Source organism: Scardinius erythrophthalmus (assembly GCF_964197995.2).
Source record: "Scardinius erythrophthalmus genome assembly, chromosome: 2".
NCBI classification, from domain to species: Eukaryota; Metazoa; Chordata; class Actinopteri; order Cypriniformes; family Leuciscidae; genus Scardinius; species Scardinius erythrophthalmus.
The window spans coordinates 66,944,704-67,016,792 of NC_138222.1; the positions used below are offsets into that span (position 1 = coordinate 66,944,704).

General features: G+C 38.2%; 6 protein-coding genes and 1 pseudogene across 7 annotated transcripts; 2 read left to right on the top strand and 5 right to left on the bottom strand.

The window, feature by feature from the left end:
* Positions 1 to 23,758: 23,758 nt before the first annotated feature.
* Positions 23,759 to 26,613, top strand: LOC308705829 (Fc receptor-like protein 5; the record flags this gene model as incomplete). The annotated part of the gene is made up of 7 exons (XM_081391070.1): positions 23,759 to 23,813; positions 23,939 to 24,214; positions 24,313 to 24,597; positions 24,673 to 24,951; positions 25,040 to 25,303; positions 26,044 to 26,289; positions 26,591 to 26,613. The coding sequence occupies 7 exons, from the start codon at positions 23,759 to 23,761 to the stop codon at positions 26,611 to 26,613; spliced, it is 1,428 nt and encodes a 475-aa protein (XP_081247196.1).
* Positions 26,614 to 29,071: 2,458 nt separating this feature from the next.
* On the bottom strand, positions 29,072 to 29,446 carry LOC308687021 (histone H2B-like; the record flags this gene model as incomplete). Its single annotated transcript, XM_081359208.1, has 1 exon — positions 29,072 to 29,446. One exon carries the CDS (start codon positions 29,444 to 29,446, stop codon positions 29,072 to 29,074), a length of 375 nt encoding a protein of 124 aa, XP_081215334.1.
* Positions 29,447 to 30,793: 1,347 nt separating this feature from the next.
* LOC308687023 (histone H4) lies at positions 30,794 to 31,224 on the bottom strand. The gene has a single exon (XM_081359210.1). The coding sequence runs from the start codon at positions 31,203 to 31,205 to the stop codon at positions 30,894 to 30,896; it is 312 nt and encodes a 103-aa protein (XP_081215336.1). The 5' UTR covers positions 31,206 to 31,224; the 3' UTR covers positions 30,794 to 30,893.
* An 854-nt stretch (positions 31,225 to 32,078) lies between these two features.
* LOC308687015 (histone H3.2) lies at positions 32,079 to 32,489 on the bottom strand (the record flags this gene model as incomplete). Its single annotated transcript, XM_081359202.1, has 1 exon — positions 32,079 to 32,489. One exon carries the CDS (start codon positions 32,487 to 32,489, stop codon positions 32,079 to 32,081), a length of 411 nt encoding a protein of 136 aa, XP_081215328.1.
* Positions 32,490 to 33,252: 763 nt separating this feature from the next.
* Positions 33,253 to 33,639, bottom strand: LOC308687019 (histone H2A-like; the record flags this gene model as incomplete). The annotated part of the gene is made up of 1 exon (XM_081359206.1): positions 33,253 to 33,639. One exon carries the CDS (start codon positions 33,637 to 33,639, stop codon positions 33,253 to 33,255), a length of 387 nt encoding a protein of 128 aa, XP_081215332.1.
* A 3,277-nt stretch (positions 33,640 to 36,916) lies between these two features.
* Positions 36,917 to 37,547, bottom strand: LOC308687010 (histone H1-like; annotated as a pseudogene). Its single transcript has one exon. The product of its transcript is annotated as a histone H1-like (transcript).
* Positions 37,548 to 60,399: 22,852 nt separating this feature from the next.
* On the top strand, positions 60,400 to 61,365 carry LOC308687006 (aerolysin-like protein; the record flags this gene model as incomplete). Its single annotated transcript, XM_081359195.1, has 1 exon — positions 60,400 to 61,365. One exon carries the CDS (start codon positions 60,400 to 60,402, stop codon positions 61,363 to 61,365), a length of 966 nt encoding a protein of 321 aa, XP_081215321.1.
* Between the last annotated feature and the right edge of the window lie 10,724 nt (positions 61,366 to 72,089).

The window sequence follows — 72,089 nt, forward strand, 5'->3', positions numbered from 1 at the left end:
TGGATCCAAGTAAAGAAAGCCGTAGCATGGATCCTTCGTGTGAAACAAATCTTGATGGACCGTAGCAAGGAAAGGAAACGACTGCAGGCTTCTCTTATTTGCTCTGATAAAGACCTAGATCAACAAGAGATGATTATTAATCAAGAAATGCAGAAGTTTAAACCTACTGTTCGTAAGGACTTACTTTCGCTGGAAGAGTTGGAAAAGGCCGAAATGGAAATCATCCGACTTTCTCAAAGTAAGAGATTTCCGGAGGAACTAAAGAGTCTACGGAAGTGTGGAGTAGTCAAGCGAAATAGTCCTCTTTACAGTCTTAATCCAATACTTCAGTCTGATATCATCAAGGTTGGTGGACGCCTTGATAACGCATTGATCCCTGAACACTCTAAACACCAAATCATATTGGCAAAGGACTTACACATTTCCAACCTGATCCTGCGTCAAATTCATGAGGAAGTGGGACATAGTGGACGTAACTTCATGTTGGCGACTCTTAGACAACAATATTGGATCCCTGGAGCTAGCGTAGCCATCAGAACGTTTCTATCAAAATGTGTCGTGTGTCGAAGGTTCAACGCAATTGCAGGTCATCAACAAATGGCTGATTTGCCTCACGATCGAGTCTCCGCAGACAAACCACCCTTTACTCATGTTGGACTGGATTGTTTCGGCCCTTTTGAGGTAAAGAGAGGAAGAACCACTCTAAAGCGCTACGGAGTCATTTTCACCTGCTTGGCCATTAGAGCTGTTCACATTGAAATGATTGCATCACTGGACACCGACTCATTCATTCATGCACTCAGACGTTTTATCGCTCGACGAGGACAAGTGGCCGAAATACGTTCAGATAATGGAACGAACTTCGTCGGGGCTGATCGTGAATTAAAGGAGGCGATACAAAATTGGAACCACAGTCAGATAAACGATTTTCTTCTACAAAAGAAGATAAAATGGACTTTCAATCCTCCTACCGGTTCACACCACGGAGGGATCTGGGAAAGACTCATCAGATCGATAAAGAAAATACTCAACTCCATCCTTCGAGGGCAAAGTTTGAATGAAGAAGATCTTCATACTCTCTTGTGTGAAGTAGAGTCCATACTTAACAACCGACCCATAACTAGATCATCTTTGGATCCTGACGACATGGAAACTTTAACACCTAATCATCTTCTCCTTCTAAAAACAAAGTTTACATTACCACCCGGATTGTTTGAGAAAGAAGATTTGTATGCTCGTCGGCGATGGCGTCAAGTTCAGTATTTGGCCAACCAGTTTTGGAAAAGATGGATTGGCGAATATCTACCTCTATTACAGGAACGCCAAAAGTGGGTGGCAAAGACACGGAACTATCAGTTGGGAGATGTTGTTCTGATAATGGATGAAAACGCACCTAGAAGTTCCTGGATCATGGGCAAAATTATCCACACGATAGAGGACAAAAAAGGATTCACACGGCAAGTTAAGATCAAGACTATGAGTACCTGCTTGACCAGGCCAATTACCAAGATTTGTCGTCTTCTTGAAGCCGAGGAATTTAAAGATTAACTATGACTGACATTTGAGAGCCCTCAACTGACCCTTTTGACTTGACTTGTTGACTTTGACTTGATTGAATTACTGACTCTACTGACTTGGACTAGACCTTTACATTAACTTTACTCGGCTACGAGGATGAACTAAATGAACACTTGTGTGATTGGACATTTTCACATGCATACATTTTTCACATTTAAGCACTTTGTAAAAAAAAGCGAAAATCATGTATGACAATTATGTAATGTATTCTTCATATCTTTATTATGTCTTTGATTATTACAGGTGTATTGTGTAATAATCAGGGGCTGGAATGTAAGTGCAGAAAACGTGTGTCTTTTATTTTGTATTTTGCGCGTACATTTCCAGGTGTTTGGTCACATGGGTATTAGTGGGTATTTACCTGGTAGCGCTCCCTGTCTTGTGGAACACTGTGTAGAGAGGGGGTGAGTGGCAAGGAGTGCTCACTTTCAGTTGACCGTTTGCACGTCTGTATGGTTATTTGTTTACATGGACTTGTGTCAGTACGTACGTTAATGGTTCGAGCGTGGACAATCTGTTACCTGTAAGAATAAACCATTGGATGTTACGGATGGAAACGCGTCACGAATCTTTCCTGCTGCTTAGCCTCTCAGCGGTTATAGGTTGCCGCTTCAACTGTATTCGTCAATATGTCCGCAGATTTCGATGTAGATGAAGATGAAGACTTGAATTTTTTTAACCAACCATACTTATTCGAACCAGAATACACAGACACTGAACTATAAGAGATGGAAGAGTCTGCATCACAACCGCAGTCTTAAGCTTCTGAAAGACAGAGAGCATTGGACATCTGGTGGTGTAAATGTAATCAGTGCCAAGCGATGCCTAATGAACAGGAGAGTGTGTTCTGCATCGATTGGGACATTGTCATGCCACAGCTCGAAAGTTTGGATAGCGCAGACAATGGGACCACAAGTGTATGTCGCTGTATAACAGAGGATCCCGGTTTTCCGCCCCTGCTAAGTCGCAGTGTTTAAGAAGTGTTTATTTATTTGCCAAAAGGGAACTGGAAGGGACGTCCGAGGCCAGAAGGACCGGGTGGCATGCTATCTATGAAGTAATTAGGTTTGTTTCTATTGTAGAGTTATTACATATGCAGCCTAGTTATTTATTATGCATCTTTGTATTATGCTATCCATGTGTGTAAACACACTTGGCAATCAAACTCTTCCTGATTCTGATCTGTTTTCTGTTTACAGTCAGTGCAGACTGGTGGCTTACCGGGTTGTTCTAGAGTGGATACTGAAAGGTCAAAAACTTGGAAGACACAACAGAAAAGTTCTGCCGTCATGTGTTGTGCGAGCCATATGGGAAAAATATCCATCATCATCTGGAGCATATGCTGGTTTCAAGGAAGCCGAAGAAGCTTTCAGGCTAATTTAAAGAAAGGAAAAGCAACACAATAAAAAAAATATATTTTATTTTTATTTTTCATTATTAGTACAAATATTTTCAAATAAAACATGTGGGTACTGCTGGTATAAATATTTGTTAAATAAAAATGTACATAAACATAAATTGGCTTATGTTTGTCAATTACAGTTTATAAAACAGGTTTTGTTGAAATGTTTGAGAATTTCAGTCAGAGTATGGCTTTATCATATGAAGGAGCTTTTTTGTTTTGATATCACTGCAATAGATAAGCAATTTTTGTTATTCCCAGCAGTTTTACACTAAATTTGTTCTTACCCAAACAAAAATAAATACGTAAACATGCATGTTGAGGTAGCGTTTTACCAAACGAAAAATCTAACAACACAAGAAAATCCAAGAAAAATATTACAGTATGCCGTACCAATACTTGGTAAACCTTGACACATGTTTTGCAATAGCTGCTTCCTTTCCCGGTTTGGGTTTTGTTGCGATATTGAAAGGGCCGTTAAAACAGGCAAAGAAACGTGAGAGGTTGGGTCCTTGAAAAGTACAGTAGGGTCACTGCGCCGCTCCTGTACCTTTTGAAGAAGTTCTTCCCTGAAGGTTTGTGTAGTCGGTTCATAAATTTTCCTTGCCAACCATTCTTTCTTTTGTTTTGGAAAAACAATGTATCGCGGATCACCTATAAAAGTGCAATATATAGTCACAAGGCAATATTTTCTGCCCTGATTAAAGTACCCTGTCCATTTTTTTTTGGCATAGGCCTATGCACACACACACACACACACACACACACATACACACACACATACATATATATATATATATATATATATATATATATATATATATATATATATATATATATATATAATGTATATTGGTGTGTGTACAATTGAATTGAGCATTTAGTGTTGTAAACACCCCACTTTTTGGAAGCTGACTACTTGCCTGAGGAGGTTGTGGCCTGTTGACGGTTTACATTTTCATTGTGATCCATGACAGCAAGTTGAGTACGAGCTGTCATCGAGGAGTAGTGGAAATGCAGATTCTTTCTACAATATTTCAGAAGAACTGAATGGTAAACCTCAAGACTGCCTGAGAAAAAAAATATATACATTTTATACTGTTTCCCTTTCCATGTGAAATTGAATAAATTTTGGTGTAAGAGTAACTTGCCTGTGTGCTTGAAGAAGGCCATTTGCCTCATGTCCTTCAAGAGATTTGGATGTAAAACAAGAGATGATAGTGTGTGAAAGGCTGGAGATTTTTAGTAGCCATCGTTTCCTTCTTTGCTGGTCTGGAGTGAGGTCATCGTGGGCACATCTTTGTTGCCGTCCATTTTCTTCCCAAATGTGTTCACCGCAAATGTGATGGAGAAGGGATTTCCACTTTTCTGTCAACAGCTGTTTAAAAATATTTACAATATAATTTTTGAAAGAAGTTAGTCTATATCAGATTAAAAAATATATATTAGATAACATACATCTGGGTCACCACTGCAGGATGCACATGCATACCACAAATGGTTGCATATGCTTTTTATCCATGGCTGAAGGTTTCTATTTTGTCTTTTTTTGGAAACTGACAGTAATTTTTTGAAGAAACCTGAAAAATATTATGTAAGTTATGTATTCAACATTATGAGGTTGTGGGGTAAGCCTAGTGCATACAAACAGCAGTTATATTTTGTTATTGTCAAACTTTAGTTTATGCAAAGCAGCTTTCCTCTACTGCTGTAGAGATTCTGAAAAAATTAAATTCAATACATCAACGAACATATGAATTATTGAGGAAAAATGTACATACCCTTCACAACATGCCAGATGTCAAACTCGTGATGAATTTGTGGATAATCAACCCTCATAATCTTTCTAATAGATGGGGATCTGTCCGTAGTCATTACCTCAATTTCAATTCCCATTTCCAAAAGTGAGTTTACACCTCTCTTAAAGCCTATGGGCTCCATGCCAACAGAGCTTGCTGCTTCTGTAACCTTTATTTCATTTTTTGAATGTTTATAATTATATCATCAATTGTTATTCCTGCATAAGACTTGATAGCTTATAATTACAAAATTAAAAAATAATAATACTACAAATATTTTAAGTGCACCAATATTTCAAAACGCATGTTAAATATACATGTTGATAAATTATAAAGATAAAAGATAAAGATAAAATAGGTTACAATTTGTTTCACTTATACACACAATTTAGATTTACACTTACAGTGCCTGTCATTTCTCCCATCCCCTGACATATGCACACCTTTGTGCAGTATGTTTTTCATCCTCAAGGCTTCCAACATTTTATCCTGTTGTTCTCTGTACATAACATCTACAACAGGGATTAGATAAGAGGACTGGATAGCGTAGAAGGTTGTTTTCTTTGGTAGTTGGAGGTTGAGCAATGTAGCCCAATCATCAATGTCCGTATATGTTGCCCCAGTGAACAGTGTACACGCTGACTCAAGAAGGTTGTTATCTGGCATTCCTCGAATTTCATCACACAATTTCCATTTTCTTTTATGACCATTCGAACATTCCCAATGAACACATATGAGGCTACCACAGGTTATTTTTTGGGTTTCAATGACTGCTGCTCCGCAATGATGGCATCTACTAAACAGCTCCATCAAGCTGGACATTGTTCACTCATTGACAATCCATTTTCGATCTTTGTATCTACTGTTGTCTTCATCTTCCTCTGTAGTTGGAGTTGATGTTGAGGTCGAACTTAGAGGAACAAAACTTAGGTCCTTCTTTTCTGTTTGAGGAATCAGGGAAAGCATGCTGACATCAAGACTAAGATCTTCAAATTGGTTCTCACTTTCAGCATCTGTTTGTTCATACTGAAAAAAAAAATAATATATATTACTTACATTCGTGTTTGACAAATTACAAAGAACAAAAACATAATAGAATAGTAAATAACAAAGTTAAGCCATTGTACATTTTATGCCCATCATAAAATTTCTGATTTAAATATTAAAAACCACTAAATAAGGACATTTTAATTAAAAAGTTCACTTACTTATTGATTGGACTTTGTTGCAGGTAAGGCGTAGTACGTTCCTGATGTTGATGGCTTTGAACACTGTACTGTTTCTGGACTTGATAACACCAACAGAAGTTTTGACGGAAATGAATAGTCAGGTTCTTGCGTAGAACTATGGATTATATTTTGCTTAACTGGGGTTGACTGGGGAACACCAGCTAAATATGCAGCCGAAAATATTTCCTCTGTAACTGTGTTTTCACTTTGAGCAGTTACTTGAGGGCAAAGACTGGTAAGGAGTGGACCTGCTGACTGGGGGTCCTGACTGAGCTGTATTGGGTCCTTTGTCTCCTAAAACATTTCAAGTCACTGTTGTAACTCGGGTGTAATTCATTGTATCATAGGCAATGCAGTTTTTTTTATATATAGCCATATGCAAATAAAGTCAAATAACTAAATTAATGTATCGTTACTTTAACAACGACCACATGCCGATTCCACTTATTACCTTGTTGTTATGTAAAAACAAGTTGGGCACAGCTGTTGATTTCAGTAATCGTCTTGTGTTTTGTTGAACTGGTTTGAAGTCATCTATTGAAAAATGTTCACTGCACAACTTTATGTTCTTAACGACTTTAAGCGGTAAATTAACATCCCGCTGAACTGCCAGCAGCCATAGCTTCAGTCGCTCACGATCATTTAATGGGAATTTGTGAAAGGTAAGCCGTTCATTTTGCAGAATTGGTAAAGCACCTTTACGTTTTCTCGTTGGTTTCTCACGATTCTGACATCCAGGAAATGCACACTTTTTAACCATTGTAAAAACTACATCGAGACCTAAATCACAATAAGTGTCAAATTCAATAGCTTACATAAAGCGCGTGTCTTCCTCTGCTTATAAACAGATCGTTTTGCGCTTCCGGCAATGTCGGGACATCATCTTGTACAGTAGATGGCAGTAATACTCCCAAGGAGTGAGCAGCCAGTAACAAATAGTAGTAGAAGAAGAACGCCGTAATCTCAGTTCTCGTGCATGTGTCACGAGCTGTGTCCCAATGTTGAAGGCTGCATCCTTCGAAGGACGCAGACTTCAAGGATGCAGCCTATGCGTCCTCTGAAGGACGCACCATGTAGCCTTCCTAGGATTTCCTAATTGTGCAACCAGGTGTTCCCGATCACCGCTCCTGGCGCCAAGCAACGGTGCGAGAGGACAGCTGCTATCCTGATCATTCATTTTGATAACTGAGTAAACAGCTATGGAGCCAGAATTGGCTATTGTCATTTTTATTTTTTATATTTTACTGGAGGTCATGGTGTGCCCCGGCGCTGCCGAATCATGTATTTTCGGTTTAGCCCTGTTTGAATACAAAACCCAATTTAATATAAAAAGTCCAGTATTTCTCGCGCTCGTCATCTGCAGCTGTCACAGTTGCCAGGCGACAAGAACAATCCTTCGTAGGCTAGACCGGTCCGAGCGCTTCAGATGCGCCCTTTGATATGGGACGCTGCTGTAGTTAGCAACAATTTGTTAATATTGTGACAATAAGCCTACATTTTGTTACTTTAATTTTCGGAACTGCATATTTCGTTAAGTATTCACTTACAAATGTGAAGTAACCTGAAGTACTTTTTTCCCTCACATCACAATATGATTACATTACACTACACAAAAGTATATAATGTAACAACCAGATATTACTGTATATTGAAAATATACAGAAGTAAAATGCAACATAGCCTACGCAGTAATGCAGTAGTAGCCTAACATAAATGCAGTAGTTATTAAAAGTACTTTTTTCAGAAAGCCGTCGATTGAATCAGCCCTGCAAACCTGTTGGTAGACAACTTAGTGGATAGTGGAAATATGCACTTTAACACTCTGGAGACCATCCCAGATGATGTCCCACCAGCAGGAGGCCTTACCAGGGGCAGCCCATCCCGGTCCAGCAGCTCCAGCGTCTCCCTGCTCAGCTCAATAGAGTCTACATCATTTTTTTTTCTTATTTTATGTATTGTAAAATTAAATGTTTATTTTATGTTGATTTTGATATGTTTAACGTATTTTGTAAATAGTTGGAAAAAGTACCCCTAATGTAGCCTATAGAACAAATGATTTTCATTTACCAATTTTATTTGAAAAAATAAAAAGGTATAGAATTTGTTTCATGCAGAAAGTATTACTGTCATTACAAAAATAAACAATGTCCAGAACAATTCATTCTCTTTTATTTACACAATTAAAGTTGCATAAAAATAAATGTACATCATTTTTCTTTAAAAAAATAAAAGTTAAAAAAGTTAAACAAGAATATGTAGAAAATATATATATTTTTCAATCATTCTCTCAAGAAGGGAAAACAGCCTGTCCATCCTCTTCCTTCTTTCCTGTGCACTCCTCGCCTCTGCCTCCCTCTGTAGTTGCATTTCTTCTCTGATCAAGTCCAAAAACTCGTCCTGTCTCGCCGCCTTTGTGCTGGTGCTGCTGCCCCTGGCTCCTCCTCACCTTGGGCACCCACTACTGAACTCGGCCCTGGTGTGTCCTCAGGGATTGAGGCGATGAAGACAGGGGGGTTGGTGCAATGCATCTGTCCCAACACCTCATCCATGAGGACAAACCAGGGCCAAGCTTCAGCAGTGGGTTTCCCACTCACATCCTCTCCTGTCCCAGGACACTTGCAATCCTAAAGGCAGAGCAAATGAACCATGGCTTGTTAACAACAACAGGACAATACATTTCAGCAAAGATGTGTGTACTTTTCTTTATATATATATATATATATATATATATATATATATAGACCCATTTTTTCCTGAATTGTTCTAAAAAAGCAGAAAAGGGTACTTAACACAGAGGAGCAATCTTAAGTGCATTGTTAACACTGCAAAATATGACACATCAAGACATGCATACAAAATACTTAAGAAATCATATTTCTGTATACTAAAATTTGGTTAAAACCACATAGCTTGCATGACAGCACTACAAAAACACATAAAAGTGAAACCCCATTGCCTTATCTACTGCTTTTCTTATTGTTTTGGGCTTTATTGGGTGAGTGATATTTCTTATAATACACAAGTGCAAATATTACAAATAGGTCGTTAAACTAATAACGTTATTACCACAAGTTTTGCCTAAAACTACCTGATAAATGAAGCCACGCAATGGTGACGAAGGAGTTAAGAAGAAGTTTATAAGAAAATTTAACTCTGGTTTCGCTAGCTATTTGAGTAAATGAAAACATAATACTTACATTTAAATGTGAATTTGCTGTCCACCACCGATCTCTAGTCTCGGCCGCCTTTAAAAATAAATAAATGCTGTCGTCAACGGCGCGCAATGACTTATGGGGTAGAATAGGCCGCTAAGTGTCCATTTATGTATCCTTCTTTTCACGGGGAAACGAAGGGTGCATTTGGCGTCGCTTTTGAATCAGGGAAGCCTTCGTCGCGGCGCGATGACGCAACCGGCCTTCGAATATGGCCTTCGGAGGATGGAGAATTGAATTGGGACAGCCTTCATCGAGCCGCGGTGACGCAATCGGCCTTCAAATACGGCCATCCGGCCTTCAAATACGGCCTTCGAAGGACGCAGCCTTCACTTTGGGACACAGCTACTGTGTGACAAAAATGATTAGAAAAGAGATTAAAAACCCTTGTGAATACAGTGCTATTTGGAGACCTCCTGTGGATACCCGTCTCATTACACTGCAAATATGTTGCTATGGCAGCGAGGCCAATTGCCCGATTGACAGCAGGTGTGGAGCAATTAACAGAGAGCGTTGGGAGAGGAACACAGATTCAGATGGGGCTTTAAAAAGAGAGAGGAAACAGACTGTCGTGTGGTTCTCCTCCTGTGAGGGTGGTTCTCTTTCCGTGAGATACTGTGTTCTTTTCGGCGGGTTGTTTGGATTTGAGGCTGGGCTGTGAAGTGAGCGAAGACTGAAGCTGAGAAATAGACGGAGGAGAGTGAAGTGTTTGTCAACAGAAACCCAAGGAATATTGTCAGCGGTGGGAAAGACGCAAAGTGATGAGTATCAGATCCGTTGTTTATATGCACTAACACTGAAGTGGTGTTGAGAGTTTGGAAAGTGTGTGGCACGAGTGAACCAGTACACCGAGTGAATTGTTGATCTGTCTCCAACTTTGTCCTCTCCCTGCCGTATGTGATGATTGCTGTACCCGTTTTTCTGCTGTCTCTGGAGAGAAGTTGAGCCCTTGTGAGAGACGAGCGTTTATCTGGTGGGAGAAAGACCGGTGGGTGAGTGCTGGCCCGAATGCACGGTGTGCGAGTGGAATGCAGTGCCTGAAGTGACGATTCACACGGTTTGTGTCATGGAGTGAAGTTTATCGTGTGGACAAGTAATAGTAGTCTGATGTGCACTCTCTCCTTACAGTCTTTCACCCGCTGTCCCCAAGGAAGGTTTGATATATCGAGCGCCCAACGTACCCTTTGAGACAGCCTGGCTTTATTAATGTTGAATGTTTCATCTACTGGTAAATGGTTAAATCCTGCGGCATTATTACAGTGTACAGCTGAAGTGAAGTGTCTCGCTCAAAGCATCCTTCCTGCCTGGTGGTCTCCACACGCCCCTATCGAAAGCCGCTGCCCTGTTCAGAACGATAGAAGGTATTGCAGCCGAATGTTTCATCTGTTGTTGAATGGTTGAATCATGTTGCAGTGTTACAGTGTACAGCTGAAGCGGAGCGACGCGCTTAAAGCATCCTTCCTGCCTGGTGGTCTCCACACGCCCCTATCGAAAGCCGCTGCCCTGTTCAGAATGAGAGAAGGTATTGCAGCCGAATGTTTCATCTACTGTTGAATGGTTGAATCCTGTTGTAGTGTTACAGTGTACAGCTGAAGCGGAGCGACTCGCTCAAAGCATCCTTCCTGCCTGGTGGTCTCCACACGCCCTTATCGAAAGCCGCTGCCCTGTTCAGAATGAGAGAAGGTATTGCAGCCGAATGTTTCATCTACTGTTGAATGGTTGAATCCTGTTGTAGTGTTACAGTGTACAGCTGAAGCGGAGCGTCTCGCTTAAAGCATCCTTCCTGCCTGGTGGTCTCCACACGCCCCTATCGAAAGCCGCTGTCCTGTTCAGAACGAGAGAAGGTATTACAGCCGAATGGTTATCTGCTGTTGAACTACTAAACCTTGTTACATTGTTGCCGTGTACAGTTGAAGCGGAGCGACTCGCTTAAAGCATCCTCCCTGCTTGGTGGTCTCCACACGCCCTAATTGGAAGCCTTTGCCCTGTTGGAAAGAGAGGAGGTATTTCAGCTGGATGTTTCATATGCTGTTGAACAGTTAAACTTTGCTGCGTTGTTACAGTGTACTGTCGAAGTGGAGTGTCTCGCTCAAAGTGTCCTCTCCGTCTGGTGGCCTTCACTCGCTCCAACGAAAGCCCCTGCCCTGTGTAGGAAGAGAGAAGGTATTTCAACTGAATGTTCGTAGATTGTTGAATAGTTAAACCCTGTTACCTGGTTACAGCGCACTGTCGAAGTGGAGTGTCTCGCTCAAAGTGTCCTCTCCGTCTGGCGTCTGGTCTCCACATGCCAGAGGTGGGAGTAAGTCACACATGTGCAAGTCTCAAGTCTTTAACCTTCAAGTCTCAAGCAAGTCCAAGTCAATTTTGCGAAAAGCAAGTCAAGTCACTGCTTTATGTCAATCAAGTCAAGTCGTAGCTTGGGTCACAAGTCACTGGCAAGTCATACACACGTTTGATGATTTCACTGAATTTATATATTAAAATAAGTTAAAACTACAGAAGTTGTGGACTATGGTTTTATTTGCAACATTTTTTTTTAAATATGCATTTCCACATACAGCTGAGTGATTACTACAATAAAAATCGAAAAAATTTAAAATAAATAAAATTTCAAACTACATAGCCGTAAATGTAACTGAAATTAGGCCAACATTAAATCATGAAAAAATAAATATGCCTAAAACATTGCAGAAGACCATTAAAAGGTATTTAAACAATTCACAAAAAGTATAATGGTTCCTATGCCACCAAATGGCATTCTTCAAACTGGCATCCCCTTTATATAAGTTATATATTTTTAAATATGAAGTTAAATCCGCCTAGGCTAATTATAAAAATAACTCATACTAGGGCAATTTTTCCACCACATTTTGAATTTTGGGTGCATATTAATTCTGCTGGCATTTTGCCACCAACCCCCTGATAACATCTGACCCTGCTTTAAGAGAAACATAAAACACGACTATGTTTTCTATGTTGTTTTTTGTCATTGGAAAGAACAATATATTTGGCTTTAAAGCATGATTCGAAAGAAATGTGGCAAATGTTATACAAAACATATGCCATCATTAATTATCATTTGAATATTGACAACATTAAGCTACATTTGAAAACATAATTGTGTATAAAGAGGCATGCTGTTTTGACCAATATTCTCTCTAGATTTAAAGATTTAGTATTAAAGAAAGTCAAATTAACAAACAGGTTAAGCCATAGCTTACTTTTAGACGTGGTGAATGAAGTTCGACTGTTCGAGCTTGTGATGGTCGTCCGATATCCCTTGCCAGTTATTATGCGTACAGCAAATCTTCTTGTATGAATATGGTCAATTTTAGTCTTTATATCCAAAAAGAAACGATGCTGGGAGATGTTTTTGTATTTAGCGCGCTGCCGCGCTCACCGCGATGTTTGTTTTTTCAGGGCTTGTGCAGCGTCACGCAATCGCGCAGAATCTGATGACTGGCGTCAATGGTTCCGTGCTTTCATTTTGTTCATCAATTGATGTTGCGATGATTTATATAAAAATGTATATCAAGTCATTCTCGAGTCATACAGTTCAAGTCAAGTCTCGAGTCATTGGATCTCAAGTCAAAGTCAAGTCGAGTCATTTTCTTTATTTAGTCAAGCAAGTCTCAAGTCCTTAATTTTGCGACTCGAGTCAAGTCATGTGACTCGAGTCCCCCATCTCTGCCACATGCCCCATTGAAGCTCCCGTCCTGTTCAGAAAGAGAAGTATTGTTGTCAAGCGTTCGCATACTGTTGACTGATGAACCCTGTTGTATTGTTGCAGTGCACAGCAAAGAGGGAGCGTCTCACTTAAAGTGTCCTTTGGCCTGGTGGCCCTCCACGCCCGCGTTACAAGCGGCCGCCGCTGTTGAGAAGGAAAGAGAATAGCTGCGGTACTTACCTCGATCGAAGTGTCGTCCGGTTGTTCAAGGTTCTCTCCCGTCCCGGCTCAAGGCCCCCGTCTCACTTGGCGTGGCCCAGAGGACATCTGCCGGAATATACTCACCTGCTTCTCCTCCTGGCCCGGCCCGCTCACCATCCTGTGCTCCGTCCGAGTTTGAGACCACCACCCTCTGGATACTTACCTCGGGGCAGCATCCGGGGCCAGCTCCATCCTCGCCGTGAGTACTTACCCAGTGACCTACCTGACGGTGTGAGTCCCCCTCCGATCCCCCTTCAACGAGCTGCAGGGCTGCCACGAGTGTTCCGTCCTCCTCGGCCCAGGAGGGGCCATCGAATTGCCACTGGCGACCAGAAGGAAGATTTTAATTAGGACTTTTCAAATTTTGCTTTTAACTCAAAGAAATTGTTATTCCTTACTCCTCTTGTCCGTCTTGTTCCTTGACACGCTCCTCGAGGTGGTACCCGGTCTCCAAGGGTGGGTGCAGTCTGGCTCGGCCCACCCCGACCTGTGACACATGCGTCGTGGTGCTCCCGTGAACTCTCGTCAGAGGCCCACATTGAAGAACACTAATAGTTGGATAAAGTCGTTATTTTTCTGCACAAAAAGTATTGTCGTCGCATGATAAACTTAATGTAGAGCCACTGTAGTCACTTGGACTATTTTAACGATGTTTTTAATAACTATTCTGGGCCGGCGAGTTTGGGTCCCTCTGAAAGCCTATGGAGGAGTGAGACAGCTCTCAGATTTCATCAAAAATATCTTAATTTGTGATCCGAAGATGAACGAAAGACTTACATGGTTGGAACAACATGAGGGAGAGTAATTACTGACAGAATTTTAATTTTTGGGTGAACTAACCCTGCTAGAGTAAATTTATAAATGTTACATTGTAAATTAAGTAAATGTGTTCCATATTATAAATGATAATTTATTTATATGGGTTATTAAATGTTTGTTTAAAGTTATTGGCCTATCATTTTCAAAAGTATATAACTTACACAGCATAGGCTATATTTGTAACTGAAAACACACACACACACACACACACACACACACACACACACACACACACACACACACACACACACACACACACACACACACACACACACACGTTTTTGTAATTTGGTGTTCAACCCATCATATTTTTTTTTTTGTCAGAGCTGTTGTGTAAACAAATTAAAATAAAAGTCAAATAAGACAGCAGGTTAAACTATGTCCTCAGAACAAGAGTAAAGTGTCTGTTTTATCGGTAAAAGCACAAATGGAGACATGAGTTCTGACCCTATAGTTTGTTTGTGCTGTTCTGTCTCTGTGTTTACAGTAAACATCGTCTTGGATGCTGCAGGCTGATGAGTGCTATAATGAAATTAGTACATCATATTTAAAATATGTTTTGATCACAGGCTCGACATGTACGCTTGACAAAATCCACCAAGTGGATTTTTTGAAGGGGCAAGTGAAAGAGAATTTGATTTGCCCGACCGGACAAATAGCCTGATTAAAATGTCAATAACAAAAAAAATACTATTCTGCATTCATTTAGTGTAAGTGGCGACTGATAGTGAATACAATTCACCTTATTTTCCATGACAACAAGGGCGACGCCATTACGCTAATTTTGTCATCTTACTTCCGGCTGAGCGGGACTTCAACTTCCGGCTGAAACGACCTACGCTAGTTTCTAGCGTAATTCTATAGTTGTAACGGTAAAATATGTAAAGTATTATATGCTCAGTTAGGGGCTGCCATAACAATTGGATTAAGAGGATAGAACAATTTAACCAACGGTGTTACGAACACAATGTAGGCTAAAGCGATCGGAGTGTTGTGGTGTACTTTACGAATTACACGAGGAGCACCTGAGGCAATGGCGGAAGGCGCTAAACTTGAAGTGCTCACCCAAGCGCTGTGTGTTCGTACCATGTGTGTTATATGTGTTCGTACCATTTTATGGACGGGGAGCAGACTGACGAACGAACACCCTTACCCCGAGTAAAGGCTCGGCTACGATGTTCTGGTAAAAAAGTCCCGACGGGTGCTGAACAGGTTGTCAGATTCAGGTAAGCTAACTTACCTATCTATATGCTTGTTAGTCTAACGTTAGATGAAGTCCGTTCTATGAATACATTAGTAACGAGCCGTTCACAAAATACAACGAATCTTGCATGATTACCATTGGCCAACTATATGTCATATTTCTTATATTTCGTTTACTCTGTGATATGGACCTAAGGGTCTGAAATAAAGAATGGATGAATATTCACGATAGTACAATATATTATGGTACATTACAATCTTATAATAGCTCACATTATTCCTGTAAGGAGGCCAGCTAGCTACATCTCTTATTCAGATATTGACCTATGTAGAGTTAGGAGATTGTGTATATACTGTTTCGTTTTTAATGCATCTTTCTTTTTCACACTGTTCTAAGTATGAGTGCCATCATAAATTAATTCATTCTCATTTTAAGTACTAATTTAAATCTACATTTTAAATTTAAATCTAATTTAATTAAGTACTATTTAAATCTATTTTAAGTACTAATGTAAAAATGCTTATGGTTCTATTATTTCCTTAGATCATCGATGAGCGTCAGTGTTGCAGTGGACAACTGTGAGGATGATCACAGCAGCCCCATGCCCCAGACCTGTGATGCAGAAACACAATGGGAGAATCCATCTGTCTCTGACCACAACTACGCTCCAAAATCTCAACTCAACCTGAAGCCACCTACATCTGAAATGGGAACACAATGCGTTGAGCCAGTGCCATACTACATAACTCTGCTGAGAAATGACCACCTTTGTCAGCTCTACACAGGGTCGACATTGATGCATTCCACTCAGTTGCCGAGCACCTTACCAGTTCACACACCAACAGCTTTCAGCTACACACTTGGTATCAGCTCCTGATGACTCTGATGAAGCTGCGTCTTAAAGGGTTAGTTCACCCAAAAATGAAAACTCTGTCAGTAATTACTCACCCTCATGTTGTTCCAACCCCGTAAGACCTTCGTTCATCTTCGGAAACACAAATTAAGATATTTTTTATTAAATCTGAGAGCTGTCCTCCATTCTCACTCCTCCATTTTATTATTTTTCTCAATTTGTGTTCCGAAGATGAACGAAGGTCTTACGGGGTTGGAACAACATGAGGGTGAGTGATTACTGACAGAATTTTCATTTTTGGGTGAACTAACCCTTTAATTTATTGCAGGGTGATCTTGCTGAAAGGTTTGGTGTTTCTCAGTCCATTGTAAGCAAGGTGATTTTGCGTTGGCTTGACATCATGGAGAAGTGTTTCAGAGAGCAGTTTCCAAACACAACATGTAGAGCACAATATATCAAAATTGCGCAAATGTATATATCGCAATATGCATATTTTTTTTTAGCTTTAATAAGCTTTAATCAGTTTATATAATTCATACAGTGAAAAACTAAGCAGTGTTTTACATTTACATTTGATTATTCAGTTTCTGTTGTTAAATAACCCTAATGTAGGAAAACCTGAACCCCGTGGTTTACACTGATGTTAAAATAACACTTCTTATATACAGTAAAACACTGATGTTCACTATCACAAGTTGAAGGGATGTTTTCTTGTTACAAAAAGAATGTGAAACACATATGTAGGTTATATAATTTTAAATCTAATTTAAGTTAATTTTATATACTTTAAGCATTATCGTATCGCATATCGAATATCGCATTGTTTAATGAGTTATCGCATATCGCATTTTTCTTCAATATCGTGCACTTAATAACTTGGTCCAGGCAATGAAGTAATGGCAGACAGAGGCTTCACCATTACCGATCTCCTCTATGAAAGGAAGGGAAAACTTGTCCTCCTTTTGAATCTTGTAAAACAGATGTTACCTGTTATGAGTAGTTATTTTTATAAACCTTTACAATGTGAGCAGATGTTACCTGTTATGAATAGTTATTTTTATAAACCTTTACAATGTGCCCAGATGTTACCTGTTATGAATAGTTATTTTATAAACCTTTACAGTGTGAGCAGATGTTACCTGTTATGAATAGTTATTTTTATAAACCTTTACAGTGTGAGCAGATGTTACCTGTTATGAATAGTTGTTTTTATAAACCTTTACAGTGTGAGCAGATGTTACCTGTTATGAATAGTTGTTTTTATAAACCTTTACAGTGTGAGCAGATGTTACCTGTTATGAATAGTTGTTTTTATAAACCTTTACAGTGTGAGGAGATGTTACCTGTTATGAATAGTTGTTTTTATAAACCTTTACAGTGTGAGGAGATGTTACCTGTTATGAATAGTTGTTTTTATAAACCTTTACAGTGTGAGCAGATGTTACCTGTTATGAATAGTTGTTTTTATAAACCTTTACAGTGTGAGCAGATGTTACCTGTTATGAATAGTTGTTTTTATAAACCTTTACAGTGTGAGCCGATGTTACCTGTTATGAATAGTTGTTTTTATAAACCTTTACAGTGTGAGCAGATGTTACCTGTTATGAATAGTTGTTTTTATAAACCTTTACAGTGTGAGCAGATGTTACCTGTTATGAATAGTTGTTTTTATAAACCTTTACAGTGTGAGCCGATGTTACCTGTTATGAATAGTTGTTTTTATAAACCTTTACAGTGTGAGCCGATGTTACCTGTTATGAATAGTTGTTTTTATAAACCTTTACAGTGTGAGCCGATGTTACCTGTTATGAATAGTTGTTTTTATAAACCTTTACAGTGTGAGCCGATGTTACCTGTTATGAATAGTTGTTTTTATAAACCTTTACAGTGTGAGGAGATGTTACCTGTTATGAATAGTTGTTTTTATAAACCTTTACAGTGTGAGGAGATGTTACCTGTTATGAATAGTTGTTTTTATAAACCTTTACAGTGTGAGCAGATGTTACCTGTTATGAATAGTTGTTTTTATAAACCTTTACAGTGTGAGCAGATGTTACCTGTTATGAATAGTTGTTTTTATAAACCTTTACAGTGTGAGCCGATGTTACCTGTTATGAATAGTTGTTTTTATAAACCTTTACAGTGTGAGCCGATGTTACCTGTTATGAATAGTTGTTTTTATAAACCTTTACAGTGTGAGGAGATGTTACCTGTTATGAATAGTTGTTTTTATAAACCTTTACAGTGTGAGCAGATGTTACCTGTTATGAGTAGTTATTTTTATAAACCTTTACAATGTGAGCAGATGTTACCTGTTATGAATAGTTATTTTTATAAACCTTTACAGTGTGCCCAGATGTTACCTGTTATGAATAGTTGTTTTTATAAACCTTTACAGTGTGAGCAGATGTTACCTGTTATGAATAGTTGTTTTTATAAACCTTTACAGTGTGAGCAGATGTTACCTGTTATGAATAGTTGTTTTTATAAACCTTTACAGTGTGAGCAGATGTTACCTGTTATGAATAGTTGTTTTTATAAACCTTTACAGTGTGAGCAGATGTTACCTGTTATGAATAGTTGTTTTTATAAACCTTTACAGTGTGAGCAGATGTTACCTGTTATGAATAGTTGTTTTTATAAACCTTTACAGTGTGAGGAGATGTTACCTGTTATGAATAGTTGTTTTTATAAACCTTTACAGTGTGAGCAGATGTTACCTGTTATGAATAGTTGTTTTTATAAACCTTTACAGTGTGAGCAGATGTTACCTGTTATGAATAGTTGTTTTTATAAACCTTTACAGTGTGAGCCGATGTTACCTGTTATGAATAGTTGTTTTTATAAACCTTTACAGTGTGAGCCGATGTTACCTGTTATGAATAGTTGTTTTTATAAACCTTTACAGTGTGAGCCGATGTTACCTGTTATGAATAGTTGTTTTTATAACCCTTTACAGTGTGAGCAGATGTTACCTGTTATGAATAGTTGTTTTTATAAACCTTTACAGTGTGAGCCGATGTTACCTGTTATGAATAGTTGTTTTTATAACCCTTTACAGTGTGAGCCGATGTTACCTGTTATGAATAGTTGTTTTTATAAACCTTTACAGTGTGAGGAGATGTTACCTGTTATGAATAGTTGTTTTTATAAACCTTTACAGTGTGAGGAGATGTTACCTGTTATGAATAGTTGTTTTTATAAACCTTTACAGTGTGAGCAGATGTTACCTGTTATGAATAGTTGTTTTTATAAACCTTTACAGTGTGAGCCGATGTTACCTGTTATGAATAGTTGTTTTTATAAACCTTTACAGTGTGAGGAGATGTTACCTGTTATGAATAGTTGTTTTTATAAACCTTTACAGTGTGAGGAGATGTTACCTGTTATGAATAGTTGTTTTTATAAACCTTTACAGTGTGAGCCGATGTTACCTGTTATGAATAGTTGTTTTTATAAACCTTTACAGTGTGAGCCGATGTTACCTGTTATGAATAGTTGTTTTTATAAACCTTTACAGTGTGAGCAGATGTTACCTGTTATGAATAGTTGTTTTTATAAACCTTTACAGTGTGAGCCGATGTTACCTGTTATGAATAGTTGTTTTTATAAACCTTTACAGTGTGAGGAGATGTTACCTGTTATGAATAGTTGTTTTTATAAACCTTTACAGTGTGAGGAGATGTTACCTGTTATGAATAGTTGTTTTTATAAACCTTTACAGTGTGAGCCGATGTTACCTGTTATGAATAGTTGTTTTTATAAACCTTTACAGTGTGAGCCGATGTTACCTGTTATGAATAGTTGTTTTTATAAACCTTTACAGTGTGAGCAGATGTTACCTGTTATGAATAGTTGTTTTTATAACCCTTTACAGTGTGAGCAGATGTTACCTGTTATGAATAGTTGTTTTTATAAACCTTTACAGTGTGAGCAGATGTTACCTGTTATGAATAGTTGTTTTTATAACCCTTTACAGTGTGAGCAGATGTTACCTGTTATGAATAGTTGTTTTTATAAACCTTTACAGTGTGAGCAGATGTTACCTGTTATGAATAGTTATTTTTATAAACCTTTACAGTGTGCCCAGATGTTACCTGTTATGAATAGTTATTTTTATAAACCTTTACAGTGTGCCCAGATGTTACCTGTTATGAATAGTTGTTTTTATAAACCTTTACAGTGTGAGCAGATGTTACCTGTTATGAATAGTTGTTTTTATAAACCTTTACAGTGTGAGCAGATGTTACCTGTTATGAATAGTTGTTTTTATAAACCTTTACAGTGTGAGCAGATGTTACCTGTTATGAATAGTTGTTTTTATAAACCTTTACAGTGTGAGCCGATGTTACCTGTTATGAATAGTTGTTTTTATAAACCTTTACAGTGTGAGGAGATGTTACCTGTTATGAATAGTTGTTTTTATAAACCTTTACAGTGTGAGCCGATGTTACCTGTTATGAATAGTTGTTTTTATAAACCTTTACAGTGTGAGCCGATGTTACCTGTTATGAATAGTTGTTTTTATAAACCTTTACAGTGTGCCCAGATGTTACCTGTTATGAATAGTTGTTTTTATAAACCTTTACAGTGTGAGCAGATGTTACCTGTTATGAATAGTTGTTTTTATAAACCTTTACAGTGTGAGCCGATGTTACCTGTTATGAATAGTTGTTTTTATAAACCTTTACAGTGTGAGCCGATGTTATTTTTATAAACCTTTACAGTGTGAGCCGATGTTACCTGTTATGAATAGTTGTTTTTATAAACCTTTACAGTGTGAGCCGATGTTACCTGTTATGAATAGTTGTTTTTATAAACCTTTACAGTGTGAGCCGATGTTACCTGTTATGAATAGTTGTTTTTATAACCCTTTACAGTGTGAGCCGATGTTACCTGTTATGAATAGTTGTTTTTATAACCCTTTACAGTGTGAGCCGATGTTACCTGTTATGAATAGTTGTTTTTATAACCCTTTACAGTGTGAGCCGATGTTACCTGTTATGAATAGTTGTTTTTATAACCCTTTACAGTGTGAGCAGATGTTACCTGTTATGAATAGTTGTTTTTATAACCCTTTACAGTGTGAGCAGATGTTACCTGTTATGAATAGTTGTTTTTATAAACCTTTACAGTGTGAGCCGATGTTACCTGTTATGAATAGTTGTTTTTATAACCCTTTACAGTGTGAGCCGATGTTACCTGTTATGAATAGTTGTTTTTATAACCCTTTACAGTGTGAGCAGATGTTACCTGTTATGAATAGTTGTTTTTATAACCCTTTACAGTGTGAGCAGATGTTACCTGTTATGAATAGTTGTTTTTATAACCCTTTACAGTGTGAGCAGATGTTACCTGTTATGAATAGTTGTTTTTATAAACCTTTACAGTGTGAGCAGATGTTACCTGTTATGAATAGTTATTTTTATAAACCTTTATAGTGTGCCCAGATGTTACCTGTTATGAATAGTTATTTTTATAAACCTTTACAGTGTGCCCAGATGTTACCTGTTATGAATAGTTATTTTTATAAACCTTTACAGTGTGAGCAGATGTTACCTGTTATGAATAGTTGTTTTTATAAACCTTTACAGTGTGAGCAGATGTTACCTGTTATGAATAGTTGTTTTTATAAACCTTTACAGTGTGAGCAGATGTTACCTGTTATGAATAGTTGTTTTTATAAACCTTTACAATGACCAGATTTTCCCTGTTATGAAGTTTTTTTTTTTTATGAACCTTTACAATGTGACCAGATTTTACCTGTCAGTCATTTATTATAAAACAATATAATGTGAGCTCTGTGGATTCCCCTTAAAACTTAAATGAATTAAGTCTTCTAGTTAGAAGGAATAAGTCACGTCAAGTTTGCAAATGAATACCATCTTGGTTTATTACTTATGAAATTTAAATGGTGAAATGTATCTACATGAAGGTCAGTATAAGGTGTCTCTAGCTTCCTGAAAACATCAAACACTTCTTAAAACTGATTTTATACAACTTATTTAATGGTTCATATTTAACCAATTACCTAATCTCCTATCCTTAACCCTAAATATTCTCATTCCTTATTATTTACAAATAATTTTTTATTGCTGCTCCGTCAACTCCTTCTGACAGGACGTAGTTAAATATTCCCATAGGTTAACGTTACCTCTGGCCACGTTAACAATGACGATGGATGAGACAATGTGAGACGAACTGATAGTTGTACGAAGTTTTCTCCGTGCTCCCAATTTAAAACATTTACGGTATTAACGTTATTTGTCATTTTTATAAAGTTTTGGCTAACTATAAACAATCTTCTAACTACTGAAATAGCTACCGGATGTGCCGTGTCAGTTTAGCGGAAGTCGGATGACAAAATGCGGAAGCGCGAAGTATTAAAAGTGGGCGGGGCGGAATAAGGTGAATATGACAGAAATTATGACTAAGAAGAGTATTTTAGTGTCCATCATTCTGTCCAGAGACACAGTTTAGAAATAAAACACACAGTCTCTGTTTACTGTCAGTTTACAGTCATCTCTGATCACTGATGTTCTGCAGAAGAAAAAGAAAGACTGTCACTGTCAAAACTCTGAACACTGTGACCAGAGACAGAGACAGAAAGTTCAGACTGTCCACTTATTTCACAGCAGACATAAAGGATCATTTTACTGAGTTTTACAGAGTATAATAAAATACAGATATTCGGCAGAAATCACTCAAAACACAAAGGAACAGGTTTAAGAATTACTGCATTTACTAGTGGAAATAAAGTGAGTTTATAGAGAATCTTTAAGCTCTAAAAGTTCTCAGCGGAATTTGAATGAAACTATTTAGTTGACATAAAATATTGACATATTTGTGTTTCTTCTCAGGTTTCCCCACATCTACAGTGACTGTGACACCAGACAGTCCTGTATTCACTGGAGAAACAGTCAATCTGAAGTGTGAGATAAAGTCTGATCACAGTGACTGGAGATCTGAGTGGTATAAAGACAGTGTAATATTACAGACGTCTGATTATCGTTACACTGTAAACAGAGACACTCTCACTATCAGAGGAGCTACTGAGTCTGATCAGGGTCAGTACAGGTGTAAAGGACAGAGAGATGGAAGACCAAACTCATCAACATCAAGATCTGCTGTTTCTCTCTCTGTGAAGGGTGAGTTCAACATCATTGTCCTCCTAAACTCTCTCTACATGATCATGATCACACAACCAATCGAGACACGGCAGGGTCACATGACCCACAGATGGGACGTTTGTCATTATATATTTTAAACAATATTTTAGTAAAAACCTAAAGTAATATTGACATTACTATATATAATTTGAAAGCTTGCTGACAGATTTTCAAAATAAATGACAGAGGAGCAGTAATTTATCAATTTGCAACTAGAATATTTAATACGCATTAGGTATGTTCAGGCCTTTATTTTGAAATAGCTATGAACATGAAAAATCATGAAAGATTGGTAGAAACATGTTTTCATGCCAACAGTTCAAAAGATAAAACCAATTCAATTTTATGTGGAAAAAAGGTCTGAAAAGGTCTTAAATATAATGAAACAAATTATGGTTTCTTGATTTGTGATGTGGCTGTAACGCACATATGTGATTTTTATGCGTTTATTAAAGGTTGAATTCAAATCAAATACTGCTAAACCGCCCATACTACTTCTCAATAGATCTCTATTTCATAAATTGTATGAACATTATGGATATATATGGTTCAGATCACTCTTAACATGTATGGAAATGTAGGCGTCCTTATGGTCATCAACAGAGCTTGGCTGACATCTAGTGAAAGGTTTATTCTGTATCAGCCACATCTGTTCCAATAAGAGGACTGAAGCAATTACTTTAGTACTTTAAATGCTCATTTATCTGACTCTTGAGGATCTGAATCTGTTGTTGTTCTCCTGCAGATCTAAAGCCGAAGCCTGAACTCACATCAGATCCTGCAGGAGCTGCACTGACTGGAAACACAGTGACTTTGACCTGTCGCATGGATCCGTCCACTGCAAACTGGGACTCTTACTGGTACAAACACACACTGAACCCTGAGACAGAGAAGACAGAAACAAACTACAGCCTGAAGATTGATTCAGTGTCTGATGGAGGCCAGTACTGGTGTAGAGCTGGAAGAGGGGAACCAGTCTATTACACACAATACAGTGATGCACTGTGGGTAAATGTTACAGGTGAGAGAGACTGTAGTGTGTGAAGCAACAAATACAGATCAGAGACAATATCTACACAACTTCTGAAACTATAAATGCAATAATCTGTGTTTGTACAGTGAGTCCTAAAGCTGTGGTGACGGTACGACCTGATGAACGAGTGTTTAGAGGAGAAACAGTCACTCTCAGATGTGATATAAAGTGGGCAGGAGACACTGAGTGGACATACAGATGGGAAATAGAGGGAACCAACAACCAATATAAAAACACTGTCAGCCGAACCTCAACACAAGAGTTGAACATCAGCAGTGTTGATCTCTCTCACCGCGGTAAATACACCTGTACAGGACAGATACACACTCAAAGCTCTCAGCGCAGTGATGCTGTTACACTGACTGTCTCAGGTGAGTGTGTGTTTGTTGTGATCAGCTTCTCCCTCAGTTTCTCTACGGCTCTGTAACTCGTGATGTTTTGTTCAGCTGAAGCTCAGGCATCAGTGCGAGTGTCTCCACAGCCGTGGCTGACTGAAGGAGAATCAGCGACTCTGACCTGTGAGGTTTCAGGCTCCTCTAAAGGCTGGACGTTCAGCTGGTTCAGAGATCATGATCATCTGTCAGACAGCAGCAGAGGAGCTGGAGGATCTTACACTCTCAGTCCTGCTGCTCTACAGCACACAGGAGTTTATACGTGCAGAGCAGAGAGAGGACGACCAGCCTATTACACACACAACAGCAGCTCACACACACTGTGGATCACTGGTGAGGGTTTATGCTCGTGCTCATCCGGATCTGTGTTTCACTGCAGTCTCTGTGCTGTCAGTTTTGATGGAGATTTTCCTCTTTTCAGGAGTTTCTGCTTCAGTGTCTCTGGTCCTCAATCCCAGCAGAAGTCAACACTTCTCATCGGACTCTCTCTCTCTGAGCTGTGAGGATCAGAGTAACTCTGCTGGATGGACAGTGAGAAGATACACAGACAAAGACACACAAACTTGTGCAAATCAAACAGGATCTGGATGTGTAATGGACTCTCTCAGCACATCTGACACTGGAGTGTACTGGTGTGAGTCTGAATCTGGAGAGAAACGGCGTCCTCGAAACATCACTGTACATGGTGAGTCCAATCACGCTTACAACTATAAAACACATTAATAACAATCTGTTCAAGATTAAACAATAATATAATTGAGAATTCAGTCATGTGATTATGCATAAACTAAATGAATATCAGAATACTGCACAGTGAATATCAAGATTTAAACTCTATAATAAAATTAAATATTCAGAAGTTTGGGATTGGTACTTTTTTTTTATGTTTTGGAAATATGTTTGATACCGAGGCTGCAGTTATTTGATCAAAAATGTATGAAAACGTTAATTTTCCAGTATTATTACATATGAAATATTACAATAAAACAAAAATTCTATGTGAATATATTGTAAACTGTAATTTATTCAAAGCTGAATGTTCAGCATCATTACTCCAGTCTTCAGTGTCACATGATCCTTCAGAAATCACTCTAATATGATGATTTGCTTCTCAAGAAACATTTAGGATAATTTTTTCAATGTTGAAAAAAAACTATTGTGGAAAACGTGATGCTTTTCTTCTTCTTTGATGAATAGAAAGTTTGAAGAACAGCATTTATTTGAAATATAAATATTTTGTAACATGAATGTCTTTTTTGATCAATGCGTCACATTTGATCATGAATCCTTGCTGAATAAAAGTTTCTCAGATTAAAGGTAATGAACATTTTGCCCCTCCAGATCTTATTAATAATTGAAGTATGGCTCTGATTAACACAGCCTGTATCATCACTACATCTGTTGATGTGTTTCTTGTGTTTGTAGACGGTGAGGTGATTCTGGAGAGTTCTGTTGATCCTGTGATTGAGGGAGAGACTCTGACTCTACACTGTTTACATCGATCTACAAACTCCCCGATCCTCAGCGCTGATTTCTATAAAGACGGATCACTGATCCAGAATCAGACGACAGGAGAGATGAACATCACTACTGTCTCAAAGTCACATGAGGGTTTCTACTACTGTAAAACAGAGAGAGGACAGTCACTCCACAGCTGGATCTCAGTCAGAGGTTATTTTATTCATGAGCATCTGATGAGATACGCCACACTATTCATATATATGAGTCTCTGTCTCTTATTTCTGCTGGAGACAATCAGGTATTGACAAATACAAAGTTCTGTCATGAAACTCTAGATGGCGCTGGCTGACCGGTCTTTAACTCAGTCTGCAATCACATCATTCTCTATAGGGCACAGCTGATTGGTTCCTGCTGTATCAGCAGCCAATGAGCTCGTGCGCTTTCAGAAACCGTCCCCCTTCCCCAGCTCCACCTGTATAGATCTGCTACGGGTAATTCATGTGTTTTGTAGCAGATCTATTCCTTCAAGACTGAACATATCAACATTGTCATATCCATTACCATGCCAAACACTCAGAGAGTTCATGACAGAACTGTGAAGTTGAACTCTCAAATCACATGCAAAATATGCAGAAATATAGTGAAATCAACACCTTATAAAAAACATCACACAATTCAATGAAATCAAGAGACTGTGAGAGACTTTCCTGTTAAAATCTGACTTTTCATAAATTCAGTTTTTCATTTGAAAGCAGGAATGAATCTGATTGAGCTCATATATGTTCAGTGTCAAACATACAGTTTTGGTCTGAAGAGGAAAACAATTGTACGTACCTCTTAAACATTAAAATGAATAACTTATATTAATATACTATGATGTCATCATTTACTCATCCTTATATGAGTCCAAACATGTTTGACTTTCTTTATTCTGTGGAACATATAAGAAGGTGTTTGGGAGTTGTTGTTTTTTCTATACAATGAAATTAAAAGTTCCTTCAAAATATCTTTTATTTTCCACACAAGAAAGAAATTCAAACAGGTTTGAACAACATGAAGGTCAGTAAATTTGGCAGAATATATATTTGTGAATGAACTCTTCCTTTAACACAGAGCTGTAAGAGGGGGATGGTGGAATAATGTGAGATGGAGGAAAAATATTTCAAAGTTTTTATATTTATTCACAAACTTTGGGTTCCTCGAGAAACTTTCTGAAAGCCCTTCAGAGCTCTGTAATGTTGCTCAATAATGTTCTTGTGTTTCTGTTTTCCAGTGTCACGTTCAGGTCAGATTTCTGTCCTCAAAACCCTCAGTTCTCTTCTGGCAGCTTCTCCGTATCTGCTAGCGACAGTCGTGCTGCTTTACAAGTGTTACAGAGCGAGAGGTAAAACTTCTGTCTGATCTCTCTCTCTGTCTCTCTCTCTCTCCCTCTCTCTCTCTCTCTCCCTCTCCCCCTCTCTCTCTCTCTCCCTCTCACTCTCTCTCTCTCTCTCTCTCCCTCTCCCTCTCTCTCCCTCTCCCTCTCCCTCTCTCTCCCTCTCTCTCTCTTCATATTCCCTCACTGAATCAATGATTTCTGTGTATTTCAGTCTCATCTGCTGAAGACCAGAGTCAGTACGCCGTAACAGAGGAAGAAACTTCAATCTGATATTAAAGAGTTAATTCTGTCCACATGTTTGAATGTTCTGTCAGCATTTATTTGTCCTTTAACATGGTTTGAAAATATTAAAGTTCGTTCTTCTTCTTTATATAAGCTTTATATTTGTCATAACCTTGTGTTGTTAGTCTGTTAGTGAAAGCTTGACAATGATACTGTTGCTTGTTCTAGTTTGCTTGTTTGAGTAATTACATAACATAGTTTTATTCTGTATCAAATATTCTGTATAAATGAATAACTTGAAATTATTAAGTGTTTATTAGAGGTGTTTTTCACATTTGTAAACCATCATCTAATTCAAAAACAATGTCTTTAAGTTTCAGTCATAACTGAATAATAAATCTTTATATATCTAATGTCTGTAATTAAATAATTTGAAAGCATTTCATCATTCAAATTCTTTGTTGACAGTTTCCCTTTAAAGACACTCGGGGACAAACAAAATAAATGTATTTGACAGCAGTTTATAACTCACTCAAACACTCAGAGAGTTGAACCAGCAATACTTGCCTCTGATCAAGACTATAATCAAATTACTTTGTTAAATGATATATATATATATATATATATATATATATTTGTTTGGCTTGACTAAGAGACTAAAAGAGAAGCTTTGGGTAAAATTATATAGTAATTATTATTATTATTTGTGTATCCTTTATTTATCCAGGTAAACTGTTTGAGAACCACTTCTCATGTACAAACATGACCTGGCCAAGAGGCTACAGGAATAAATAGAAACTGCACAGTCATACACACATAACACATAGAACAAGCAATTGAATTAAAAAGGGTAGAGAACAAAGAAAAAAGAAGAACAAAAGAATAAATTGTCATAATGGTTTCATTATGAAGCTCATAATAAATGTTACTCACAGTGTTTGGTGGAGGAAGATGTGAATGTTGACATGATCATGTGTGTAAATCCCAGCACTACTGGAGCACAAGTTTCACATCATCATCATCATCATCTTCCTCTACAGGATCAACAATAGTGTTGAGAGTATTCCTCAGAAGAGTTTCTGCTACTGTAAAACAAAAGCTGATTGTGCAGAAAAACAATATTCAAAACTAAATGTTGAAAATGTTTTGAATTTAATTACATTAGCTGAAGCTCAAAGCCAATGCTGTTAGAGTGAATACATTTCATCTTAAAGAAAGGTTTGTAACGCGTTCATCTGCTAAACCTGATGCTTAACAGCATAAACACAGAAGAATGGATAATAGCTTTTACTTTGGTATGAGAAAACAGTGAACGATCAAAGCTCTTTTGCAGACAATATGTGTGGCTCTTAAAAGAGCCTTTGTGTGTGTGTGTGTGTTGAGCGGACTCCTCTACTTGGAGCTGGTGTATTTGGTCACCGCCTTTGTGCCCTCAGACACGGCGTGTTTGGCCAGCTCTCCGGGCAGCAGCAGACGCACGGCGGTCTGGATCTCTCGAGATGTGATGGTGGAGCGCTTGTTGTAGTGAGCGAGACGAGACGCTTCACCGGCGATGCGCTCGAAGATGTCGTTGACGAAAGAGTTCATGATTCCCATCGCCTTGGAGGAGATCCCGGTGTCGGGATGAACCTGCTTCAGGACTTTGTACACGTAGATCGCGTAGCTCTCCTTCCTGGACTTTCTGCGCTTCTTTCCGCCCTTGCCGGCGGTTTTAGTGACGGCCTTCTTCGAGCCCTTCTTGGGTGCGGACTTCGCTGGTTCAGGCATGATGCTTCAGTCAGAGAAACTCAGAGAACATAAAGCTAAAATCACTGCAGGCGGGCTTTATGCGCTGCTCTATGCTAATTTACAAAGGGAAGAACGAGCCTCTGATTGTGAGTCTTCAACCCATATAATGACCTCATTGGCTACATTACACATTCACTGACTTGTAGGCAGACCAATCAGAAGCTTTAAAATATTAATCACGCCCATCTATAAATACCGTCCATCCCCCACATCGACTCCATTCCTTTGTTTCATTTTCCCGCATTTTTTTTTTTTTTTTCGGAATGAATAAGAAAATGTGCGAATAATTACAGAAATCTTTAACCAGGTATCTTAACACAATGTATTATTACTCAATGTAAACTCTATGAATTAATAATTGCACAATACCGTGCTTTGCATATTCCCTTGAGACCCATAAACGTTTTGTTGTATTTTTCACTGCATTGTTTACAGCATCAGAAACAGCATGAGATAATATAAGAAATAGATTGAAAATTTATATTTTATTCATATGCTATACTGTGTCCAGTTGTTTAAAAAATAAAATGACAAGAAATTACATGTTTAGGCAAAAACTATGGGAAGTTTCAGGATTTGTTTAATCAATCGTTGTGCAAATATAATTCTCAGCTGTTATGAAAGATATAATGTAATGAATTGATATACCATTTTACTTCATGCACTTAATTATGCCTGTAAACATAGCCATAAATGCCATTCAACACCATGTATCTAACTGCATCTAATTAGCATATTAATGTGTTCTTGGGGCAACATGCGATGACAAAGTGTTCTACATTCATAGGAATATCGATGTATAATTTCTTCCCTAGACACCTCGTCTCCAAAAAACCCATATATTTTTCCTGAGATGTTGATTTATGACAAACAACTTGAAAGCAAGTCTGATTTAAATGATAATTACAAAATATTATAATTTACTATAAGAGTGCAAAATTAATGTCAGTCATTTTTAAAGACTAAGCAGAAGTTGTAGTCATTATAAAACCTCCAAAAATTTGGTATCTGTGGAAAGATTTTGACTTTACATCCAGGCTGAAAAACACGTGCTGTGCTAGAAATTCACTAAAATATAAGGTCCACTACAGTGAAGAATAAACTGTATTTTGAAAGACGTGTGCATATACAAATGTAAGAACAATAGTGAACTACATAAAAAAATATACATTGCACAATGACAACGAACGCCCACAACTCATTGAAAATGTAGTTTTAACTGCAAAGCACAATCGTGAGAATAACAGTAAAATATGTAGGTTTATAATTTGTATTTGCTTAAATAATGTTGACGCAACGTTTAAGGAAAGCTCAACAATTAATATATTACGCAAATAGAATTTCACCACCTCGTAACTTGTTCTTTGTGTGATAAAGTGTGTGGCTCTTAAAAGAACCGTTGAGTTTTTCCTTCTTCGCGGATCTCTTAACCCCCGAACCCGTACAGAGTGCGCCCCTGTCGCTTCAGCGCGTACACAACATCCATGGCGGTGACGGTCTTTCTCTTGGCGTGTTCAGTGTAAGTCACAGCATCACGAATGACGTTCTCCAGAAACACCTTCAACACACCGCGAGTCTCTTCATAGATCAGGCCAGAAATACGCTTGACGCCGCCACGTCGAGCAAGACGACGAATAGCGGGTTTAGTGATTCCCTGGATATTATCGCGAAGAACCTTTCGGTGCCGCTTAGCGCCTCCTTTCCCGAGTCCTTTCCCGCCTTTTCCTCTTCCAGACATGACGACAGATACTCTTCAACTCACAACTACCGATACCACTGGATAAGAGTTTATAGTCAGCTAGCGGACCTAGTTGAAACCACATTCATGGGCGGTTCTAGTAAACGTCACCAGTTACGCATTACCAAGTCGAGGTCAGTCTTTTGATGTATTTCTTTTGTGAAGTAAAATATTTAATTAAATCACTAAGAACAACTGATAATAGAAAATGTATGTCTTTTCTGAAAAAATATTTTGAGATCTTTCATGTACCATGATTCATATCTTTGCTGTTTTGTTTTTGTTTTTTTTTGTATTATTTATTTTGTTTTTTTTATTTCCTTTTTGTGTCCTGTGATTATGCAAAATTGACTTAATTTGTTCTATATTTCTAAGAAATGTATGTTTGCACTATTGTAAAACATTTCTTGAATAAAAAATAAATAAATAAAAAAAGGTCAATCTTTTGATGCTTGATACTAGTGGAAATAAGTAGAATTTAAGGAATATTATTAATAACTATATAATTTAACACACATACACATATATATATATATATATATATACATACATACACACACACACACAGATACTTAAATAAACTATAGGGTTTCAGTCATTTTGACCTGCGAGGAAAGGATTTGTTACAGGTAAGGAGAGGATGAGAGTTAATGACCGTACATGTAAACATTAACTATAGTAGCATAACACTAAAACCACCGTTTATTTCCTTACGTTTGCTTTTAGATTTAAGTAATACATAAAAATATAATTTTATAAGACCACCGTAGCATATGAAATTCCGATTTCAAAACACCATATGGAAATCATCTTTCATTGAGTTAACGATGTGGCTCTTAAAAGAGCCGTTGGGTTTGTGTGACTGCTGTGGGTTTAAGCGCGCTCTCCGCGGATGCGGCGGGCCAGCTGGATGTCTTTGGGCATGATGGTGACTCTCTTGGCGTGGATGGCGCACAAGTTGGTGTCCTCGAACAGACCCACTAAATAAGCCTCGCTCGCCTCCTGCAGGGCCATGACAGCCGAGCTCTGGAAGCGCAGATCCGTCTTGAAATCTTGAGCGATTTCTCTCACCAGGCGCTGGAAGGGCAGTTTGCGAATCAGCAGTTCAGTGGATTTCTGGTAACGGCGAATCTCTCTCAGCGCCACGGTACCGGGCCTGTAGCGATGAGGCTTCTTAACGCCACCGGTAGCGGGTGCGCTCTTACGGGCGGCTTTAGTGGCCAGCTGCTTCCTCGGGGCTTTACCTCCGGTGGACTTACGAGCGGTCTGCTTAGTTCTTGCCATTATTTAAAAGTGTTCAGATAATGATTTAATCAAAACTGAGCAGTGCAGTCTGTCGAACACAGCGCGTATTTAAGCCCAGGGCTGCCATGCGCTCATTGGATGGCTTTGCTTCAGAGGCATTCGATTGGTTATTGTTTGACGTCTGTAAATGACAGTTGGCCAATGGCTGTTTTCAAACAAGTGACGTCAGTTTGTGGTTCCCGCCCAAACGTACTTTGCTTTTTCTGTGTATCCACAAAAATAAATGAGGCGAAATCAGTTTTAAATTTGTAAACCAAAATAGGTGATTTTTAATGTTTCTTAAAAACTAATTGGACGTTCAGTTTGACTTGTGGAAAAAATATAGTAAAAAAACAAGTACAGATACTTATTTCATCACGATATATATTACATTTATTTTTTATCAATATATCAGCTTAAATATTTTTAGCAATGCCAATAAAACTACATTTTCATAACGCCCTCATTAAACCATCACAATGTGTAGTGGTTAGTTAGAAAATGCTTGGAGATATATATATATTTGGGGACCATGTGTATTTCTAGTCAAATTGTATATTTTTTTTATGCCAGCATTGTACAATAACTATTTATGGTTACCATTCATAAAAGTCCATTCATATGCATTCTTTACCTATTAGTTGTTTTATCGAAGGGATTTTAATAGAAAAGCAAATAAAATCGGGTAAATGAAATCACTCTTTCTTGGGGAATTGTGTGGCTCTTAAAAGAGCCTTTGGTCTGAAGAGAAGTTTCGGTCAGTCTACTTGGCCTTCGCGGGCTTCTCGGTCTTCTTGGGCAGCAGCACGGCCTGAATGTTGGGCAACACACCACCCTGAGCGATGGTCACGCCACCCAGAAGCTTGTTCAGCTCCTCGTCATTGCGCACCGCCAGCTGCAGGTGTCGAGGGATGATGCGGGTCTTCTTGTTGTCCCGAGCGGCGTTTCCAGCCAACTCCAGGATCTCAGCGGTCAGATACTCGAGCACAGCGGCCAAATACACCGGAGCTCCGGCACCGACGCGCTGGGCATAGTTGCCTTTGCGGAGAAGCCTGTGAACACGGCCGACGGGGAACTGCAGGCCCGCCCTGGAAGAGCGACTCTTGGCCTTAGCGCGAGCCTTTCCCCCGGTTTTACCTCTTCCACTCATTATTAAAATCAGAAACTAAAACAGAATACCCTGACGAAGATAACAGAATGAAGATCAGTGTCGGCTCATACTAGCTTTAAACGAGAGTGCCAGTCGCCCATTGGTTAACACTGTGATAAGTTTTAAACCAATCACTGAACTTCCCTCAAAAGCCCAACCCCCTTTTTGGAACGATCACATGTATTGACTAGACAGAAGAGATTAAATCAAGTGAAGTCATCCTCATTTATATAGCGCTTTTAACAATGTAGATTGTTTCAAAACAGCTTTACAGAGATAAACGTAATGTATCCAGAGATTGAATCACTGAAATGTTTGATAGAAAAAGTACAACAATGGATATTATACGCTGTTCCTACCAAAAGTGCTACACATTTCACACACTATACTTGTTCACATTGACCAGATCTGATACTGTGTAGAGTATTATTACCATTAAAGGCAGGGTAGGTAGGAATGGTCTAAAAAACTTCTTTTTCAAATTTGTTTAAACTTTATGTTCATATCAATACATAATTAAAATGTAAGTACTCTGAAAAAGAAAGTATAAAAATCGAGTGTCTGTAGACCTCTCAGGACTGTTTTAAAGACAGTTCATTATTTCCATTCACTCCACCCCCTCCCTTCTGGGCTCCTTCCAAAGCCACGCCCCCAAAACACATGAACGCGCGACTCCAACCGCTGAGCTGAAGACGCATTATTACCTGAGACAAGCAGAGAGGAAGGAGCACAGTGCATGTAGTGACATCATGTCAGAATCACATGTAATAAAAAAATCTAACGCTAATTGCTTATGAATATAAACAAATAAGATGTATTTTAGTACTCACTATCAAGCTAGCATATTGATATTGGTAAATTTAAAATATATATTTTTTGATTCGCTAACGAGCTAGTTATATAAGCTAAAAACAGGTTGCATTGATACACTTTTTTACATTACCATCAGTTATATTGTGATGAAGATGAATTTCGTGTAAGATTCATAACATATATGGTGTTCTGCATGTAGGGGTGGGAGATATTGACAAAAATGAATATCTCGATATTTTTTTCCAATATCTAGATATAGATATTCAGGCGATATTTTTGCCATCCTTCAAAGAAATGTGAGCAAACTGGCAAAGAAGGTCCAGTTGGTCTTTTGACTTGCTGCATTTGACCTATATTATTCTAGGCTATAGAAAAAACAATAAAGGAGCTAACTAAACAGAATCTGTGGCACCCCCTACTTTTTCCACTTACAAAAAAAAAAAAAAAAAAAAAAACTTAACTAGGCACTTCTTGCAACAGTGATTATTAAATCAAACAACAATATTGTTGATGATCAATTCAAAGTAAAAAAAAAATAACATTTTCAAAACGGTATAAATCCATTCATTTTTCCCCCAAAACGCTATAAATCCATCTTTTTTTTTTTTTTTTCTAAATTTATGGTTTGTCTTTTTAAAAAAGTTTTTGTCTTTTATTTTTCGTGTTTGCATTTATGAGGAAAAAACAATATTACTTGACAGTTCTCCATTATGGACGCGAGCGCTCTGAAAGCTGCACTGAGACTTTCAAACTTTAACAGAGACCTCAAAACAGAAAGCACAAAGCCTTTCTTTAAAACGAATTTCGTTTTGTATTAATTGTATCTTAATTTTAATATTTTTTTTTTCATTAATTCATTAATATTTTCATTCCTGCATTAAATACATAAAGTAAATATAGGCTATCAATCACAACATAAGGTGCTTGAACTGGAGATTATATCATCGTGAACCGAACCGTAGCCTCGCCTCACAGGCCTAAAAAATGTGGAATATATTTACAGAAATCTGGTTCTAAACAAAACCATCCAAAACAAAATAAAACTATGTAGCCTAAATGTGCATTTCTCCGGTGCATGCGTTCACTAGCCTACTGCGAAGATCGCGAGTCAAATATCGTCAACTTCATCTTTGCAGCCGACACAGAAATTAATAAACAATTAAAATGTCTTATTGCAATATTTTACACATTCATAATCATTACTTTTGCTGGTTCTTTGAGGCAGCTTTTTAGGTTTATGGCGTTTTGGAAAAGAGCTCTTCACGTACAAACACCGTTTCACCAAGGCACAGCAGCCCTTCAGCACATAAGAACAAAAAGAGAAAAAGCACGGACTTACTAATTACGAAACTTTGATGTGGTTGAACAGCTGAAACAGTCACAAATTCCTCTGCAACTCAAACATTCGAAGGAAGAGAACAGCATTACAGTTTTCAGCGCGTCCTCCTTTGATTGCTGTGTTGTGACTGGAAAAGTGCATGCAGGAGCACATGCGCAAAATGTAGGTTTGTAAAATGTCCTTTTGTAAAATAAAAATAATTTTAGGGCGAAGCAGAGGAGGTCGTGCAAGAGGCCGTGGCGTGCAACTAGGGTCCGAGGAAGTAGAGGCTGAGGACGGGGTGGTCGCTGGAAAGCTACGCTGATATTGACACGCGTTTTATTTCTTTGTTTATCCAAAGACTTTTTGTTCATTACCTTTTCTTGTACTGTCTTCTTTTTTTTGCCTTGTTTGCCTTCACTAACTGCATGCCAGTAATGTGAATTTTGATTGCTCTTTCTCTGCCATTGTTTTGCTATTCCTAGGTTCAGTGCCTCTCGAATTCCTCAAATCAAACGTGCGCGCGGCCGCGCGCAAGTGGGCAGATCCCGTGGCAAAAGGGTTGTTGCCATGGTTGCGAGAGAGAGTGACAGTCGCCTAAGCCAATCCTTTGATTCGTCCCGAATCGAAATAATGAGCTGTGTTTAATACAGATTAAACGGTCTAGAGTCACTTGATTTTTATACTCTTTTTTTCAGAGTACTTACATTTTAATTATGTATTGATATATATAGAAAGTTTTAACAAATTTGGATCTTTTTTTTTTTTTATAGTCCTACCTACCCTGCCTTTAATGTAATATTATAATTAATATCACTGCCATTATTGTTGGTTGTTTGAATTGCCACGGTTCTCCAGCATTATGGTTTGTGTATAAATTATAATACTGTTAATCAACATCCTTGAGTCGTACTGTGAGAACTGTTAGCTTTGAAATCTAACAAGCTTTTTGCCAATTTTTAATCAATTTCTTGCGAATAAAAATTATTTACTTGAGTTTTACCAATCCTAAATTTGTTGAGTCACATATTTGGCTATTTGATTCCAGAATTAACAAATCATTCAAAAACATGAGTTTTGCTCTTTACTCGGAGTCAGTGGTTGGCTCTGAAAAGAGCCGTTGAGGAACAAACAGTAACGTTAGATTTATTTCTTCTTGGGAGCTGCCTTTTTAGGCTTGGCGGCTTTAGGTTTTGCTGCTTTAGGCTTCGCCGTTTTGGGTTTGGCTGCCTTTGCCTTTTTGGGGCTCTTGGCTGCTTTCTTAGGAGTCGCTGGTTTCTTGGCCTTCTTGGGGCTCTTCGTCGCCTTCTTAGCGGCGGGTTTCTTCACCTTCTTCGGGGATTTCTTAGCGGCGGGCTTCTTCGCTGCTGCAGCTTTGGGCTTCTTAGCAGCAGCGGGTTTCTTGGCTGCGGGCTTCTTGGCTTTAGGAGCCGCTTTCTTGGCTGGCTTCTTCTTGGTCTCGGCTTTCTGCTTGTTGAGTTTGAAGGAGCCTGAGGCGCCGGTCCCTTTGACCTGAACCAGGGTGCCTTTAGTCACCAGGCTCTTGATGGCGATCTTGACGCGGGAGTTGTTCTTCTCCACATCGTATCCCCCGGCAGCGAGCGCTTTCTTCAGGGCGGCGAGGGACACACCGCTCCTCTCCTTGGATGCGGACACAGCCTTGACGATGAGCTCGCCGACGCCTGGACCTGCTTTCTTGGCTTTCACAGCTAGCGGACTTCTTCTTGGGCGCTTTGGCCGGGGCGGCAGCAGCGGGGGCTGGGGCGGTTTCTGCCATCTCTCTCTCTCTGATCGGATCTGATAAACTCTGTCTGGTTTCAGCAATGAATGAATAGCGCTCGAGCGGCGCTGCGGTCTTAAATGACACATGAGAACCTCGTAGACTCAACCTGCCCCGCTCGGTGTGTGCTGCTCGCTGACGCTTGTGTTTTCTTCTCTTACATTTGGGGCAAAATTGGAGCTGTTAAATAGTTTGTCACAATCAAATCTAAGTGAACACCAAGCAGAGGTTCTGGGCTTTCATTAGAGACTAAAAAACGCGAAGAGGAAACGTTACTTTTGCCTTCGTCAGACCAAATCCAAGGCGAGCATCAGCCGCGGGGGAAAGCCGTGTTCAAATCTGATGGATAGTTTTAATAGAACAGTTGATAAAAGCATGAATGCGTAATTTGTGTGCCTAGAAAACAGTCTAAAAGAGACTTCAATGTAATCAGCATCAGTGATGAGCGTTAGGAGGCTTTCATACAGCTGTTGTTTTGGGCAGCTTGAAGCACACGAACATCATCAAGAGTCTCCGACTCTGTCTGTGGCCCTTATCTTCGGTCAGCAAATTATCAATATGTTATCTCATTAAACACGTTAAATAAATCGTTGATGTGGGCCAGCATCATATCACAACATAAATATTTTAATTGTAATAAAGAATTTGTGTCTACTGATTCGCCATTCATCTCTTAGGGAACCATGTGAATGGAAATTATTGCTAATTTAAAGCAAGAGACAGCACAGGTCATGATTTCCTTTTAACCACTACATGCTAATTCACAAACAATTTTTAACAATGAGTTAACTGGTCTCGTCTGGTTTGTTACAGTTTCAACCAAATCACTGCATCTGTCTCCACTCGGATTTGTGGATTATATATACACTACCGGTCAAAAGTTTTAGATCGGTAAGATTTTTTATGTTTTTAAAAGAAGTATCTTCTGCTCACCAAGGCTGCATTTATTTGATTAAAAATACAAACAAAAGCAGTAATATTGTGAAATATTATTACAATTTAAAACACCTGTTGTCTATGTGAATATATAGTTAAGTGTAATTTATTCCTGTGATCAAAGCTGAATTTTCAGCATCATTACTGCAGTCTTCAGTGTCACATGATCCTTCAGAAATCATTCTAATATGATGATTTAATGCTCAAGAAACATTTATGATTATATCAATGTTGAAAACAGTTTTTTACAAATTTATTTCATGATACTATGATGAATAGAAAGTTCAAAAGCACAGCATTTATCTGAAATGTAAAGCTTTTGTAACATTAAACAGTACCCTTCAAAAGTTTGGGGTCAGTAAGAATTTTAATTTTATTTTTGGGGGAAAGAAATAAAATAAATCAATACTTTTATTCATCAAGGATGAGTTAAACTGATCAAAAGTTACAGTAAAGACATTTATAATGTTAGAAAATATTCTATTTGAAATAAATGCTGTTCTTTTGAACTTTGTATTCATCAAAGAATTTTGAAGAAAAAAAAATTGTACACAACTGTTTTCAACATTGAAAATAATAGTTCATGTTTTTTTAGCATAAAATCAGCATATTAGAATGATTTCTGAAGGATCATGTTATCATGCTAACCTGTTGTCTTTAATGGCTCATGGAGCAAGAGCCACAGTCCAGACGTTGAATCGTTGGGCTGATTGGATTAGCACATATGCGTTTGAATGGTTATGCTGATTGGATTGAGAATTTGAGACTGGTAACACGCTGGAGTCTGGGGCGGGTTTCCTTAACCTGTATACTCATTTACATGCTTTGTTTGAATTTGTCTCCACCTTCAAAAGTCCCTCCTCCTAAAATGCCTATAAGACACCATGCAAATTTATGTACATTAGATTTTGTTGTGTGAATCCGCAGCCGCGCTCAATAAACAATAACTTTGTTTGAACGTGACCCCAACGTCTCCTGGTCTGCTTTGAAGAAAGAAAAACTTTACAACATACCGATACTTTTTACTTAAAAAAAAATACACTTTGGGTTGATATATGAGGTGAATACATTTTTATGACCTCTAAAATAATTTGTGATTTGTGCTCTCGATGCGCCTGTTAGTCATGCGTATGGTTATACCGTAGTAAAACCATTGTAATTTTTTTTTAAAGGCTGCCAGTGTTGTTGTACCCCAATAGGTAAACCTTTTGCAAATTAAAAACTACATTTTAAAAAAATGTTTTGGACAGTGAGAGATAGAGTAAGGTGAAAGAAAAATAAAGAATAGAGTAACAATACTTACTTGAAGACAGTGAAGCTTTACAAGAAAGAAATTGAGAGAGAGAGAGTGTGTGTGAGAGAGAGAGAGAGAGAGAGAGAGAGAGAGAGAGATATAAATGTGTGTGAAGAAAGAGAGTGTGTGAGAGAGAGGCAGTAAGAGGAGTATAGGAGTGGCTCTTAAAAGAGCCGTTGGTTTTCTTATGAAGAGATACAGGTAGCGGTAACAGGGAAGGATGGTAGGTAAAAACAGGAGCTGTTGGACAAAGGAAAACAAAAACATAATTCTCTTGCAGCAAGGCTTCCTGGATTTGTATGGTTACCGTAGTAAAACCATTGTTAATTTTTTTAAAGATTGCCACTGTTGTACCCCAATAGGTAAAACTTTTGCACGTTTCTGACAGATTTATTAACAACAATTACAGAACATAACACAATCCATTTGAACTTTAACGATCAATCAAAATAAATTTAATTGCACAAACTAGCAAAATTATAGTAAATGTTACATGCTAGTTTTCAAGAGTTTGGGGTTGGTCAGATGTTTAATGTTGGAAGAAGTCTAATCTGCTTACCAAGGCTGCATTTATTTGATCAAAAATACAGTAAATCTTTGTAAAAACAAATATTGTGAAATATTATTGCAATTTAAAACAATATGTTAAAATGTAATTTATTCCTGTGATCAAAGCTGAGTTTTCAGCATCATAATTATTAGGACAGCATTTACATGAAATATATATATATTTGTGTAACAATGTAAAATCATTTACTGTCATGTTTAATCAATTTAATGCATACTTTCTGAATAAAATAAATTTGTGCTAAATAAATAAAATGACTGGTTTAAAAAAAAAAAACACCTTAGGATTGACATTTTTTATGTGTGGATAGATCCTATAGAATAGATAGCTGCTAGGCCTACAACATCAGGATCGGATCCATTTCAGGATCGAAATCCGCGCATATATCATCGTCAACAAGCAGCGGGGTTTATCTAAATTTACTTCCCATCGACCATAACAACTTTTTTATAAACGTAATATAACCTAACATGCAGTCTCTGCAGCTTTCTGTGATTAATTAATTAGCCAATTAATATCAATTTCTATTAACGTTATTGACCACAGTAACGTTAACAGCACCATAGATTAAAGGTGGGGTATGTGATTTGCAAAACGGCCGGCAGATTTTGAAAATACACAACTCAAATGGTCCTACCTTCTTTCCTTTGACTCCACCCATTCGAAGAACATGGACATGGATGGGGGGGGGGGGGTATGGTACGACCGTTTGATTGACGCACTTACTGTCCAATGATTCTAGGTGGTCTTGGAAATGATTGGCTGGAGTTTTTCCAGTCCTGCCCGTTCCACAGATGATTAAATTGCTTAATTTTCATTTCAGTGCTTCTAACTCAGAGGCTGTAAGTGGGTTAGGAATAGGATTTCAAGTGATTTTGAAAAAATGGCCAAAAAAGAGACTTACATACCCCACCTTTAAAAAGCTCCACAGTCCACACACACACAAATATAACGTTAGGCTACAGCAATGTTAGATTTTCTTAAATTACAGAACCATAATAAAAAATATGGCTTTGACCGACCTGAACGACGCGGGAATTTTGGAGAATGCATTTGCGCGCTGCCCTGAACCGGTGCAGTGCAGCCGCGATGGGATTGTCGCGGTGGATGCAGCTACGGGGAAGGATCCTGCTGGGTCAGAGTTTTCCACTGGCTCTCCAAGTTGGAGTAAAGTTGCGAGAAACGGCCGGGCTCGGCAGAAGACAAAGTCTGTTGCTACAGCTTTGGGTGGGCATGCGACTACCGCGGGACGTAAAAGATCTGGCCCAGCTTCCATCATCGGCACTGGAGCCGTGAGTACTATTAAAACTGTGAAGACCAAAATAGTGAGTGTTTTTGCAACAAAATTTTCTCCAGAACTTGATGCAGACACACTTGCTGATTATCTTAAAAGTAAACTTAACAGAGTGGTCACCTGTCAAAAAATAGATAATGCACGTAGCAGGATTGGCTCTTTTAAAGTGACTGCTGAATGTAACGATATTGGTGAAATGTACACTCCTGAGCTCTGGCCTGAAGGAGCTCTAATAAGGCATTATTATGAGCCACGCAAGGCCAGTGTTGTTGGTTTATGTCGTGTGCCGTCCGAAAGGGAGGCAAATGGGCACTCTGGTGTTAACCCGTCGGCATGAAAATGTCAATTCGGGTACTGTCTTACAACTGCCGTGGCCTGCGCCTGGGTCAGAGTGCAGGGGATAAAGCTCGACGTTCTGTGGTGGACAGTTTGCTCGCAGAATGTGACATTTTATGTTTGCAAGAGACTTTTATTGCTAAACAAGATCTAGAGAAACTGAACACTCTTAATGAAAACTTTCTTGGTGTGGGAGAGTCAACGACTGATCTTAGCAAGGCTATAGTCAGAGGCAGAATCCCAGGTGGGGTGGCTGTGCTCTGGGATAAAAAGCTTGATGCTGTGCTAAAGCCGATCAGTCTTGATGTTGACTGGTGTATTGGCATACAATATACTTATAAATGTAATAATTTTGTTATTTTAAATGTTTATACTCCTTATGAGTCTAGTGAGAATGAGGTTGAATATCTCAATAGACTGGCTTTTATAAATGCTTTTATTCAAGACAATAGCATCTGCAGTGTATATGTTGTTGGGGATATGAATGCTGATATCAATGACAGTAACTCATTATTTGATAAGCATCTGACCTGCTTCAGTGAAGATAATAACTTCACTCTATCTAGTAGAGTACTGTTGCCTGCAGACAGTTATACATACATAAGTGAAGCCTGGCACTCAACATCATGGCTTGGCCATTGTGTTAGTACAGCTGATGGGCATGCAGCTATAGAGAATATGGGTATTAAGTATGGGGTCACAATAACAGACCATATACCTTTGGCCCTCACAATTAACATTGAAGAATTACCATCTACAGTCAGCAACAACAATGCTACCAGTGGTAATGTGAGTACTAAATTAGACTGGTCAACTCTTTCTGAAGAGGATCTTTTGGCTTATTATACTAACACAGACCATTATCTAAGTAATGTTTATCTGCCCAGAGAAGCTATTATGTATAAGGATGTCAACTGTCAGATTGAGGAGCACAAGAGTAATCTATGTGCCATGTATGATGATGTTGTGGCTGCTCTGTTGGAGGGTGGTAAACCTCTTCAAAAACACAGGAGAAACAGGGCCTATAATATTAGACCAGGATGGAACGAGCATGTAGCACCATATCACGCTGAAGCTCGGGAAGCTTACAAGCTTTGGGCCCTGGCTGGGAGACCTAGGCAGGGCCCTGAGCTTGAGAATAAAAAGCTTGCCAATGCCAGATATAAGTATGCTGTTCGTTTTATATCTAGAAATGAGCAAGCCATGAGGGCTGACTCTATGGCCAGTAAAATGATGAGAAACAATATTACTGACGTTTGGAAGGAGGTGAGGTCCCTCAATAACTGTAAATCTTCCCTTCCTTGTACTGTTGAAGGAGTCTCCGGAGAAGATAATGTAGCTAAAATATATGGAGACAGCACTACACTGTAAAAAATAATTCTGTGGCTTAGTAAATATTACAGAATTTTTTAACTTTATTAAAGGTATTGTAGGTAGGATTTTTATAAAAAACTTATTTTCCAAATTTGTTTAAACTTTATTTATATATCAAAACATAATTAAAATGTAAGTACTCTGAAAAAGAAAGTATAAAAATCGAGTGTCTGTAGACCTCTCACGACTGTTTTAAAGACAGCTCATTATTTCCATTCACTCCACCCCCTCCCTTCTGGGCTCCTTCCAAAGCCACGCCCCCAAAACACATGAACGCGCGACGCCGACCGCTGAGCTGAAGACGCATTATTTACCTGAGACGAGCGGAGAGGAAGGAGCACAGTGCATGTAGTGACATCATGTCAGAATCACATGTAATAAAAAAAATCTAACTTTATCATTATGAAGATAAACAAATAAGATGTATTTTAGTACTCACTATCAAGCTAGCATATTGATATTGGTAAAGTTTAAAATATATATTTTTTGATTCGCTAACGAGATAGTTATCTATAAGGCAAAGCTAAAAACAGGTTGCATGATACACGTTTTTCCATTACCATCATCTACACTGTGATGAAGATGAATTTCGTGTAAGATTCATAACATATACGGTGTTCTGCATGTAAGAGTTTCCATGATGAAAGCATTGTTGACTCTGATGAGGACTACACTCCAGAGACAAGTAGCGCATCGTCAGCTCGAGGGCAGGTCCGGGGTCGAGGGCGAAGCAGAGGAGGTCGTGCAAGAGGCCGTGCAACTAGGTTCCGAGGATATTGACACGCGTTTTATTCAAAGACTTTTTGTTCATTACCTTTTCTAGTACTGTCTTCCTTTTTTGCCTTGTTGCCTTCGCTAACTGCATATGCCGGTAATGTGAATTTTTGATTGCTCTTTCTCTGCCATTGTTTTGCTATTCCTAGGTTCCGTGCCTCTTGAATTCCTCAAATCAAACGGGTGCGCGCATATGGGCAGATCCTGTGTGGCAAAAGGGTGGTTGCCATGGTTGCGAGAGAGTGACAGTCGCCTAAGCCAATCCTTTGTTTCGTCCCGAATGGAAATAATGAGCTGTGTTTAATACAGATTAAACGGTCTAGAGTCACTCGATTTTTATACTCTTTTTATCAGAGTACTTACATTTTAATTATGCATTGATATATATAAAAAGTTTAAACAAATTTGGAAAAAAGTTTTTTATAACAATCCTACCTACACTACCTTTAACTTAATAAAATCGTTTACTTGATTGTTTGAGTTAAACATACCAAAATAATTGAGTAAAAATCCAACAGTTAATTTTATCTAAAATTGACAGATATATTTAAGTTTTTTTCAATAAAATGATTTAGTATTTTACAAACCAATAATTTCTTTATAATATACTTAAAGGTATAGTGGAGGATCTTTCCGAATTTTAGATAAGACCCGCCCTCTGCACTTTTTGAATAAGTTTGATTGATTCACCAGAATGATTAACAATTAGGAGGACCAATAGTATAGGTGATCCACCCGGAAGTAAAAAATCCTCCGCTATACCTTTAATATATTTGTAAAAAATGTTATAAAAAATATTTGAGAATGTTGAATTAAACTGATCTGTTTCAAGAAACAAAAATATTACTTAATTCAAATCAATATTATTAATATATTTAACACTCTTAAGAAATTGAGTAAGTTTACTCAATTAAAACAAAGCACCCCTCCCCCACCCTCTGACGTGAGGACAACTGGACGGTTGGTTGAGTGAGCGCGGGCTGTTTGAACTCTCCAGTCCAGAACAACAGTCCTCTTCTCAGCGTCGCAGATTTGGTGCAAATCCTCTGTGAAATTCAGGTTTGTGTATATTTTATTTTTATCTATAAAATCATTACTGTGCTTTAAATCATTTTATTTCATGCAAAACAACATACAGAGGCGTAATTCGACACCTAAACGAGAGTCGCGCCTGTCTTTTCGCGTGATTGAAACGCCTTGCATAAACGCACGACTTTATTCCTAATGATAATATAATTAATTTGGATGATAAAATGTCCTCAGAACTGTGCACTGTTTGTTTATTGGCAGGTTATGGAGTCAGTCGCTCGCAGTATCTTTCGGCTGTGAGTGAAACGCAGGACGGCGGTCTGAAGTTCAAAGTTCACCCGCAGAGCGCGAGTCCATCTCCGGCTCGAGAACCAGCGCTGATCCGGTGGAAATTGGATAACAGACCGATTGATTACACTTGAATTAGGCTACCTGAATGTTTAAATGTTTAATTTTTACTTCTAAAATGTTTTTTTTAATGAGTTTACATGTAGGCAATATTGTATGTGTTAAAAACAGTGTGCTGTATTGCTGTACTCATCGACAATAAAGGCCAAGTCATGTAACGTAGGCTATACTGGTTGTTGTATGGAATAGGCTACTATTTTACAAAGGTTTAGAGACAATTAAAAAAAGTTAATATTACTCATAAATAAAAACAGTTAATATTACTCATAAATATTGTTTTTTTAAATGTTTAAATGTTAAATTATTTCTACTCATTTTTATTTGTTAACGTAGCCTACCAGATGCAGTTACTCAGATTTACTTAATTTTTTACTTGAATTTACTCAATTCATACATTATATTTCATTGATTTCACAGCTTTAAAATTTACTCAATATTTTTAAGTGTAAAAATGTTTCACCAATAAAATTAAGTTTATCCCAGTAATAGTTTTTACAGTGTATAGCTCCCTCTTTAACTGTTTAAAACATGATCCACATGTGGAGGACCCTGCTAATGAATCAATAAGTATTCTGACACATGAGGTATTTGATGCCATGTGGAAATTACCTAATAATAAAGCATGTGGTATGGATTCAATAACTGCAGAGCACCTGAAAAATGCCAGTCTTAGGCTTGCTTCCCTTCTAGCAATCAACTTTACTGGTTTGTTGATCCATGGCATACTACCAGATTCAATGTTATCTATTCTGCTTGTCCCAGTTATTAAGGACAAAGCTGGAAAAGTTGGCTGCCTGGATAATTATAGACCTATAGCATTGGCCAGTATCTTATCCAAGGTAATGGAAATAATTCTCCTTGATAGAGTGAGTGGGTATATCTCTTCCTTGGATAATCAGTTTGGATTTAAGCCAAACCATGGCACAGATATGTGTATTTATGCTCTTAAGGAAATAGTGAATTTGTATAAGTCTAAAAATTCCACTATTCTCATGTGTTTTATTGATGCCTCCAAAGCATTTGATCGAGTGTCCAATGGTGTTAGGCAGGGAGGAATCTTGTCCCCTGTCTTATTTAATTTATATATGGATGAACTGTCAAAGAAACTTAATGGTTGCAACATTGGCTGTATGATTGGTGGCATGCTGGTGAATCATCTTATGTATGCAGATGACCTTGTTACTTTTAGTCCGAGTAGTGCTGGGCAGCAGGAGCTTCTTAATATATGCTCTGACTATGGGGTGGAATTTGATATAAAATACAATTCCAGCAAAAGTGCTGTTTTAATATGCAGAACGAAACAGGATAAATGGCTTAATTTTCCTGTGTTCATGCTAGCCAATAATTGTCTTGAGGTCTGCAAAAAGATTAAATACCTTGGTTATTGTATTGCAGATGATATGAATGATGATGATGACATATACAGACAGTGTTATAAGTTATATGCACATGCAAACACCATAGCACGTAAGTTTAGTTACTGTTCTACTCAAGTTAAAGTGGCTCTGTTCAAAGCTTACTGTACACCACTCTATACTGCCCATCTGTGGTCTTCTTACAAAAAATCCAGCATGCAGAAGCTACAAGTTGCCTACAATGATGCAATGAGAATTTTACTCAAGGTTCCCAGAGGAGGGAGTGCTAGTCTGATGTTTGTATCTGTAGGAGTAACCACACTGAAAGCACTTTTAAGAAATTTGATGTTTAAGTTGCTGGATGAGTCTACCAACAGTATCATGGTGGCACTCTTAAATCCCTTAGTGAGTTGCTCCAGGTAGCCTACACATCCAGACTAAGAGTGCATTGGCTGAAATGTCTGTATGTATTTTAATTATTGCATTTGCTTATTGCATTTGCTTATTGCATTTGCATTTCTTATTGTTTGTTTGCTTGTTTGTTTTGTTTGTTTTTATCTGTCCTGTCTTGCGTGGCTTTTGGACATGAGTCTGGCAAATAAACTGAATTGAATTGAATATCGCTTCTCTCTTTGGTCCGTGGGGAGTTGTTGGCATTGAGGAAATGATCGCCCCCTGCTGGTACTCACCCTTCATTCATGCGTGTCATTTTCATGCCTTGAGGAGGCAAAGCGTGACATTGACACGCATCCGCTAGTGGACCAGCGTGTGTATTACACGCTTTAGCGTGATACCTTGTTGCATATAGCGCTGTGGGCGGGACATTGAGCAAGTCTGCAGAGTGGTGATTACAGAGAGGCTGCGGAGCCAGTCAAAGTAGCGCATTTTTAAAAAAAAAGGACTTTAATCAAACCACGGATCCGTGATAAGTTTTGTGATCCGCCTCGCCACTAGTGTAGTAGCACTGATCACTTTGAGGGGGGGATAAATTTATCCCCACCGGGGATACAAATAATTAAGCAGAGGCAGGGATACATTGACCAGAAAGAGGGAAATCCCACGCATCCCCCCCGGCAAATCGCACCCATACTATAAGTGTTCATGTCAGGTTTAAATAATCAATTGTGAAAGAGTAGGCTATTCATTGAGATGTTATATTTGACTATTAGTTCGAGTCATTAACTTGTTAAATTAAGTTTATTTTTGTGCTGTTAATGAGTGAATAGTGTGTTGTGTGAAATGGCGGCGGGGTGTGTGCGTCACAAGCATAGACAGTATAAGAAGTGGACAGAGCCATCTCATTGGATCTCAATTGAGACAAGTGAAGCCCATTTTTAGCGATTTCTTAGCACTTCCTTTCCTGACGCGCAGACTCAAACCGAGCAAAGCGTTACACGGACCACGTGAGCAACCCGTCTGTCTTCTAGTAGCTGTGCCAAGAGAAATCTGAATCATTCCCTTCCGAATCTTGCAGAGACGGAGAGCGTGAGTAGGAGCTGTCCATGAGCTTGGAGCAGGAGCAACTTTTGCTAGGTATTCTGATTAATTATATTGTCATTTTGCCTCCACGTCCCCCCGATTGCCCGCGAGCTTCTCCTCCCGTCCATACGGTAATCTCTCTACTGTGCGACAGAGAGTCGCGTGGTTATGACGCAATCGTTAGCCTATTTTTACAAAAACTGCTTCTACAGGGCCATAACATAAGCTACAAGGTAATGGAGCATTTTATACATTGTCGTGTTTCTTTAGAAATAAATAATGGACAAATGGAGTCTTCAAACGCCTCAGATGTAAAGTTATTCGCTGTCAAAGTGACGCCAAAATGAATGGGAGTCAATGGGATGCTAACAGCAGGTGAAGTTCTGCTACAAGATGGTGGCACGCGGCCGGCTTCAACTTCCGGTCGACTTCCTTCCCGCCTGGTCACAAGTGAGAGATGTGTTAGTGGCTAAGCGGCTAAAGTCTTGATTAAATTATATATATATATATATAGCCTATACATATACATATATATATATATATATATATATATATATATATATATATATATAGCCTATACATATACATATATATATATATATATATATATATATATATATGTGTGTGTGTGTGTGTGTGTGTATATATAGATGTGTATATTCGGTACGCATACTAAATATATATTCCAGTGTATTAATACATATTGTACATTGCATTTGCTGGTTTCTGTAGTTAACTTACTGGTGTATTTAAACATGTATTTTGTGCTTAACAGGTAACGTTAAAAGAGCTGCGGTTTAACAGTGCCTGTCTGTTTATGTGTTTTATCATACAGGTATGTTAATTGGTATCTAAGAAACACTGTAATGCTGTTTTGAATTATCTGCATACAATGACATTTTTGTTATTATTATTATCATTATTATTATTATTTATACTATTGCTATGATTACATATATTGTGTATGTGTGTGGCGAAGTGTGTGTCTCTTTCCTGCAATGTCACTTGAGGAGAAGTACGTTAAAAGAGCTGCGGTTTAACAATGCCTTTCTGTTTATGTGTTTTATCACACGTATTGTAATTAAATTCAACTTTTGCACGACCAGCTTTGTGTTGGAAATTCTTTTATTCAAAACATTTACAAATATCTACACCGCTACACATGCATCTCGCGCTGATCACCGGTGATCGGTTCTGCGCAGATTTTGCTCATCTCAAACAAACCGTATAACGATCAGTCTATAATATGAAGGTAAATCCAGGGTGCGAACTACGGGGGAGCTAGGGGGAGCTCGGCTCCCCTTAATAAGACATGGGCTCCCCTGAAAACGTGATTTGTGAAATTTTGGGGGGTCTCAAAAAATATTGACAATGTGTTATTTTGACGTGCAATTTCAGTTTTGTGTAATGTGATCATCGTGGATTATTATGTGTAAAATAGCAAAAATGTCATTCATTCATGCAGGACGGCGATTTAAACCTACCGGTAATTCACTTCAATAAAGATAACTATGCTATTCTTGTCATGAGCATCAAGGTGTGGTGGCGCTGCGGTGCAAATTCCACTCATGTTATAACTCAGAGATTCGTCGAAAAAAATATAAACGATGGCCATTGATCTGCGCGCAAAGTCCTTGAAATCCATTCTGTGTTGAGTAATGTTATTCCCAAAATGTGTTGTGGCTGGGTTGTTATAGGTCTGCGTGACTCTCGATGGTTTAGGCCTAATTGAACTGAGGATTTATGGTATTCTTCTGTAGCCCGACGAATTTAACCGTTGTTTATGTGAACTCAAAGACAACAGACTATTTATTGGTGGATGTTTGCTGTTTGACCTATCAATTCGGGTCGATAAAGTATAATAGGGTAAATCCTGTATAGTGATTTATCCTATATAGTGCTTGCATAAAGCAAGTAGTGCACTTGTGACTTGTAGCTGTTATCTGTCGTTCATGAACGATCCATTCATTGCGCCTGTCACGTGACAGATGAATGAAATACTCTGAAGGTTAAAGTAATTATTTATGTTCGTTGTAAATTATTTTTGACTGCATTATAATGATTTCTTAATTCAGAATATAATCAAGATTCCGTAGGTGGATGTGTTAAAAGTATAACATAAAGCCCCTTAGATGAACGAAATGGCTCGAAAAAAGCTTATTTCATTTTGATGAACGAGATCGAACAAGAGAGTCAGTAAAATGATTCGAACTTCTCATCCTCGTATGGCACGCGCATAACCAATACACCCCATTCGCGGTACAACCTCAGTTAGGCACTTGCAACTTCTCAAATCTGTCACTGCAATTTCAAATTTCGCGCCTTGACTTTTGCTACTCTTTTCGCGATATATCAGGTGCAAAACTAACTTGTGAACTTGAAACTCAGAGGCGGTGAGAGAGAAAGGGAGGCGGTGAGAGAGAAAGGGGGGCGGGAGGAGGGGGTCAAAGGAGCCGTTTTATTGGTTGGCACCTAGCCAATGAAATGGGACTTCGATGATGTCACGAAACCCACGTGCACTGAAACGCTATTAGACGGATATTAAAAGAAATAAACAATATTATCAAACTCAGTAAACACCATGCTAATAATGCATACTACAGAAAAGCAGATGAGCACAGAATATGACGAAAGAAAGCAAATGTGTGTTCAGTGCAAATAAACTTGCTGCCTGCAACGAATTATGTGTTTTTTGTTATTGTTTTATATATATATATATATATATATATATATATATATATATATATATATATATATATAACTGTTGATCCATTAAGCCTCATTAAGAGTTTTCTTGGTTTTCTATGGGAAGAAAACGTACAATTGTTGCGTTCATATTCTGTGCTCAATTGCTTTTCTGTGTGCTTTGTTTGTATGGTGTTTCCTGAGTTTGGTCTTTTAATACCACTGTCTCAATTAAACGCGTTGTGTTCATATTCTGTGCTCATCTGCTTTTCTGTAGTATGCATTATTAGCATGGTGTTTACTGAGTTTGATAATATTGTTTATTTCTTTTAATATCAGTCTAATAGTTTCAGTGCACGCGGGTTTCGTGACATCATCGAAGTCCCATTTCATTGGCTAGGTGCCAACCAATAAAACGGCTCCTTTGACCCCCCTCCTCCCGCCCCCCTTTCTCTCTCGCCGCCTCTGAGTTTCAAGTGCACAAGTTAGTTTTGCACCTGATATATCGCGAAAAGAGTAGCAAAAGTCAAGGCGCGAAATTTGAAATTGCAGTGACAGATTTGAGAAGTTGCAAGTGCCTAACTGAGGTTGTACCGCGAATGTGAATGTAAGATTAAACGCAAAATATATATTACAAGTTTGTGTCTGTCGTTGTATTTCTGTGAATGGCATTTTACACATTTGTGTCTAATTGTCTGCAGCTTCAGATTCAGAATACAGGTTTGTGACTATTGTCTGCGAGTGCAAATTTCAACATTCAACTTCAGATTTTTATTTTACAGGTTTTCACATTTGAGCTGTGAGTGTAAATGTTCATGTACAAGTACGAATATTTATTGTACAAGTACGAATATTTATTGTACAAGTTCTCAAATTCACATCTACGTGCTCTCGAGTTTTGCTACTGATTTACCTTCATACACTTTGAAGTACTAACTGCAGTGGAAAAACAAACCAAGCTAAAGCGAAACCAGGAAAACCACAACCCCCCTGTCTTAGCCACTCCCATATCTGTCGTGAAACTCAGCCGCTGTATTTAATGACATGTCTCAGGGATATTATGGAGAGATCAACCATTTCTGAAGACAGGAACACCCAGGTTTTATAATTCCAGTCATTTCGTTCAGGTAAGGAATCTAAATCTAACTGAAAATATCTTTTGGCAGAGGTTGCGGGAACTGCAATGTTGATTGACACACACGCATAACGCTATAGCCTATTAGAATGTTGCCTGTAGCCGGCCTGTATGAGTGAACGACTGATTTTTTATTATTATTATTATTTTTTACTAATACTATTTTAAACCATTAATTCGAAATACTACCAAATAAAGCAACAAAAAAAAAAAAAAAAAAAAACTAAGTCCCCAGACTCCGGTCTACCCAGCGAGTGCTTGAAGTGCGTCAGAAACAGAGCGTGCTCGATCAGTTTTTGGTAATTTGTTGTGTAGCGTCGCTTCTCGCCGCATCCAGTGTAGACAGCATTGCTTTTGTTTTAGGGCGCTTAACACACTCAGCCTGTAGAAACAGGCCTGGCAGCTCGCACCAGGTCTAGACACGGTGAAAGTTCCTGATTGTGACGGATGGCTGAATTTACATGACACATTATAAATGAGCATTATAGTCTGCGATAGATACAGTGCCAAAAAGAAGAGAAGTGGATAAAAGGGGATAAAGACAGAGGTAAAGTGATGGAATAAATGAACAGTTTATCTAATTGCATAGTAGTAAGATACTATAATTTTTACCTTAAACTTTATGCTAGCAGTTGATCTGAGTTCTCCAGAGGCCGCAGACAGTGTGATTTTGTAACAGTCTGATTTTTAGACGCATTTAGGCCTATCACTTTTTAATTAATGTTTTACTCTTTGTGCAGTTTGGGGGGGGATATATGGGTTTTTTTTGTTTTGTTTTTGCCAAAATTAATAATGATATGTATATACAGGTTTATTAAAATAGCAATGTTTTATGTAAAATTCACATTAAAGAAGACATCTCAGTTTCATTCATGGTGATAACATGAAACGTGAGGTTTACAAGGTAACGTGAAAATAAGCGGGGCTGTGGGAAAAAAAAATAATTAACGGCATTTGCATTGACTTTGCATAGGCTATGTGCAGTAAAGTTAATTGTAGGTTTGATATTCGCTGCATATTCGCCTAGGCCGCTAAAGGGACCGTCTGCAAATTCAACTCACAGTCCAAGAATATAATCGTCCAATCATTCATTACAATTAATGATATTTACAAGGTTATAGTAAATGCTTAGTAGGCAGACTGACTTACTGGATGAGCTTCTGCCAATATCTCAGTACAGTAGCCTACAAAATTATTTAAATAAATAAATAAATAAAAACTTACTGTAGACTTACCAGGGGCGCAACTGGACATTTGCTGAGGGGTGTGCAAGATCAGTGTTAGCGCACACACTCATTACCCAACACAATACTACTAGCCTACTAATAATAATAATACAAATATTTTAAATTGTTATTGCTTTTGTTGTTTTGGCCCATGAAACCTTTTATTCAAATAAATAAGCTACAAAATGTTAGATAGGCCTGCCAGTGACATTTTTTATACCACAGCAAAAGCCAAAGACTTAATTATAAAGTTCAAATGTTATTAAAGAAAAGCAAACATTCAGTAATAAAATTATAACAAATAAACTTAATTACAAGCAATGGACAAAACCAAATTTAATAGAACAAAGATGAAACAAATGAAAATAAACACAGCTTTAAGATTTTCAGGTAGGTCTAACAGTATTCACGTACAGATATTGAATAATTAAATGTAAAATAATTCATTCCGGGATGATGTTTGGTGGTAGCCTATAAATATTTCATTCTGAAGCAATATTCTCATCAGTGTTCTATCAGCTTTTACATAGTAAATCTGCATATTTGTGATATTTATTTGCATTTATAAAAAGGCAGATTTTATTTTTACCTTATTAAATGTATGCATCATCTTTCATGTCAAATTCTTACATTTGATCAATAAATTAAATAATGTACACTGCAAAATTACAACTGTAATAAATAGCATAATGTTATGAGGTGAATGTTTTAAATAAATCTTTGAATAAAAAAAAAAAAAAAAAAAAAAAAAAAAATCAATGATAGGCTACTTTTAAACATGAAACTAAACCGCCAATAAGCGGCGGCAAGTGAAGTCTTAATGAGTCATTCATTCAAACGCAAAATCATAATCATTTAATAGGCATTCAATAGACCTTCCTAAAATAATTGCCTAAGTCATTTGATCATCGAAATGATCGTGACGCTATGGAACTATTTTCGTCGGTGAAATAGAACTAAAACAGTCAATAATGTGCCTAAACTATAAGTAACTTAATATTAAATAGGCTACTTGTTTATTGAACTATAGCCTAAAATTAATCTAACATTTTCAATCTTGATATTCATCAAAATAGCTCCTGCAGTGGTGTTATGTTAAATAACTATAATATGTTATACATTTTCTTTTTTAACTCAACATTTTGATTTTGATTTTGATTTTTTTTTTTTTTTTTTTTTTTACTCAACATTTTGAATTTGTACGTCAGTATTTTATCACTAAAGTTTTAAGCTACTTGTCTGGTCAGGCAAGCAAAATTATCTTTCACTTTGCCCCTTTAAAAAAAAAAAAAAAAAAAAATGTTGATGTTAAATTATTATCAATTTAAAGACTTGCAGTGATTAATAAAAAAATAATGAAAATAAAAAAATAAGAAGAAGAATAACTGGTTAAGCTTATCAGTTATCATGTTACCTTTTCCTTTTTCTGCACTGAACTGATGATATTGATATAATAAAATAAAATGCTAAACAAAAGTGAAATAAAAACGTTTCCTCTCATAATTTTTAAACATATATTGATTTTTATATATTTTTTCATGCTAACTCACCAAGTGTTTTTATTTTTTATTAATATTATTAGTCAACACCTGGTCTCTCCTCATCTCCATCAGTCTTTCTGTTTCTCTCAGTCTCGTTATCTTGCTCTTTCTCTTCCCCTCCTAAAGCTGAGCTTTGACTGATAGTATTTTCATTTCAGTCTGTGTCAGTGTAGAAAGCAAACATAGGGGCAACTTATATTTATATGTTTTATGAATCATTTAATTTACTGAAAGTAATTTACTGAAGGCTACCAGGAAAGCTAAGTTTATAAAATGTATTCACAATATGTACATATTCATAAATCTTATGCCCAATATGATAAAAAAGGCTTCGTTAAGATTTATTGCATACATTGATGTTACGTAAATTATGTAGGCCTATTTTCAATTCAAAATGGTGAAATTAGTCAAAAGTTTACTTGTTTGCCTGGTTATATTTGTTGGTCGTTTAACATTTCTATCTCAATTATGAAATGTTTAGTTTAGCATCTTATCTCACACTTTATGACCATTATCAAATGATCCTGATGCTGTGCAATATCCTCTCAGCACTAGAGTCGAGTTAATACTATATTATTGCACAGCCTTTATTATACACACCTCTAAATAATACAGAGGTCGTCCAGACCTCGTCGACCTCATAGCTACAGATGTTAAATGTTAAAAGTACAATAGCTGGTTTGGGGGTCATGGCCTGCGAATGCGTGGAAACCCGTTCCACTAATCCATTTGAGTTTTTACACAGGGTGAAACTAAACAGGTTAAGTTGGGTGCAGTACACAAATCAAGCTTACATTAGTAGACTTTACTGAAAATCATTATTTCACATTATTATTATTATTATTATTATTATTATTAATATAGGTTTACTATTAATATTATACTACTCACAGAATGAGTTAAACATAAAACATTTATTATATTACCAAATTATTTTAAGTAGTAATAAATGACATATTTATGTAATGTCTTATGTAAAGAAATTAAACAACAACAGTTCAATGTTTTTTTTTTTTTTTATTGACCAAAAACAGGTAACACTTCAATGTCACTTCGTGTTTGTTTTTTATATAATTTACATACTTTAAAAATAGAGACTCCAAGCGTTGTGCGTTTCAAGTCTGTGTGACAAACATTCGCTGAGTTACAGATCATTTTGAGAGAGACCGCAGAACGCGCATCATATTTATTTTCTTTGTTTTACGAAAAAACACATTTTGTTTTTATTATGAGTGTACACAAATAAAAGAAGACATTTAACAGTTTTGAATGATGTACAACACAAGTATGTAAGATCAAAATCAACAGAGTATTTTGAGTCTCTTTTGCACTGATATGAAAAAAAAAAAACGAGCCTATGGCGCCGGCGCAATAGCCGACTTTCAGGAAGGTCTACTAAGATTACTGTTCAGGTATGGTCTTAAAAGAAATCGAATAAAGTAATCAAATGTAAAATAACACTGCATAATTTATCATAAATAGATTAATGTTTATTAAAGCTGAAGTTATTCTTTCAAGAGCTGTGAGTGATTTTTCTCTTGTTGTTTGATTCGCAGTAATGGCGCAATCGTCAGCATGTTTATTAGTCTGCGGCCCCTTTAAGACTGAGTGCAGATCTGCTACTGATCTGATGCACCATATTCTCCCAACTATTTCCATAACTAGTCTACATCCATTTAAGACATAAACTGTTTGGTGAATCTCCAAGCCGGTCATTTTGACATAAAGTACTTTTGTGTACATTTGATCGTTTAAACGCGCATATGAAACCTAAAGTAATTTGCTTGTCTCGGTCTGTTTCGGAGCGCGCGCCGCCTTGCGAACAGCATCTCTTGCGCAGATTTTTATGCTTTTAATAGCTGTTTTTTAATTATTAATGCGTCCCGCAATTTAACAACAGTAGCTAGACTGCATTTTACAACAATCACCGATCGTGCTGATTCTGTGGTTAAGTTTGAGTTTTAGGGAGAAATGACAGCGTAATGCTGCGAAGGGAAGAAGTTGCGCTAGACAGAATGCGGCTATAGTTTTAATGGTTTTACCTCAATATATTATTTTTTTTATACTCTTTGGAAGCCGAAATCGAAAATAAAATCAGACTAATATCACAGACCTTAAGTGTAACCAGGCTACGTTTGAATGTTTAATTCTGTCCTCCGTCGTCACTCATTTTTAGTCGCACCCAAATTTGGTCGCACTCTTAGAGCCCTGGAATATCAAATAATAAAATAATTATGTTGTCATGGTCCTTTGAGATAGCCTTTAAAAAAATGCGTAACTTACAAAGCATGCTTGGAAGAAGTCTGTGGGGTTGTCACCTAGGACAATCAGGAGCCCTCTGAGCATCAGTGACCAGTGATCACCTCTTGAGTCTGTTGGGTAGTAAAATAAAAAAAGTTACATAGCTATGCTATCAAGAAATTATCTACAAGAATGCAAAACCAACAAAGCACAATTTTGATTTTCTGGGTGTTTCTCCCTCATATGCTTCAGGCTCTTGACTGTGGAATTTATTTAAGGTTTAGAATCCATTATTTCTGTAATTCTTTTGTCTTATATGAATTTACTAAAGAACTCTGCCTCGTATTCTGTCCAAACATACCGCGTTTTACATTTTACTGGAAGACATGGTGAGGATGTACTCATCCTGATTTGTGTCACTTCTCTCTAGGTTTTGAAGAGTCTGACAGCACATCTCTGACTGAGACTGTATTAAGAGACACTAACAAATTAATTGTGACGACAGCATGGAGAATCCTCCTCGAATGAAATGTGAGTAAATTACATTATGAATTTTTGAGCCACGTTTTGCTCAGGCAGCTCTTATGATCTTGGCATGATATAACCACACTTCAATCCTTAGTGAACTGAGTGTTGATAATTCAAACCGATATGTAAGATGTTTTGAAAATGTTTATTTTTGCAATTCCTGCATGCTCCAACATTTCTGAAATAAAAAATATCTAATAAGAGTGTATAAACCCTTTAATTAAAAAAATAAAAATAAAATAGATATGGGAATATACAGAAAATGTGATATATTTCATAATACATTTACATAGTGCTTATATTTGTCAATATACTGCAATATATGCATTGACCATGTATGGCTGTATATTAAATGCATATATAAATGAAGACAAAAATAGCATCACATGTAATATTCACAAAGTTTTATCCTTTATTGTTTACATATATTACACATACATGTTCCCATATAAATGTGAATGTATATTCACACATATACAGCTCTGAAAAAAATTAAGAGACCACTGCAAAATTATCAGTTTCTCTGGTTTTAAAGCAGGCAAAGTTATTTATTAAGTTACGTTTAAATATACAGACAAATAGTACAGACGTGTCATTGAGGTGCAAACGACTCTGTCTCTCCTGGCAGAAACATCCTGTGCCTGGAGTGTCCCAACAGTCCTCAATCAGCATATTGATGAATCCCTTGCACTAGATAGGCATTAGCATACTGTGATGATGAAGGCCATTGTGCCACGTTTAATTCACATGTATACCTTTAATGGCTCGTTTCCACTGAGCGGTACGGTACGGTACGGTACGCATTTATTTGCGTTTCCACTATCAAAAGTTGTGAATGGTACCAAAATGCCGAACCGTACCGTACCACTTTTTAGGTACCCTTCCATTGGGGTACCTAGCACAGTGGAACGGTACTAAAAGGTGGAGCGAGACTCACTGCAGGACGTTGATTGGTTGACAGAGAATCGTCACTTGCGCGTGCTACAAGGGGAATGACAACATAAGAAGCGCCATTTTTTAATATATAGTTTAATATAATACTACTGTTACTGTGTCACGAAATGTAATTTTAAGAGTCTTTCAGGCGAGAATGTAGTTGTTTAAAGCTCAAATCTGTGGTTTATTTATAAAGATGATTATTTTTTTCCCCGGTTGTGAGATCCATGCGTTCAGCGGGCGCTCGGCGCTCATGTTTCCCGGCTGGATGAGCCTTTCCTCGGCTAGTCCTCGGCGTTCGTCGCTGACTCCGACGGTAGTGGTTAAACATAAGATATAATTCGTTTTGTGTAGACCTAACGGGCGATCTTTGCTCTCGTGAATATATAATGAGTTCCCTGTCAATCGTTTTGGCTGAGGGCTAAGTTTAGTTTCATATTAACGTTATTTGTATTACTTTACTTGTAATGTTAGACTAGAGCGCTGCATTTGGATATTTGACTGAATTGTTTGCTTTATTTCTTATTGTATAGCTTCTTGTACTTTACTTAAACTTTTATATAGGCTATTATTGATAAAACTGAAATTTTACAAAAAGAAATATGGTTTCTTGTCATTTTATATTACAAGATTATCATTGATGTTTATTGCAACATTTGTACAAATGCATATATTGCCTGGAATATGTTTATTTTATTTATTTTTTTTAAACGAAAAGAGGTAACGTTAGGGTTGTGTTTTAAATTTCGTTTTGTTATAAATAGAATAACGTATAACGTGCAGTGAATAATGAATATGCGTTGCGCATTAACCACATTTGTGTCCCTAATGTTTAATTTATTTAAACGAAAACGAAAAGAGGCAGAGTGGTGTTTTATAACATATTTCGTTTTATTGTTGCTTAAAATGTACATACAGAGTAAGTTAACAGAGATAACCGGAGTAGCAGAGCGAGCTGAGTGACGCTTTTAAGAACGCGCTGTACCATGTAGGAGTCGCATGGCAAGTAACGTTAGGCCTACAAACTTTGCGTACTTGATATTGAGAAAAGCCTAATGTCGGCGCTTGTCTTCTTGTGACAAACATGTCGAGGAGCAAGAACAAGATCTGCTGTATGTCATCCATTGTAGTTTACTATGTTCTTCTTCGCGCGAAAATGACATCGATCGAAACACCACGCCTATCAAGTAAGGGTACTGTTGGCAGTGGAAACGCTAGCCAGATCATGGTTAACAGACCCGAACCGTACCGTACTGCTCAGTGGAAACGAGGCATAAAAGGCTTTTTGAAGTAGTAGGGCAGTAAAGAGTTCTGCCCATAATTGCTCAGCCCTACACACCATATAACCATTCCTTACCACAGTTAGATCTGTTCGGCCTGACAGAAGAAAAGCGGCTAATGTTTCCCAACCCTGTTCCCAGAGGAATGCCAGAACTGCACATTCAGCATGTTTGCCTATTCAGACACACCTGATTCAAGTCAGCTTATTAGTAGATACTCACAGACCCGAAATGAATGGATCAATTAAGAAAGAAGTCCAGCGTGTGCTGTTGTGGTGTCTACAGAAACTGGGTTGGGAAACACTGCAATAAAGTGTAAAGCTGATGCTAATTCTGATCTGATATTATTTTTATATTAAATTTATATCATTTAATTTATATAATTTATATAAAATTATAAAATTGTATATTTATATTTTTTTCAGATTTGATGTCCGACACAACAACTCTTCAACAAATTGGTGGACAAGGAGGTAATCCATTCTCATTTACTGGTGTGGACAACGGTGCCACTTTAGAGAAGATCGGAGTCTGGGTGGGAGAATCGCAGGTGAAGGCTGTCAAGGTCTGGCTTTCAGATGGAAGAGTTGATCAATTTGGGGGACGAAGTCCAACTTTTGATGCACGAGGACCGTATCAAGAGTACAAGTTCACACCTGGTGAGTGTTTCACCTCACTGTCCCTGTGGGCGAACGGAGCAGGAACACGTCTTGGAGCCATCAAATTCAAGACCAGTCTGGGGAGAGAATTTTTTGCAAAAATGACAAGCTGGGGTTTAAGAAGGGAAAATCCCATGGATGTCAGCTCTGGATTTTGTTTGGGAGTTGTAGGAAGAGGTGGTTCTGACATTGACTGCATGGGATTCATGTTTCTCAAAGCAATTGAATCAACAGTTCTCACCGATGTCCACTATCCCACTCTCCACCAACTGATACCAAAGGTGACAATAGAAGAAATCAAATCCCTCACTTTCAGGAACAACTCCTCCGCCACTCAAAAACAAAAAATTGAAACCTCAAAGAAAGTGATCAAAACATCTTCATGGTCTATGAGTGGAAGTTTATCTGCAACATTTAGTATGGAAGTGAAGGCTGCGATTCCAGCGGTTGCTGAAGTTACTGCAGGATTCAGTGTTACCATTGGAAATGAAAGCACTTACGGTCAGGAGAACACAGATGAGAGAACCGAAACTCTGACTACAGATTTAGAAGTCCCACCAGGGAAGAAGCTGCATGTTTCCATCACTATTGGCAGAGCCTCTTTTGACCTGCCTTACACTGGCACAGTGAAGATGACCTGCAAGAACGGCAGTGTGTTTGAGTATGGAACCAAGGGCACATACAAAGGCGTCACTTACATTGATATCAAAGTGGATACCAAGGAATCTCCTCTGTAATGTCAAGTAGGGCTGCACGATGTATCATTTTAGCATCGATATTGTGGTGTGCGCATCCACAATAGTCACATCGCAGGATGTGGGATGTTAAAGAATTAGTTCACTTTTAAAAAAACTTGCTGATAATTTACTCACCCCCATGTCATCCAAGATGTCCATGTCTTTCTTTCTTCAGTCGAAAAGAAATTAAGGTTTTTGATGAAAACATTCCAGGATTTTCCCCCATACAATGGACTCCAATGGGACCCAAACGGTTCAAGGTCCAAATGACAGTTTCAGTGCAGCTTCAAAGGGCTTTAAACGATACCAGACGATGAATAATGAATAACGAATCGTTATGTATACATAGAGCCATGGTTTGCATGACTAGAAGAAATAAGAACGGAGGCGCCGGATCTCCTCGTGTTATGCCCCGGGAGATGCTAAATCTACGAGTAGTTCCCCATGGAAGTTTAACTGAACTATTGCAGTCACTATATAAAGTTTGTATTGCCCTTTTAAGGTTATAGGCCTCCAGATGTCAAGAAGCAAGCAATCCTTATTGGGTTTAGGTAATAATGTAATTAAGCCTTGACACATAGTCGGGGGAAGCCTACAGGTTTCTATAGCCTCCTTAAAAACTAATAATAAGAATTCAGAAATGTAATCTTGAAATGCTTTATAAAATTCACCTGTTACGCCATCATTACCTGGGGATTTATTATCTTTTAACTTACTAATGTTCTTTTTAAGTTCTTCTAGGGATAGGTCTTGATCAAATCAAATCAAATCAAATCAAGTATATTTGTATAGTGCTTTTTACAATACAGATTGTATCAAAGCAGCTTCACAGTATTAAAATAAAATAATACAACAAAGTTTGTTTCTAGTGGAATTTATTGATTGATAGAATAAAATTAAATATCCCCAAATATCCCCAACTGAGCAAGCCAAAGGCAACAGTGGCAAGGAACCGAAAAACTCCATCAAGTGACCTAATGGTGTCCTAAAACTCCATCAGGTGACCTAATGGAGAAAAAAAAAACCTTGGGAGAACCCAGGCTCAGTCGGGGGCCAGTTCTCCTCTGGCATTTATGAACTAGAGGCCAAATGTCCTTCTGAGTTTCATCAATACCTTGAGCCACACTTTTTATACAGGAGAGGAAATATGAGCTCTGACAACTGTTATGTTCGGAATATAGTTTTTTTATATAAATCTTCTACAAAATTTGAGATTTTTGAGGAGTCTTCAGAGATCTGATCATTAATTTTAAGTTTATAAATACTATTGACACTAACATTTCTTTTTTTCTAAATTATGAAAATACTTCGTATTCCTTTCACCATGCTCTATCCATTTTCGCCTAGAACGAATAAAGGCTCCCTGTGCCAAATTTTGATAGATATTGTCCAATTCAGCTTGTAATTCAAATAAAGTATTGATGTCAGCTTGTGACTGCTCATTTTTTTCATAGATATAAATTGTTCCCTTGAGTATTCTATCTTGTCTCATTCTTTTTTCCTTAGATATTTCTTTTGCCCTTTCAATGGCCATATTACGGATTTGAAATTTTGCCATATATTTTGTCTTTTTTTGCTTCTATCAAATTTTCATTTATGATTTTTTTGGCTTTTTCTTTGAAGATTTTATCACTCAAACGTGTATTATTTAATTTCCAATAATTTGGTTTATATTTTATTGATTGACCCCTTATACATAATACTAAAGTAATCATATTATGATCAGAAAATACTGAGGGCTCTATTTTGGTTTCTTCCACACTGTCTAGCAACTCATTTGAAATAAGCCAGAAGTCAATCCTGGATCTCTTAGATAAATCTTTGTTATTCCAAGTGAACTGTTTTATTGTTTTATTAGGATCCCCATTAGCGGCCCATTTAATGGCAGCTAGTCTTCCTGGGGTCCTCTTTAAAAAATATTCACAACATAAAATTACACAAAACAAACACAAATTACAATCAAGAGAGTTCAAACATTACAGTTACATTCATGACAATTTCCAGCTTTCACGAGGTCATTTGCAGCAGTTCCTGGGTTACTGTCCTCTTAAATTTGTATTTGTTCTGAACTCTGCGTGATGAGACAGAGAGTCGATTCCAAATAGATATTGCTCTGTAAAGTGATGTGCGTCTCAGAAAATTTGTCCTGGGAAGCAAATCCAAAACTGGATTTGCTGTGGATTTTTTAGTCTCCATATGTCACAACAGTTTAAATGCATACATAGATTATTAAACTCTCCATAATTGCCTCTTAAGAATCTTTGAGGTTGACAGTCTTTGATGGGGTCACTTATGCAGTTCCAGTCACCCCCCAAAATTAATTTAGCGTTGATGAAGGAATTTAATAAGGCATTTATTTGTTCATCAAATTCTACAAAAAGGTCTGTGTTTCTATGACTATTATTATGACCATATACAGGTGCTGGTCATATAATTAGAATATCATCAAAAAGTTAATTTATTTCAGTTATTCCATTCAAAAAGTGAAACTTGTATATTATATAGACTCATTACATGCAAAGTGAGATATTTCAAGCCTTTATTTGTTATAATTTTGATGATTATGGCTTACAGCTTATGAAACCCAAGAAATCAAAATCTCAGAAAATTAGAATATTACATGAAATCACACAGTAATTACACAGTGATACCATGGTCATTGAACCAGGTTTTGGTCACTGGTTCAGAATTATTAATTTGTCTGCTATTTATTTGCACAGTAGCTAGGTGTCACTAGTGAGCAATGTTGAATGAAGCTTCGAGTAATGAACCTTTAGCTGAAGCAATGGGCTGCGAGGTCTCAGTGGTTCAGGAAGCCTCATTTTTCCATCACTACCTAACAGGCTATTTATGGCGATCGGAAATGACGTGTCCTAACACTTAAAGGGAAATTTACGACGTGAAACTCTACTTAATAATTTGTATAAGTGAGCAACATGGAAAGGAGAGCATCCGGTCACAATCGCAATGTAGACACAATACATGAAAAGTGAGCAATGCAACCAAATAACGTCTTGACACTTGATACACAGAGCTTCATTCATTCTAGTGAGCAATTTCAAGAGTGCATTGTTCTAGTCATCTGATGGTCTGCACTGAGTTTTTCAAAAATGCAATATTTCCTCATTTTAAACATTCAACTATGAGAGAAGTTTTATAACTGGCATTCATGTAACACACTTTTATAAAACTTGTGACTCTTCAGACCAAACGATCAGTGAGAGGAACGTTACACATGAGCAGAACTTAGGTAGGCCTGCTGTGGCTCTAGTAACATTTTAAACATTTTAAAACAGGAAAACTTGCAAGAAGACTAATGCATGTTCACATAGGAAAACAATGGAAAAACATCTCAGGCAGACACAAACACACTTTTGAATACACGTATTTACACAGCAGCTTTTTTGTATCAGTTGTTTCATCCAGCACTGTTACATTATTGGTTATCGAATCGCTCAAAATGATGCAATGAGAGAGCGGTCCGAACGAATGCAAATCGATTTAGACATTCACTAATCACTGGCATCGCTGAGTCAGTCAACGGAAATATAATGCAAGACATAATAACAATAAAGACAAATTTCCGCAAGAAAATAGTTCCAGTCGGAGTACACAGTTCGTAAAGTCGTCCAGCTGCAGACGCCACTCTGTGAGACAGGGTAGGATGTTCTATCAAATATAAATGAAAATACTGAATTGACAACAGCAGTTTGTAGTATTTCATTCATAATAAATAATTATATTGATACTTCTTATAAACATCAGAATGCATTTGTTCTGCCTTTTTAAGAACCCCTTTTGCATTCTCATAGTTAGCTTTGGCTGCCATCTTAATGGCATCAAACACAGAATCAGCTTCTTTATATCCAATTATCCAACAGCTCCTATTATAACAGCTGCAGATCCGATGCTAGCGCCTGCTGTTGCTCCTGCTTTATCTGCTAATGTGCTTGCAGCAGTTACAGTTGTGGCTATTGCTTTTCAATAAACCCAAGACATATGCCACTGCGACACCGATTCCCATAAAAGTTTTAAGTTTTAAGTTTTAACTTTATTGTCATTGCATGTGTAGCCAGTGGCGTCAGGTACTTGAGGGAACTGTATGAAACTATTATATAACGTTCGACTACGCCACCCGGTATATACCGGGAACTATCAGCCCCAAATCAGGGAGCGCACAGGTTCGTTACCAAAAGAAATGGGTAAGCAGAGAGACATAGGCCAGGGAATATCAATGATGAGGCAGCTTTATTCAAATACAAAATTTAAAACCATCAATACATTAACATCAAGGGCTCAATATTCACATGTCAAAAAGAAAAGGAAAACAAACACCACTTTACAAAACTTCAAAATAAAGAAATAAATACAAAAATACAAATACACAAGAAAGCTTAATTAGGAGGGAGATGGCCTGCTGTGACCCTCAATTCACACAACACACTTAATATCCACACACACCCGCTCTGGTGAAGTCAGGTCACTCAAACACAACACTCAATGTGAACCCCGTTAAACAGCAGCTAAACCCCTCCTCGATACACTTTCTTCGTCACGCTGTTTACGAGAGAAAAGAAAGGACAAACAATAAACATTAACTGGTAAAAGCCAGCCCCCCCCCCCCCCCCAAAAAAAAAGAAACCGTCAGTTCACAAACATAAAAGAAATAAAAATACACAAACAAAATATATAAACTAATTAAACTTAAACAAACAAAGAAAAATAAATTACATACAAAATACGCAAAAATGAGCACAAGACAAAAATAAAGAAATCTAAATTAAAATTCGAAGCAAACTAAGAGACAAATCAAAATGAAACAAACATGCCACGGTCGGCCGCACACACACTCAAAGAGCAGAACAAGTCAGCGAGGAAACAGCCGTGCTTCCACGTTAATTCGCACACTGCGGCGAGCAATCGTCCCAGCTCGCTGTTATGCAAGTTCAAGTTCGCTCCAACGAAAAGACGACAAAACTAAGCCCAGGCAAGACAGCAGTGCGTTACGTCAACAGACGCGCATCTCTTCCCGCAATATAGAGGTGAAACCCTTGCTCTCGTCACTCAAATCGGAAACGTTCTCAGCGCAGCACTATGCGTGTTCGCTGGCCTCAACATACAGCCGGTTGCTCGTCAATGAACTCAAAGCCCGGGGCAGACGGTGCACGGCCGCACAGAGCCGAGACAGCACTTCATACTCTCCATTCATAAATGGCGGCCTCCGTAAAGGGGCGGTACGGGTGTCGACGACGCATCCCAAGTGACAAAAAAACCTCCCCATTTTATACCATGACACCAGACTGTTGATAGGTTCAATGGTTTCACATGACACTGGCCAATAATCAACACGGATACACTTCACCCTGCTACACATGGTATACAACGAAATTTGACATCTCTCATATAAAAAACACAAACTGTATTCATCCATATTAATATACCAACATACATAAAAAAAACAATAAAAACATTAAAAATAGCTTAAAGTGTTTTAAAGTGCCTTGTGCATGTTTCATGAACAATATTGCATACACGTCCCTTCAAAATTGTTGAGGCAGCTGTGGGAGGATAGAGGCACGGGAGAGGGAATTCAATTCAATAATGGCTGTTGGGTAAAAACTGTTTCTGAATCTGGAAGTGCGAGTCTTTAGTGCTCTGTAGCGTCTTCCAGATGGCAGCAGTGTGAACAAATCATGAAAGGGATGAGTGTTGTCCTTAATGATAGTAGATGCTCTGCTGCAGCAGCGATGCCTGTAAATCTCCTCAAGGGTGGGCAGTGGAAGTCCAATGATCTTTTGTGAGGTTTTAATGACCCTCTGCAGTGCAGCTCGTTCAGCCATTGAACAGTTTCCATACCAGACTGTAATGCAGTATGTTAATATGCTTTCTACCGTGCAATGGTAGAAGGACTTCAGCAGTCTGGCAGAAAGATGGGCCTTCCTAAAAGTTCTGAGGAAGTAAAGTCTCTGTTGGGCTTTTTTAACCAGGGCAACAGTGTTAACCCTCCACTTAAGGTCCTCACTGACATGGAGGCCCAGGAATTTAAAGCTGTGAACTCTCTCCACCTCCTCACCCCGTATTTCCAGTGGCAGAAGCTCCTCCCTGTGTCGACTGAAGTCTATTATTAGCTCCTTTGTCTTTTTGATGTTAAGAGACAAGTTGTTATTTGCACACCACTCAAGTAATCTACATACCTCATCTCTGTAGTCAGCCTCACTGCCATTTGAGATGAGCCCCACCACTGTTGTATCGTCGGCAAATTTTATGATTGTGTTAGTAGGGTGAACTGGTGTACAGTCATGTGTATAGACGGAGTAAAGGAGGGGGCTCAGCACACATCCTTGCGGTGCTCCAGTGCTAAGGGTCAGGGTTGAGGAAATGTGCATGCCCAGTCTCACAGTCTGTGAGCGTTCTCTGAGAAAGTCTATAATCCACAAACACAGTTGGTTGCTGAGGCCCAGGTCCAGCATCTTTGTGAATAATATGCTAGGGACGATGGTATTAAAAGCAGAACTAAAATCAACAAAGAGTATCCTTGCATATGTTTCCTTCTGCTCCAGGTGTTTCAGTGCAGTATAAAGAGTAGAATTTATTGCATCCTCCACAGATCTATTTGATCTGTATGCATATTGATGGGGGTCCATTTTGGGAGGTAGCACAGATTTAATGTGTCCCAGAATGAGTCGTTCGAAGCACTTAGATATGATAGGTGTAAGTGCTATTGGTCTATAGTCATTCAGGGAAGTGATGTTGGACTGCTTTGGCACTGGAATGATGGTAGCAGTTTTCAGGCAGTTTGGTACGACAGAATGTGCAAGTGAGAGATTAAAAATGTCTGTGAAAACCTCTGCAAGCTGATGGGCACAATCCCGGAGGACCCTGCCTGGGATCCCATCCGGTCCAGCAGCCTTCTTGGCATTCACAGTTTTTAAAACTCGTGTGACCTCCTGTGTTTGGAGGGTAAGCAGGCTGTCAGCAGAGTCCAACTGAGGAGATGCTGCATTGTCTGGTTCTCTCTCAAATCGGGCAAAGAAGCAATTTAATTCCTCAGCCAACATGGTGCTGCATGCTGTCAGTGGTTCTCTGCTGCCCCTGAAGTTGGTTATATGCTGCACACCCTGCCACATGTGTGTTGTATCCCTAGAAATAAAGTGCTCCTCGATCTTCTCCTTGTATGCAGCTTTGGCTGATTTTATCCCTCTCTTGAGGTTGTGTCTGGAAGCACTGTACAGTTCTTTATTACATTTATTACTTATCCAACATTAGGAATGGGTGATGCTCGGAAAGCTTTAGGGATGTTAGAATAGACGCAGTCCAATGTGTTCTCCCCTCTGGTGAAACATTTAACATGTTGTTCAAACCTTGGAAGTACAGTCTTCAAGTTAACATGATTAAAATCACCAGCCACAATAAATACCCCATCAGGATAAGTGATCTGTTGCTTATTTATAGCTGTTAACATGTAACCGAGTGCTGCATTTGCGTTCGCGTCTGGTGGAATATACACAGCTGTAACAACAACAACAGACATCTCCCGTGGCAGATAAAAGGGCCTACATTTAACTGCCAACAACTCCAGATCCGGAGAACAATGTCTGTCAATAATGGCAGTGTTTGTGCACCAGTTGTTGTTTGTACGAATAAACTCTGAAGTACCCAGATCAAACTTCCAGAGTATAATAATAAAAAATAACAACAGAATACAGTTCCGTTTCAGAGAGGCCTCAGCCGCTGCGTCTGTGCGCGCCGCCATCTTGAAGCATCTAAAAGCACCAACCAGAGTCCCTGTAGCCACTCCTGCAAACCTAATGAGATATTTATTATGAACCTTCTTCTTCGCTACCTCTCGCTTCTCCTCTGGAGTCAGAATAATAGTGTCCATGCCATTCATCTCGTCTTGAATGTCTTCCTCTACACTTGACAGCAGCTCATTGGTGTAGCAGCCGTTCTCTTTCACCATCTTGTCGATGGTCTCCAGTATATTTTTCACATGAACCCTGTTGTTCCTGTAGCCTAATTGAGAGTCATTCCAGTGTTTATTATCAATGACGTGACAGCGGCCTCCACATTTATTGACAAGCTCCTGCAGTTTTGGACTCTTCTTCACAAATTCCTCGATGGTTTGACCTTCTAGATCTTCACCATGAGTGAATAAAACCACTCCATGTTTAAAGGTATCCTCTCCATAACATTCAACTATTTTATCCAGAGTCTCTTTGTGTTGTGCTGTGGTGTTTTATGCCCCCAACGGTGCCTTCCAGGCAGCGAGGGGATGGGTAGGTTTAAGGTTGAGGGTTGGGTTAGCTGCCTCTAAGGAGCCATTGGGGGCTTAAAACACCATCGAGCTCTCTTTTTCTTGTATTGTGTAGTTTCCAACTTTTATAATGATGACAAAGGCATCAACAGCAGGAGCACATTCAGTAATGGATCTAATGATCTCAGATTTGACGACTTCCTCATCAAGACGTGTGTCAAAGTTTCCAGGTGTGTCAATAACTGTGACTGTTCTTCCATCAACCATCGCAACTCCTGATTTACATTCAGCTGTTAAAGATTCAGGTGAAGATTTAGTTGTGAATATTTGTTGAGAATTGTATTTCCACTGCTGTTTTTGCCATCTCCTGTTTTTCCAAGAAGAACCATTTTTCTTGCAGGTTTATACGCTATTTGAAAAAAGACAATCTGGTAAATTTGTTTTGAGTACTGTAAAAAATATAAATATAGCATGTTAATACATATTAAACAGATTTGATTTTAGTCATATTTTATTACACTGTTGGCCTAACAGTTGTAGCACAAGTATAAAACGTCTGTTATCATCCCTGAAAACAAACACAAGTAATGGAGTTCATTACCTAAAGAGGCATTGATGTTCCATAAAGGGCAAACAAAATTAACAGCACAAAACATCACAAAAATTGTTTTAGACAAACTTTTTTTTATTTGCTAAAAATGGAAGAGTGCAGAAACATAACACTTCTTACACCTCAACATTACACATCGAAGTACAACAGATCTGTGGGCAGACATCACTAAGTGCAGTACGCAACCACAGGAGGATCATCTTCTGAACTGTTAAGAGGGAGGAAGATGCGCACAAAGTTAAACACTCTGTCAACCACAACAGCTCCTGCAAATGACAATTGCATACATGACTGTGTGCAGTGTGTTCAGCTAAAGTAGAAATGGTTCACAGATCAGAAACGTTGAGCTAGACCACCACCCTTCAAGTGTGGAGATTGTGTAAGAAAGCTGCACGTACAAACTGCATTAGAGATAATCTGGTTAACCATGGAACTGAGAATGTTGTACTATAGCAGAGCTGCCAACTCACACGCATTCACCGTGAGACTCACGCGATTGACACTTTTCACACGCTCTCACACCACACATCCATTTTCTCACGCACAGAAAAATCGCGAAGCAAAGAGGACACGGAGAACGACAGACTAGACAGAGCAGGTTACTTATGATATAAAAAAATCTCAGCTCTCAGATTCTGTCACTTTTATTACGAAATTCAAACAATAAATGCCGTTTTGGCGCTTGTAAATGTGACGTGACCCGATCATCTCTAGCTAATAAATACGAATAAACAATGTTGAAAGATACAGTAGGCCTACAACTTACCGAAATGTATATTCCTCATACATAATATCGACCAATCAATCAAACAAAGGGGTCAATAAAACAGCTGGAGAACAATTATGGCACATAACATTTACCTCAGGAAAGCCATTTATGTCACGGTTCATAAATCCTATGCCTCTTTCTTGTCTCGTGTTTCTGTTGTTGTGTGTGTGTGTGTGCTGATTGTGTGGGCGTGCCTGCTGATTAATGCTCATCAGCGATCAAGCTCATCACTCCCGTCACCAGCTGCAGCTCATCTCATCACCTATATATACTCACTCATTTCTCATCTCCTTTGTCAGATCGTTGTTTGTGAGTTCCGGTTGTGTTGATCTCGTCTACATTCCAGTCTTGTGCCTTCTTCGTTTCCTGTTCGTGTTCCTTTGGATGTTCACTCTGGATTCTTCACGTCACATCATCACTTCCCATCACGGCACTCATCTGACCATCGAAGTCCCTGCGCCACTAACCTGTTTCTCTCTGGACTGTGTCTATCATCATTTCTGTTACTCAATAAAGAGAGAGAGTTTTACTTGCAAACTGCTTCCGTGTTTCCATCATGACAGAACGATCTGACCAAGCAATGGAAGCAGCGAGTAGCTCCACCAGATCGCTGGAAGAATTTGTGAACAGCAGCATACTTCGAATGGACTCCCAGGAGAAGAACCTCAATGATACAGCTCGCGCTGTTCAGGCTCTAGTGGCGCAGGTGTCTGAGCTCACCCAACAGCTTCAACATCTGCGAGTTCCCACTGCGCCCCCCACACCGCCGGTTCCCCCACCACCACCAGAGAACCCCTCCCAGTCGGAGCCCCGCATACCAGTTCCCGAGTCATATGCAGGTGAACCCAACTTCTGTCGAGCTTTCTTAACACGATGCTCCATGCACTTTTCTCTTCAACCCAGAACATTCAATAACGAGCGAGCCAAGGTCGCCTTTGTGTTGACGCTACTGACTGGGAGAGCGGCACTCTGGGGAACAGCGGTGTGGGAGAATCAAGATCCATGCTGTGCCTCGTTCCAGGATCTCTCCGCCGAAATGAGAAGGGTGTTCGATCGGGCCGTCGCTGGACGAGAGGCAGCAAGGATGCTGG

Excerpts from the sequence above, each read along its gene's own strand:
- LOC308687023 (XM_081359210.1), bottom strand. The coding sequence starts at position 31,205 with ATGTCTGGAAGAGGAAAAGGCGGGAAAGGACTCGGGAAAGGAGGCGCT.